The sequence below is a fragment of the Myxine glutinosa genome, chromosome 8 (genome assembly GCF_964187855.1).
Source record: "Myxine glutinosa chromosome 8, kmMyxGlut1.1, whole genome shotgun sequence".
In the NCBI taxonomy this organism is placed as follows: Eukaryota; Metazoa; Chordata; class Myxini; order Myxiniformes; family Myxinidae; genus Myxine; species Myxine glutinosa.
In genome coordinates this window covers 88,966,881-89,038,969 of record NC_136268.1, presented here as the reverse complement: position 1 = coordinate 89,038,969, position 72,089 = coordinate 88,966,881, and the positions used below count along the sequence as shown (strand labels likewise).

Here is a 72,089-nt window from a genome sequence, read left to right as displayed (position 1 = left end):
TGATTTACATGGGATGGCAACTAACTTTGTCCATGTTTTCATGTAATGTTTTCAGGCCAGGGTTCTACTCGATTTCCGTACAGTGAAAGATGTTTCATATGCAATGAGGATATCCATTTTGATGAAAGACATCCTGATAGACAGCAGACCATACATCGAGCATCAACTATGACGCTAAAGAAATCACTTCTGAGAATCGCAAGTGAAAGAAAATATAGTCTTGGAATGGCTGTGAAAGGACGCTTGGAAGGAATGGCAGATCTTGTAGCGGAAGAGGCTGTCTATCATAATAAATGCTACAAGGGGAATCACACAACACGCTACAGCGATGAGCAATTTTCTGGACAATTTTCTGACCAGACACTCGAAGAGACACTCATGCGGAAAGCCAAGTCAAATGGAGGCTTAACAAGAGGAAGAATGCGCAACGAGAGCTCTGTGAAAGTATGGGCTGGTACGTTTTCACATCTCAAGCTTCTGGGGGACCTGATGGAAGAAATGATTGGTGGAAAGCGGAGTAAGAGGACCCACACAGACCTTGGGGCAAAGCGTCTAGAGAAAGACAGCCAGTACGTCAAGTTGATTTCTGCATGGTTTTCAACTCATAACCCCTTCATAGAGGTTAGTATAGATCTGTTTCATTTACTGATAGTAGCACAGAAATCATTCCACATTTCAGTTACTATTTGTGGAACATTTACTTATCATATTAGCTATGTAAAATAATATTTCATTTTTCATTTCAGGTAAAAGACCCCAACACCATTACTTCGCTGTCTAGTGGAGTAATAACTACCGACAAGTCAATTGTCAACTGTGATGATTCAGTGAGGATAGGCCATGAAATGCAAAAGGATCTTGATAATGAGTCACCGGTTAAGAGCATGAAGACAGCAAAGAAATGCAAAAATCTGGCTGAACTTCAGAAGAAAGTAAAGGTAGGCGACAAGAGGATCTACATCGAAAAGACCCTTCTTTTCAATAGACTGATTTTCATGGCAGAGAGAGATGCAGGGATCGAACACATGTTCAAATTTGAGCTGACCCCGGTCCCAACATCTCTCTTCACAATGGATCGCATGATGAGAAAACCCAAAAAGCATGAATTTGGCAAGATGCTCAAGGAAACAGCTACAATACTTGACGTGGACATAAACAGCAAGATGCATGTTGTTGATGGAGGGTGGCTACTTCATCAGGTAAAGTGGTCCAGCGGTGCAACCATCAAGACTATAGTTGATACATATGTCAGATATGTTGACAACAAATTCAAGGATGCTACTGTAGTGTTTGATGGCTACGGGGAGGAATCATCAACGAAAGACCATGAACATATGCGGCGGATGGCTGGGAAGAAGATATGATATTTTGGTGATAAGACGTCTATTTTTGACCTTTGACCTCATTTTCGGAGGTCAGTAATTGGTTCCATGGGTCAGTCATTATTCTATGTCATCTTCTTTCGTAATCCTGTGCATTTTGACACCAAGATCATCTATATACCATATTTTGTTGCTGAAATACAATTTTATATGATTTAGGCAGAGGTCAATGACCTTTGACCTCTAATAAAAAGGTTTCCCCAACCCCTATCCCTCCTTACTTTTTTTTGGTAGTTGTCCATACCGATACCTACCCAAATCAGTTGAAATTAGCTTCTTTTAAATTTTTTCACAGATGAACCTTAAGTTAGGGATACTAAGTTATATGTTACGAAACTGATGGTACCATCATAGGATATATATTGATTTGAAGAGCCGGGCTCTTGCTTGAGACGGACGAAGTGATGGGCAAGACACAAACTCGTCCGAGAAGATGTTTATTGTAAAAACCAACTCGGGAACTCTCCAAAGCCCGTTTATCGGGCTGCATATATACACAAAGAATTAAGTTAAGCACCCCCCCCGTTTTTTTACAACCTCGCACATTACAAGTTTGTTGTCGTCAAAACAGTGTAATATACCCATGATATTGCTATATTTTCTGGAGAAGTGATATTATGGTCACATAAAAACATAACAATCATGCCGTTTTCAATATTTTATTCTGAATAATTTAAGGTGAAATTTTTTGGGAATTTTAGGCATATTTTCACCTCAATTTAAGTATGGAGCTATAGGTCCATCACGGACAGTGTGGATGACGTTTATGTTTTCTAACGTACAGTCATTGTTCTGAGAAGACCTCTAGCGATCTTTGCGTCAATAACGTGTGTAGGACCCACGTGATCGGATGGAGCAAGGTGCTGTGACAACCATCCCCTGGCCTGCGTACAGTCCTGACCTGAACCCCCTCGAGCACGTTTGGGACATGTTGGGACGACAAATTGCGAAGATGGTCCCTCCAATAGCCAATCTGGATGAATTGGAACGTGCATTACATCGGGAATGGAACAACCTGCCACAGCAACGCATACGACGGCTTACAGGGTCTATGAGACGTAGGGTTGAGTCAGTGATCCGATCACGTGGGTCCTACACACGTTATTGACGCAAAGATCGCTAGAGGTCTTCTCAGAACAATGACTGTACGTTAGAAAACATAAACGTCATCCACACTGTCCGTGATGGACCTATAGCTCCATACTTAAATTGAGGCGAAAATATGCCTAAAATTCCCAAAACATTTCACCTTAAATTATTCAGAATAAAATATTGAAAACGGCATGATTGTTATGTTTTTATGTGACCATAATATCACTTCTCCAGAAAATATAGCAATATCATGGGTATATTACACTGTTTTGACGACAACAAACTTGTAATGTGCGAGGTTGTAAAAAAACGGGGGGGTGCTTAACTTAATTCTTTGTGTATATATCCCAACCCGAAATCATAACCGAAACCGAAAACCACGCCTCTCAGGCGAGGCGCGTTTCGGTGCTCACGTGACCGACAGGTGCAAAGGACCATAACCGTATGCGCGGCACGCTTTGGTGGTCACGTGACCAGCCACCCCGGCGCCGAGGTTGTCCGCCGGTGACGTCACCGGCTGGAGCAAGGAGATTCTGCTGCTGGTCTCGTTTGGGGGACCCATGGGTCGCTACAGATTGTACTTTTGATTACTATTATTGTTGTACCGTTATTCTTGTGTGATCTTAATACTGAAGGAGCTGCGCTCCAACGCGAGTCGAAAGAATTGACGCGACCAAAGACGGAATTTGTCCGAGTTGCTTTATTGAAACAAAACAGCTCAGGTATTCTGAAAAGCCCGTTTATCGGGCAGCAATATATATACACATTAATGCCCGGGCGTTTGCCCGGGAAAACCGAGACCGGGCATGCCCGGGTGTCAAGGGCGAGTCCTGGAAAGGCGAGTCTGGACATGTCCGGGCATCCTGGACGCGGCCTGGCAAGTCGAGGCTGGGCATGCCCGGGCGTCCTGGACGCGGCCTGGCAAGTCGAGGCTGGGCGTGCCCGGGCGCTCTGGGCGAGCCCTGGAAAGGCGAGAGCGGGCATGCCCGGGAAAGACGAGACCGGGCGTGCCCGGGAGGTTCGGGCGTGCCCGGGAACAGCGAGTCCGGGCATGCCCAGGAGAGGCGCGTCTGGGCCCGTCCGGACGAGCCTGGCATGGCGATCGCGCCCTGGCCGCGTCCTGGCAGGTGCAAGGCGATTGTGTACATTCAGCGGGGACCGCTACACACGCCCCTCCAGAATCGACCTGCACCGGCAGGGTCAATTTAAGGGGGGTCCGGATGACCTGGCCGAAGCGACCCCTGGAGGGTCGTGGGGGGGGGGGGGGATCCGATCCGGTGGTGGGTGGTCGAGCGGGGGGAACTGTAGACGGGGGGCGGCCTCGCCGCAGAGGAAGGGCCAACCGTGGTGGTCGGTCGACGTCCACGTGTGCCGGTTTGAGGCGGTCCACAGAGATCCGGTCCGAACGGCCGCCGACATCGACGACGAAGGACTTGTCGCCCCGTCGCAGGACCCGGAAGGGCCCGTCGTACGGCAGCCGGAGTGGCCCCCGGTGCGCGTCATGACGCACAAAGACGTACTCCGCTGTGCGAAGCGCCGGGGGGACGTAGGACTGGGGGCCACCGTGGCGGGACGTTGCCACGGGGGCAAATCGGCGGGCGGCCTCCTGGAGGTCCGAGCACTGGTGTGCGGCGGACCAGGGACTGGTAGCGTCGGGCACGAACTCGCCCGGGACGCGGAGCGGCTGTCTGTAGACGAGCTCGGCGGCGGACGCCCGGAGGTCCTCCTTGGGGGCCGTGCGGAGGCCCAAAAGGACCCACGGCAGCCGGTCGGTCCAACCGTCGTCCTGAAGGCCGGCCATGAGTGCGGCCTTCATGGAGCGGTGAAACCGCTCACACAACCCGTTGGCTTGGGGGTGGTAGGCCGTGGTGCGGTGCAGCGTGACCCCCAACGAGCGGTCGACCACGCCCCAAAGTTCGGACGTGAACTGTGGGCCGCGGTCGGACGAGATGTCCGCCGGTGCGCCGAAGCGCGCGACCCAGGTGGCGATGAATGCCTGCGCCACGTCGGCGGTGGTGGTGGAGGTGAGGGGCACGGCCTCCGGCCACCTGGTGGTCCTGTCCACCATGGTGAGCAGGTGGGTGAACCCCCGCGATGGGGGCAGGGGACCCACCAGGTCCACGTGGACGTGGTCGAAACGCCGTGCAGGCACGGTGAAAGGTGCTAGCGGGGCCTGGGTGTGGCGGTGGACCTTGGCCCGCTGGCAGGCCGTGCAGGCGTTGGCCCAGTCGCGGACGTTACGTCGCAGGCCGTGCCAGACGAAACGCGGCGACACCAGCTTCTGAGAAGCTTTCCGGCCCGGGTGAGAAAGGCCGTGGATGGAGGCGAAGATGCGGCGCTGCCAGGAAACGGGCACGATGGGGCGAGGCTGGCCCTGTGAGACGTCGCAGAGCAGGACGGTGCCCGCGAAGGGGATGTCGGCCAGGCGGAGGCCCGTGTCCGCCGCCCGGAGGGCCTGCACCGAGGTGTCGGTGGTCTGGTCGGCAGCCATGAGCGTGAAGTCCACGCCGAGGTGGACCGCGTTCGCGCTGGCCCGAGAAAGACAGTCGGCCATGGCGTTGTCTTTGCCGGCGACGTGCCAGATGTCCGTGGTGAATTCCGACACGGCGGAGAGGTGGCGCTGCTGGTGGGCCGACCACGGCTCCGTGACTTTGGCCATTGTGTAGACCAACGGCTTGTGGTCGACGAAAGCCATGAACGGGCGGCCCTCCAGGAGGTGTCGGAAATGGCGAATGGCCAGGAATAGACCGAGCAGCTCGCGGTCGAACGTGGTGTATTTTAACTCGTTCGGCCAGAGCTGCCGGCTGAAAAAAGCGAGTGGCTGCCAAACCCCGCCCACCCATTGTTCATGGACGGCGCCGACCGCGTAGTTGGAGGCGTCCATAGTGAGGGCGATGGGCGCGTTGAGCACCGGGTGACCCAACAGCGTTGCGTTGGCGAGGGCCCGTTTTGCGCTCGCGAAGGCCGCGTCCATGGCCGCGGACCAAACGATGTCATGCTTGGCCGGCTTGCCCCGGAGGGCCTCGTAAAGGGGCCGCATGAGCTGAGCAGCGCGGGGCACGAATCGGTGATAAAAATTCACCATGCCGAGGAACTCTTGCAGGGCCCTGATGGAACTGGGGACGCGGGAACGTGGTGATGGCCTCGACCTTGGTCGGCAGCGGCACGGCCCCGGTCTTGGTGATGCGGTGGCCCAAAAAGTCAACGGTCGTCGTGCCGAAGTGGCATTTGGCCGGGTTGACAATTAAGCCGTGCTCGCTGAGGTGACCGAACAGTGTTCGGAGGTGGAGGAGGTGCTCGGCGCGGGACTTGCTGGCGACGAGGATGTCGTCCAGATAGACGAAAAGAAATGGCAGGTCGCGCAGCACGCCGTCCATTAAGCGCTGGAATGCCTGGGCCGCGTTCTTGAGGTCAAACGGCATCCTCAAAAATTCAAACAGGCCGAACGGCGTGATGACGGCCGTCTTCGGGACGTCGGCCGCCCGGACAGGTACCTGGTGGTATCCCCGTATCAGGTCAATTTTGGAAAATATGACCCGTCCCGCCAAACGGGCGGAAAAGTCCTGGATGTGCGGGATCGGGTACCTATCGGGGGTGGTAGCGTCGTTGAGGCGGCGGTAGTCGCCACACGGGCGCCATCCGCCCCCCGGCTTTGGCAAGATGTGCAGTGGTGAGGCCCACGTGCTATTGGAGCGCCGCACGATGCCGAGGTGCTCCAACGCGTCGAACTCGGCCTTTGCCACGGCGAGCTTGGCCGGGTCGAGGCGGCGGGCCCTGGCATAGACCGGCGGGCCCGTAGTGGGTATGTGGTGCTCGATCCCATGCCGCACTGCGACGGCCGAAAACGTCGGCCGCGTGAGGGCCGGGAATTCCGCGAGCAGGCGAGCGAACCCGTTCGCCGTCGGGAGGGCGCGCGCCAGTTCGGTCAGCGCGGAGCTGCTCATCGTACACACCAGGGAGCTGAAGGTCTCGGCGTTGACAAGGCGACGACGTTTGACGTCGACCAGCAGCCCGTGCGCGCAGAGGAATTCGGCGCCCAGCAAAGCCATGGGGACGCAGGCGGTCACAAAGGTCCACTGAAAGCGCTGGCTGCCGAAGCAGAGGGTGACGTCGCGCGGGCCGAAAGTGCGTATGGCCGAGCCATTAGCAGCGACCAAAGAGGGGCCGCAAACGGCGTCCCGCCTGTCCTGCTCGGAGGCGGGTATGACGCTCAGTTGGGCGCCGGTGTCACAAAGGAAACGCCGCCCGGACGCTTTGTCCCGAATAAAAAGCAAGTTGCCCGAGTGGCCGGCGCTCATGGCTGGGAATGAACGCCGGCCCGGCCGTTTCCCGACTGGCCGAAAGTGCACGGGGGTCGGCACGTCCGAGCCTTGTGTCCGAACCTGGCGTGGTAATAACACCACGCCTGGTCAGGTGGAGGCCCCGGCCGTTATGTCGGAAGCGGTCGGCGCAGCGTGGCGGCCGCCAGTTGCACCGGCAGTTCGGCCTCCAACCGCGCAGGGCACTCGGGCGTCGTGGGCGTCGCCTCGGACGGCGGCAGGCTCCAGGTAGCCGCGCCGATGTGTTGGCTCGCCGAGGAGATCTTATCGGCTTCCCTGGCGAGGGTGCGGGGATCAGTGATCGACGTGCCAGCCAGGGCGAGGCGTACCGGGTGAGGCAGCTGGCGAAGGAACAGCTCGCGGAACAGAAAATCCGGAGAGTGCTCACCGAGCAACGAGAGCATGTAGTCCATGCACTCGGACGGGCGCGTGTCGCCGAGCTCGGGCAGGTCGAGCAGGCGCCGTGCGCGTATCGCCGGTGAGAGGGCGAAAGCGTCGAGGAGGAGCGTCTTCAGCGCGTCATACTTGTCAGCAGCCGGCGGGTGTTCGAGGAGGCTCAGGGCACGGGCCGTGGTGGCGGAACCGAGCGCTGCCACGACGTGGTGGAAGCGGGTGTCGTCCGCGGTGATGCCTCGCAGGGCGAACTGGGAGTCCGCCTGGGCGAACCAAACAGCCGCGTGAGCCTCCCAGAAGGTATGCAGTTTAAGAGTCACTGCCGTGTCCATGTCGGTAGGTCACCAGTGAAGGAGCTGCGCTCCAACGCGAGTCGAAAGAATTGACGCGACCAAAGACGGAATTCATCCGAGTTGCTTTATTGAAACAAAACAGCTCAGGTATTCTGAAAAGCCCGTTTATCGGGCAGCAATATATATACACATTTATGCCGGGGCATTTGCCCGGGAAAACCGAGACCGGGCATGCCCGGGTGTCAAGGGCGAGTCCTGGAAAGGCGAGTCTGGACATGCCCGGGCGTCCTGGACGCAGCCTGGCAAGTCGAGGCTGGGCGTGCCCGAGCGCTCTGGGCGAGCCCTGGAAAGGCGAGAGCGGGCATGCCCGGGAAAGACGAGACCGGGCGTGCCCGGGAGGTTCGGGCGTGCCCGGGAACAGCGAGTCCGGGCATGCCCAGGAGAGGCGCGTCTGGGCCCGTCCGGACGAGCCCGGCATGGCGATCGCGCCCTGGCCGCGTCCTGTCAGGTGCAAGGCGATTGTGTACATTCAGCGGGGACCGCTACAATACAATATTTGTTTGTTGGTAACAATTGGTGTGGCTTCACCAGTGATCTTCGACATACAGAATAACACATTTTTCTGCCGTGACTCCTCTCGGGGCTCGGAGGTACACCGTGACCAGGGGGTTGGGGAGGAGCACGTGACAATATATTCATTTATTTAAGCGCGGCTGTGATTCAGCTTCTGGGTTAGTTTTTATTCATTTAACTTCACTAATTTTTAACTGAATTCCTACTTCCATGTGATAGGGTGTCACTTCACTGTTCCCGTGATCAGTTTTTAAAATATTTTTTGAATATGATTAACCACCACTTGGTGAACGCTATTCAGGCTTATTTTGCAAGCCATGGCATTACAGTAGACATAGGTCCCTTTTTGTTTTTATTGAGGCTGCTTTTGTGAGCCATGGCGTTACAGTAGACAGAGCCACAGAGCTCACATTTTTGTGCGATATACTTTCATAGCATTAGCATTCATAGCATAGCATCATAGCATTCATAGCATTTCATAGCATAGCCTGTGATTGATGCTGTGAAGAGGAACAGGTTGAGATGGTTTTGTCATGTGTTGAGGAAGGATGAAACTGAAAGTGACTGGTTGAGAAGAGTGATGGAAATGAATGTAGAAGGAAGTAGAGGACGGGGAAGACCGAGAAAGACTTGGCTAAAGATGGTGGAAGAAGAAATGCGGGCAAGGGGGTTAACAAGGAGAGATGCAGAAAATAGGGCAAAATGGAGAAGATTGTCATGGGGACCGTAAGGCTAACCCCCGCTCTAGCAGGGAAAATGGCCTTAAAATGCATGTTGTTGTTGTTGTTGTGTACTTTCATAGCATTAATAGATAGTTATATTGATGTACCTACATAAATATACTTATTAAAAAAACAACAAATTTACGTTGTGTTTGGAACTCATATCAAACGTCCACCATGTCAAACAATTTCATTGCAAATGTAAAGTCGACATTTTGTCTGCTCTCAGTGGTATCCACATTTTGCTGATTTGCTGCTTGATTTTCACATTTATAGAAAACTATTTAAAGATAAATCTTTGTGTTGCCATTTTTGTGTACTCCATCTGTGCTGTCCACAAATTAATTGACCCAATACGCAAATTCCTAAAATTTCAGGTCAATCACATGAAAATTGATGATTTTATGTGATGCTGACCTTTGACCTTTTGACAAAATTTCTTAATTTGCCTTCTCCATATTCTCATTACTAGGGCATTGCCCGTACTATATCTATATCTAAAATTATATCCCCCCCCTCTATTTACATGAAATGGTTTGGTCCAAAGCGAACGGCTTGCGAGTACGGTGACAATCCCCCCCCTCTATTTACATGCAATGGTTTGGTCCAAAGCGAACGGCTTCCGGAGTTTGGTAAAGAAATCGCCATCGCGTGCACAAACGCGCAGGAAAGCGAATGAATCGCAAATTCGGTTTTATTAGTTTTAAAACATAGTTTAACGCCAACATAGTTTGCAAACGTGAAATAAATGAATACGCTCTCAAATGTGCCATCCGAGGCAGAGTGTGTCCTCCACGTTCGGCACACGCGATCGTTCGCTGCTCTCTGATTGGTTGAATCGTTTTTTGGACATAGCTCGGTAAGTAATTGTCCGATTAATATGAAACCTTGAAAAGGCACATCCTCGGGTCCCCAGCAATATACCTGGCAAGTTAAAAGTATATCGGACCCGTGGTTGTCGAGAAACAGCGGTCACAGACAAACAAACGTACAGACGTACAGACGTACAGAGATTACTGGAATTATAGATAGATAAAGCTTTGGTGAAAATTTGATGACAAAACTCAAATGGTAAAAAGGTTACCGCCCTGACATGGACACTGCACACACACACACACGGACACTGCACACACACACACAGACACACACACACACACACACGGACACACACACACAGACACACACACACGGACACACACACACACAAGGACACACACACACACACACACACACACACACTGGGACACACATGGACACGGATACACACACACACACACACACACACACACACACACACACACCATTCAAAGACTTATGGCAAGTTACGAGGGGTGGCGGCAATTTGACATCTCTCTACGAGTGTCATTTCTCCTTTATGCGCCACTGCTCCACTGTAACTAGATCTGTTTATTAAATTCCCTCTAGATGATGGACCCAGATTGCATATATTTTTGAATATGATTAACCACCACTGGGTGAACGCTATTCAGGCTGGTTTTGCAAGCCATGGCGTTACAGTAGACAGAGCTGCTTTTTTGTTTTTACGTACCCATTTCTTTATTGACTAACATTTCTGTGCGATTATACTAACCCTCACCTTCCCTTCCCCACTCCCCTTCCCTCTCTCTCCTCCCCCTCCCCTTCACTTCACTTCCCCTCCCCATTTCCCGTTCCTGTCCCCCCCCCGCCCCCCATTCCCCTTTCCTCACTCCCCATTCCTTCCCCCTCCTCTCCCCCCGACCTCCACTCCTCCTACCCTCTCCATTCCTTCTCTCCTCCCTCCTCATTCATATTCCAGTGAGGAAGCGACTCATTGTTACCCAGCAACACCGGGTACTTTTGCTTGTATTTAACCCTTCGAGTACGGATGACGTCCAGTGCCGCAACCCGCAAAAAAGTTTTGTGTATGGATGACGTTATAACACGTCATCGACTATACCTATAAATAGATGGTCAGTACGTGGTTGCATTCCCGTACCAAAATGCCAAATTGATCCCGTACCGGGGGTATTTTTATCAAAAAAAATCCCGTACTCAAAGGGTTGATAACAAAGAGGAAGAGGACTGTAATCCAAAGCTCGGTATTTAAAAAGATGGCCAATTTGGGTAATTTTACCTTCCTTGCCTTATTATTCATTTATTACCCTCGCCAGAGGAGAGGGTATTGCATTTGAGTCCGTTTGTTTGTTACTTGGCAAAAAAAAAAATCCTTTTTAATTTTTGCAAGTATGTTGATCACTCCGGTTTGTGTGTTTGTTTGTCTGTCCGCTCACTTATACTTGCCTACAGTTCACAATTTTAAACCAATCTTCACGAAACTTCACCAAATGGTAGAGTTTGTGGTCCGACAAAATCTTATATACATTTGGGGTCAAAAGGTCAAAAGGCCAACATAGGCCAAAGGTCAACTCCTTTGTGTAAATTTCTAAAATCCTCAATTTTCATCCGATTACCTTGAAATCTGAAAAGGATTTTCATTTCAGCAAACTGAATTCAACCACGAATTATTTTTGAGGTCAAAAGGATGCTCCACTGAGTGCCATGCTACTTTGTTCCGTTTTGCCAAGTGTCACTATGAGTGATTTTTCATTACTTGCCGGAAAAGATTCCGGCAAGTATGTTGATCGGTTGGTTTGTTACTTGCCGGAAAAATTTCCGGCAAGTATGTTGATCTGTTCGTTTGTTACTTGCCGGAAAAATTTTCCAGCAAGTATGTTGATCTGTTCGTTTGTTTGTCTGTTTGTCTGTTTGTTACTTGCCGGAAAATTTTTTCCGGCAAGTATGTTGATCTGTTCGTTTGTTACTTGCCGGAAAAGATTCCGGCAAGTATGTTGATCTGTTCGTTTGTTTGTCTGTCTGTTTGTCTGTCTGTTTGTCTGTCTGTCTGTCTGTTTGCAGCACTGCATCTACACCGTTGCACGTAGAATCGCCAAGCTTTGCACACATATTCGTCTTGCCCTGGAATAGACTGTGCCCAATTGATGACGTCATCGGTGACGTGGTTCGGCCGCCATCTTGGAAAAACCGAAAAACTTTGCACCTCTATATCTCCAAAAGTACTGAACAGAAAAAATTGAGACATGGCTCATTGTAAAGAACTCTCCATGGGGAATAAAATATGTAAATGATGACGTCATCAGTCACGTGGTTCAGTCGCCATCTTGGAAAAACGGCAAAACGTTGCGCCACTATATCTCCAAAAGTGCTGAACAGAAAGAATTGAGACATGGCTCATTGTCAAGAACTCTCCATGGGGAATAAAATATGTTAATGATGACGTCATCAGTCACGTGGTCGGCCGCCATCTTGGAAAAACCGAAAAACCTAGCACCTCAACATCTCCGAAAGTGCTGAATAGAAAAAATTGAGACATGGCTCATTGTAAAGAACTCTCCATGGGGAATAAAATATGTTAATGATGATGTCATCGGTCACGTGGTTCGGCCGCCATCTTGGAAAAACCGAAAAACTCTGCACCTCCACATCTCCAAAAGTCCTGAATAGAAGAAATTGAGGCATGGCTCATTGTAAAGAACTCTCCATGGGGAATAAAATATGTTAATGATGACGTCATCAGTCACGTGGTTCGGCCGCCATATTTGTCCTAAATGGCCGATAAAAAAGTACATTCCGGCAAGTCCTCGGTCTCTGACCGATTTTTCATCTGTTTGTCTGTTTGTCTGTTTGCAGCACTACGTCTACACCGTTGCACGTAGAATCACCAAACTTTGCACACGTATTTGTCTTGCCCTCGAATATACTGTGCCCAAATGATGACGTCATCGGTCACGTGGTTCGGCCGCCATCTTGGAAAAACCGAAAATTTTTGCACCTCGATATCTCAAAGTGCTGACAGAAAAAATTGAGACATGGCTCATTGTAAAGAACTCTCCATGGGGAATAAAATATGTTAATGATGACGTCATCGGTCACGTGGTTCGGCCGCCATCTTGGAAAAAACGAAAATTTTTGCACCTCCATATCTCCGAAAGTCCTGAACAGAAAAAATTGAGACATGGCTCATTGTAAAGAACTCTCCATGGAGAATAAAATATGTTAATGATGACATCATCAGTCACGTGGTTCGGCCGCCATCTTGGGAAAACCGAAAAACTTTGCACCACTATATCTCCAAAAGTGCTGAACAGAAAAAATGGAGACATGGCTCATTGTGAAGAACTCTCCATGTGGAATAAAATATGTTAATGATGACGTCATCAGTCACGTGGTTCGGCCGCCATCTTGGAAAAACCGAAAAACTTTGCACATCCATATCTCTGAATGTACTGAATAGAAAAAATTGAGACATGGCTCATTGCAAAGAACTCTCCATGGAGAATACAATATGATAATGATGACGTCATCGGTCACGTGATTCGGCCGCCATCTTGGAAAATCCGAAAAACTATGCACCTCCATATCTCCGAAAGTGCTGAATAGAAAAAATTGAGACATGGCTCATTGTAAAGAACTCTCCATGGGGAATAAAATATGTTAATGATGACCTCATCAGTCAGGTGGTTCGGCCGCCATCTTGGAAAAACGGCAAAACTTTGCACCACTATATCTCCAAAAGTGCTGAACAGAAAAAATTGAGACATGGCTCATTGTAAAGAACTCTCCATGGGGAATAAAACATGTTAATGATGATGTCATCGGTCACGTGGTGCGGCCGCCATCTTGGAAAAACGGCAAAACTTTGCACCACGAAATCTCCAAAAGTGCAGAATGGAAAAAATTGAGACATGGCTCATTGTAAAGAACTCTCCATGGGGAATAAAATATGTTAATGATGACGTCATCTATCACGTGGTTCAGCCGCCATATTTGTTCTAAATGGCCGATAAAAAAGTACATTCCGGCAAGTCCTCGGTCTCTGACCGATTTTTCATTTGTTTGTCTGTCTGTTTGTTACTTGCCGGAAAAAATTTTCCGGCAAGTATGTTGATCTGTTCGTTACTTGCCGGAAAATTTTTTCCGGCAAGTATGTTGATCTGTTCGTTTGTCTGTTTGTCTGTCTGTCTGTCTGTCTGTCTGTTTGTCTGTCTGTTTGCAGCACTGCGTCTACACCGTTGCACGTAGAATCGCCAAACTTTGCACACATATTGGTCTTGCCCTGGAATAGACTGTGCCCAATTGATGACGTCATCGGTGACGTGGTTTGGCCGCCATCTTGGAAAAACCGAAAAACTTTGCACTTCTATATCTCCGAAAGTACTGAACAGAAAAAATTGAGACATGGCTCATTGTAAAGAACTCTCCATGGGGAATAAAATATGTTAATGATGACGTCATATGTCACGTGGTTCGGCCGCCATCTTGGAAAAACCGAAAAACTTTGCACCTCTATATCTCCGAAAGTACTGAACAGAAAAAATTGAGACATGGCTCATTGTAAAGAACTCTCCATGGGGAATAAAATATGTAAATGATGACGTCATCGGTGACGTGGTTCGGCCGCCATCTTGGAAAAACCGAAAAACTTTGCACCTCTATATCTCCGAAAGTACTGAACAGAAAAAATTGAGACATGGCTCATTGTAAAGAACTCTCCATGGGGAATAAAATATGTAAATGATGACGTCATCAGTCACGTGGTTCGGTCGCCATCTTGGAAAAACGGCAAAACGTTGCGCCACTATATCTCCAAAAGTGCTGAACAGAAAAAATTGAGACATTGCTCATTGTAAAGAACTCTCCATGGGGAATAAAATATGTAAATGATGACGTCATATGTCACGTGGTCGGCCGCCATCTTGGAAAAACGGCAAAACTTTGCACCATTATATCTCCAAAAGTGCTGAACAGAAAAAATTGAGACATGGCTCATTGTAAAGAACTCTCCATGGGGAATAAAATATGTTAATGATGACGTCATAGGTCACGTGGTTCGGCCGCCATCTTGGAAAAACCGAAAAACGTTGCGCCACTATATCTCCAAAAGTGCTGAACAGAAAAAATTGAGACATGGCTCATTGTAAAGAACTCTCCATGTGGAATAAAATATGTTAATGATGACGTCATAGGCCACGTGGTTCGGCCGCCATCTTGGAAAAACCGAAAAACTTTGCACCTCCATATCTCTGAAAGTGCTGAATAGACAAAATTGAGACATGGCTCATTGTAAAGAACTCTCCATGGGGAATAAATTATGTTAATGATGATGTCATCGGTCACATGGTTCGGCCGCCATATTTGTCCTAAATGGCCGACAAAAAAGTAAATTCCGGCAAGTCCTCGGTCTCTGACCGATTTTTCATCTGTCTGTTTGTCTGTCTGTCTGTCTGTTTGCAGCACTGCGTCTACACCGTTGCACGTAGAATCGCCAAACTTTGCACAAATATTGGTCTTGCCCTGGAATAGACTGTGCCCAATTGATGACGTCATCGGTGACGTGGTTCGGCCGCCATCTTGGAAAAACCGAAAAACTTTGCACCTCTATATCTCCGAAAGTACTGAACAGAAAAAATTGAGACATGGCTCATTGTAAAGAACTCTCCATGGGGAATAAAATATGTTAATGATGATGTCATAGGTTCCTCCATTATGACGTCATAATTCGCCAAGTACAAAACTTCATCCGATCAAGATGAAATTTCTTGAGCATCATCAAGGAATAAATTAGTTTAGAAAACAAGTAATGATGACTTCATCGGTCACGTGGTTTGGCCGCCATATTTGTCCTAAATGGCCGATAAAAAAGTACATTCCGGCAAGTCCTCGGTCTCTGACCGATTTTTCATCTGTCTGTCTGTTTGTCTGTCTGTCTGTCTGTTTGCAGCACTGCGTCTACACCGTTGCACGGAGAATCGCCAAACTTTGCACACATATTCGTCTTGCCCTGGAATAGACTGTGCCCAATTTATGACGTCATCGGTCACGTGTTTCGGCGGCCATCTTGGAAAAACCGAAATAATTTGCACCACCATATCTCCGAAAGTACTGAACAGAAAAAATTGAGACATGGCTCATTGTATAGAACTCTCCATGGGGAATAAAATGTGTTGATGATGATGTCATCGGTGCCTCCATTATAACATCATAATTTGACAAGTACAAAACTTCATCCGATCAAGATGAAATTTCTTGAGCATAAAAAAAAATAAAAAAAATAACCACCTTTAGAGGCCATTTTTCCCCGCAAAGCGGGGGTTGGCCTTTTTCGGGAACCGTGGTTGTTGTTGTTTTTTGGTCCCCTTTTTGAAGCAATGTTTTACGGCCGGATGCCCTTCCTGACGCCAACCCTTTTTGCCGCCTTTAACGACAAACAGGGAATTACCAGTGAACTGGTACTCAATTAGCCGACCTCGGAAGGATGACAGGCTGAGTCAACCCCCCTGGCGTTAATTCAGCGATCGACCGGGATTCGAACCCAGGATCCTTGGTTATCCTAAGCCGGCACCCTAGCCGCTAGCCCAACACCAACAACACGAGCATAATCTCAGAATAAATTAGTTTAGAAAACAAATAATGATGACATCATCGATCTCGTGGTTCGGCCATCATATTTGTCCAAAATGGCCAATAAAAAAAGTATATTCCGGCAAGTCCTCGGTCTCTGACCGATTTTTCATTTGTTTGTCTGTCTGTTTGTTACTTGCCGGAAAAAATTTTCCGGCAAGTATGTTGATCTGTTCGTTACTTGCCGGAAAATTTTTTCCGGCAAGTATGTTGATCTGTTCGTTTGTCTGTTTGTCTGTCTGTCTGTCTGTCTGTCTGTTTGTCTGTCTGTTTGCAGCACTGCGTCTACACCGTTGCACGTAGAATCGCCAAACTTTGCACACATATTGGTCTTGCCCTGGAATAGACTGTGCCCAATTGATGACGTCATCGGTGACGTGGTTTGGCCGCCATCTTGGAAAAACCGAAAAACTTTGCACTTCTATATCTCCGAAAGTACTGAACAGAAAAAATTGAGACATGGCTCATTGTAAAGAACTCTCCATGGGGAATAAAATATGTTAATGATGACGTCATATGTCACGTGGTTCGGCCGCCATCTTGGAAAAACCGAAAAACTTTGCACCTCTATATCTCCGAAAGTACTGAACAGAAAAAATTGAGACATGGCTCATTGTAAAGAACTCTCCATGGGGAATAAAATATGTAAATGATGACGTCATCGGTGACGTGGTTCGGCCGCCATCTTGGAAAAACCGAAAAACTTTGCACCTCTATATCTCCGAAAGTACTGAACAGAAAAAATTGAGACATGGCTCATTGTAAAGAACTCTCCATGGGGAATAAAATATGTAAATGATGACGTCATCAGTCACGTGGTTCGGTCGCCATCTTGGAAAAACGGCAAAACGTTGCGCCACTATATCTCCAAAAGTGCTGAACAGAAAAAATTGAGACATTGCTCATTGTAAAGAACTCTCCATGGGGAATAAAATATGTAAATGATGACGTCATATGTCACGTGGTCGGCCGCCATCTTGGAAAAACGGCAAAACTTTGCACCATTATATCTCCAAAAGTGCTGAACAGAAAAAATTGAGACATGGCTCATTGTAAAGAACTCTCCATGGGGAATAAAATATGTTAATGATGACGTCATAGGTCACGTGGTTCGGCCGCCATCTTGGAAAAACCGAAAAACGTTGCGCCACTATATCTCCAAAAGTGCTGAACAGAAAAAATTGAGACATGGCTCATTGTAAAGAACTCTCCATGTGGAATAAAATATGTTAATGATGACGTCATAGGCCACGTGGTTCGGCCGCCATCTTGGAAAAACCGAAAAACTTTGCACCTCCATATCTCTGAAAGTGCTGAATAGACAAAATTGAGACATGGCTCATTGTAAAGAACTCTCCATGGGGAATAAATTATGTTAATGATGATGTCATCGGTCACATGGTTCGGCCGCCATATTTGTCCTAAATGGCCGACAAAAAAGTAAATTCCGGCAAGTCCTCGGTCTCTGACCGATTTTTCATCTGTCTGTTTGTCTGTCTGTCTGTCTGTTTGCAGCACTGCGTCTACACCGTTGCACGTAGAATCGCCAAACTTTGCACAAATATTGGTCTTGCCCTGGAATAGACTGTGCCCAATTGATGACGTCATCGGTGACGTGGTTCGGCCGCCATCTTGGAAAAACCGAAAAACTTTGCACCTCTATATCTCCGAAAGTACTGAACAGAAAAAATTGAGACATGGCTCATTGTAAAGAACTCTCCATGGGGAATAAAATATGTTAATGATGATGTCATAGGTTCCTCCATTATGACGTCATAATTCGCCAAGTACAAAACTTCATCCGATCAAGATGAAATTTCTTGAGCATCATCAAGGAATAAATTAGTTTAGAAAACAAGTAATGATGACTTCATCGGTCACGTGGTTTGGCCGCCATATTTGTCCTAAATGGCCGATAAAAAAGTACATTCCGGCAAGTCCTCGGTCTCTGACCGATTTTTCATCTGTCTGTCTGTTTGTCTGTCTGTCTGTCTGTTTGCAGCACTGCGTCTACACCGTTGCACGGAGAATCGCCAAACTTTGCACACATATTCGTCTTGCCCTGGAATAGACTGTGCCCAATTTATGACGTCATCGGTCACGTGTTTCGGCGGCCATCTTGGAAAAACCGAAATAATTTGCACCGCCATATCTCCGAAAGTACTGAACAGAAAAAATTGAGACATGGCTCATTGTATAGAACTCTCCATGGGGAATAAAATGTGTTGATGATGATGTCATCGGTGCCTCCATTATAACATCATAATTTGACAAGTACAAAACTTCATCCGATCAAGATGAAATTTCTTGAGCATAAAAAAAAATAAAAAAAATAACCACCTTTAGAGGCCATTTTTCCCCGCAAAGCGGGGGTTGGCCTTTTTCGGGAACCGTGGTTGTTGTTGTTTTTTGCTCCCCTTTTTGAAGCAATGTTTTACGGCCGGATGCCCTTCCTGACGCCAACCCTTTTTGCCGCCTTTAACGACAAACAGGGAATTACCAGTGAACTGGTACTCAATTAGCCGACCTCGGAAGGATGAACAGGCTGAGTCAACCCCCCTGGCGTTAATTCAGCGATCGACCGGGATTCAAACCCAGGATCCTTGGTATCCTAAGCCGGCACCCTAGCCGCTAGCCCAACACCAACAACACGAGCATAATCTCAGAATAAATTAGTTTAGAAAACAAATAATGATGACATCATCGATCTCGTGGTTCGGCCATCATATTTGTCCAAAATGGCCAATAAAAAAAGTATATTCCGGCAAGTCCTCGGTCTCTGACCGATTTTTCATTTGTTTGTCTGTCTGTTTGTTACTTGCCGGAAAAAATTTTCCGGCAAGTATGTTGATCTGTTCGTTACTTGCCGGAAAATTTTTTCCGGCAAGTATGTTGATCTGTTCGTTTGTCTGTTTGTCTGTCTGTCTGTCTGTCTGTCTGTTTGTCTGTCTGTTTGCAGCACTGCGTCTACACCGTTGCACGTAGAATCGCCAAACTTTGCACACATATTGGTCTTGCCCTGGAATAGACTGTGCCCAATTGATGACGTCATCGGTGACGTGGTTTGGCCGCCATCTTGGAAAAACCGAAAAACTTTGCACTTCTATATCTCCGAAAGTACTGAACAGAAAAAATTGAGACATGGCTCATTGTAAAGAACTCTCCATGGGGAATAAAATATGTTAATGATGACGTCATATGTCACGTGGTTCGGCCGCCATCTTGGAAAAACCGAAAAACTTTGCACCTCTATATCTCCGAAAGTACTGAACAGAAAAAATTGAGACATGGCTCATTGTAAAGAACTCTCCATGGGGAATAAAATATGTAAATGATGACGTCATCGGTGACGTGGTTCGGCCGCCATCTTGGAAAAACCGAAAAACTTTGCACCTCTATATCTCCGAAAGTACTGAACAGAAAAAATTGAGACATGGCTCATTGTAAAGAACTCTCCATGGGGAATAAAATATGTAAATGATGACGTCATCAGTCACGTGGTTCGGTCGCCATCTTGGAAAAACGGCAAAACGTTGCGCCACTATATCTCCAAAAGTGCTGAACAGAAAAAATTGAGACATTGCTCATTGTAAAGAACTCTCCATGGGGAATAAAATATGTAAATGATGACGTCATATGTCACGTGGTCGGCCGCCATCTTTGAAAAACGGCAAAACTTTGCACCATTATATCTCCAAAAGTGCTGAACAGAAAAAATTGAGACATGGCTCATTGTAAAGAACTCTCCATGGGGAATAAAATATGTTAATGATGACGTCATAGGTCACGTGGTTCGGCCGCCATCTTGGAAAAACCGAAAAACGTTGCGCCACTATATCTCCAAAAGTGCTGAACAGAAAAAATTGAGACATGGCTCATTGTAAAGAACTCTCCATATGGAATAAAATATGTTAATGATGACGTCATAGGCCACGTGGTTCGGCCGCCATCTTGGAAAAACCGAAAAACTTTGCACCTCCATATCTCTGAAAGTGCTGAATAGACAAAATTGAGACATGGCTCATTGTAAAGAACTCTCCATGGGGAATAAATTATGTTAATGATGATGTCATCGGTCACATGGTTCGGCCGCCATATTTGTCCTAAATGGCCGACAAAAAAGTAAATTCCGGCAAGTCCTCGGTCTCTGACCGATTTTTCATCTGTTTGTCTGTCTGTCTGTCTGTCTGTTTGCAGCACTGCGTCTACACCGTTGCACGTAGAATCGCCAAACTTTGCACACATATTGGTCTTGCCCTGGAATAGACTGTGCCCAATTGATGACGTCATCAGTCACGTGGTTCTGGCGCCATCTTGGAAAAACCGAAAAACGTTGCGCCACTATATCTCCAAAAGTGCTGAACAGAAAAAATTGAGACTTGGCTCATTGTAAAGAACTCTCCATGGGGAATAAAATATGTTAATGATGACGTCATATGTCACGTGGTCGGCCGCCATCTTGGAAAAACGGCAAACATTTTCACCACTATAACTCCAAAAGTGCTGAACAGAAAAAATTGAGACATGGCTCATTGTAAAGAACTCTCCATGGGGAATAAAATATGTTAATGATGACGTCATCAGTCACGTGGTCGGCCGCCATCTTGGAAAAACCGAAAAACTCTGCACCTCCACATCTCCAAAAGTCCTGAACAGAAAAAATTGAGGTATGGCTCATTGTAAAGAACTCTCCATGGGGAATAAAATATGTTAATGATGACGTCATCGGTCACATGGTTCGGCCGCCATATTTGTCCTAAATGGCCGATAAAAAAGTACATTCCGGCAAGTCCTCGGTCTCTGACCGATTTTTCATCTGTCTGTCTGTTTGTCTGTCGGTCTGTCTGTCTGTGCGCAGCACTACGTCTACACCGTTGCATGTAGAATCGCCAAACTGTACACACATATTTGTCTTGCCCTGGAATAGACTGTGTTCAATTGATGACGTCATCGGTCACGTGGTTCGGCCGCCATCTTCGAAAAACCGAAAAATTTTGCACCTCTATATCTCCGAAAGTGCTGAATAGAAAAAATTGAGACATGGCTCATTGTAAAGAACTCTTCATGGGGAATAAAATGTGTTAATGATGATGTCATAGGTGCCTCCATTATGACGTCATAATTCGACAAGTACAAAACTTCATCCGATCAAGATGAAATTTCTTGAGCATCATCAAGGAATAAATTAGTTTAGAAAACAAATAATGATGACGTCATCGGTCACGTGGTTCGGGCCGCCATATTTGTCCAAAATGGCCGATAAAAAAGTACATTCCAGTAAGTCCTCAGTCCCTGACCGATTTTTCATTTATCTGTTTGTCTGTCTGTCTGTCTGTTTGTTTGTCCGCACAGAATAAATATGATTTTCTCTGCAACCGTTGGTCCGATTGACAGGAAATTTTCACCCGAGGTGCAACTCCACCTGTATAATTTTTTTATGATAATTATGACGTCATAGGTCACGTGGTTTGGCCGCTATCTTGGAAAAACCAAAAACGTTGCACCTCTATATCTCTAAAAGCACTGACTAGAAAAAATTGAGACGTGGCTCATTGTAAAGAACTCTCCATGGGGAGTAAAATATGTTAATGATGTCATAGGTGCCTCCATTATGACGTCATAATTCGACAAGTACGAAGCTTCATCCATTTGAGATGAAATTTCTTGAGCACCATGTCGGCATTAACTGGTGGAGAAAAAAAAAATGATGATGTCATGGGTCACGTGGTTCGGCCGCCATCTTGGGAAAACCGAAAAAATTTGCACCACTATATCTCTGAAAGTGCTGAACAGACAAAATTGAGACGTGGCTCATTGTAAAGAACTCTCCATGGGGAATAAAATATGTTAATGATGATGTCATAGGTGCCTCCATTATGACGTCATAATTCGACAAGTACAAAACTTCATCCGATCAAGATGAAATTTCTTGAGCATCATCAAGGAATAAATTAGTTTAGAAAACAAATAATGATGATGTCATCGGTCACGTGGTTCGGCCGCCATATTTGTCCAAAATGGCCGATAAAAAAGTACATTCCAGTAAGTCCTCAGTCTCTGACCGATTTTTCATTTATCTGTTTGTCTGTCTGTCTGTCTGTTTGTTTGTTCCGCACAGAATAAATATGATTTTCTCTGCAACCGTTGGTCCGATTGACAGGAAATTTTCACCCTAGGTGCAACTCCACCTGTATAATTTTTTTATGATAATTATGACGTCATAGGTCACGTGGTTCGGCCGCCATATTTGATTTAATACAAAAGCCTTAAAAAAACCACTGAAAATACATCCTGGCAAGGGTTTGCAATCTCTGATTGCTCTTTTTCTTGTTTCATATGCAACGTCGATGCTCATGGAGGAGGTAGAAAATATAACTGATCAGGACATAACAGAACAAAAGGAACAGGATAAAGAGAGTGGGGAAACACACCAACAGCAAAGAAGAGGGACAAAATAGAGGGGGACTTGGACAAATAATAAGGGATGTAGGGAACAACGAGAGCTATGGGAGGACATTGGGTGGACAAGATAGATAGAAACACTCAAGAAGAAAAAACTGGGAACTTGGAAAGAGCACATTGGAAGGGGCCTACTCTCACATATACTAAGACATAACTATACTACAAATGAGGCTACGTGTTGCTCGTATGACTATCTATGGGGGGCAAACCTTTAACCTTTATTAACCTTTACTGTACCAATCTCAAAACCGCAGCAATATTATATCAACAAGATATTAGATCTTCCATTGCCTCTGTTATTTCAACCACTCTAAAATCCACTGTGAATGTTAACATACATATTACATTGCAGTATTGGTTGGATAATTGAGGGGTCTCGATATCCAACCGTAAATTGCAAATGTCCAAAAAGCAAAGAGTGGGAAAATGGGATGAGGATACAATCTATCACCAGTCTATCACAAGATAATGGCCTTGAATGGGGCGCTGGGAAGGCTAACGTTTAAAAGCAAGAATGAGATTGGAGAGAACGTGAAGGTGGTTCCACAGTTGAGGAAAAAAGAGGAACGAATGACTGGAGGAAAGCCATGATTCTGGATTTTGGGAGCTTCACCAGAAAGGGGTTGATGGTGGACGATGTGTGCCCTGCAGAAACCTGGGGAGACAAAGCACAGAAAGAGCAGAGGGTGCAAGACCCGAAAATAGGACAGAAAGACCACCGAGTTGTCTACAATATGAAAGTGATAAGCCCATAGACTGAACTTCCTTGGGGGAGATTCCAATGATCTTGAAGGCTTTGGTTTCTATGGCGTCAAGCTGAGCAAGGTGTGAGGCAGGGGCACCAGCCCAGAGGGGAGAGCAGTACTCGATCAAGCTGTGGATGAAAGCATTGTAGACAGTGAGTGAATGATTTTCCAAAAATACTTGTATCGGCGGAGAATGCCCAGTCAGTGACTGGCTTCGGAGAGCAACATTAAAATGAGGTTTGCCCAAGAAAGATCATGGCTGATAGTGAGACCCAGGAGATTGAGAGTGAGAGTGTGAGATTTTTCTGGATTTAAAGTCACATTCCAAGTGTTTGACCAGCTTGTGATTATATCAAAGTCTGCAGAGAGGGAAGAGGCTGCTGCCTGCCTGTTCGAAGGATGAGGGATTTTATTTCAGAGGGTGGATTCATCAATAAATAGATTAAGATGATTTTCCACAGTTAGAAAAATCGTTGAAAAAATTAGGAATATAACTGGGCCCAGAACACTGCATTGGGGCACTCCAGCCTTGACAGGAGAGAGGATTAAATGACCTCATTGAGAGACACGCATTGGCTCAAGGAGTAGAGGAAGTCAGTAATTCATGCGTGGAGTTGGCCTTGAATGCCATTGGCAGAGAGTGTGGAGAGCAAGGTGGGGTGCTAGACGGTATTGAATGCTCGAGATGTGTCTAGAGAGACGACCCTAATCTCATGACTGACATTGAGGGTGCATCCATTGTTGGGAGAGTAGAAGCAGCATGTCCAAGGTAGAGTGACCTAGTCTGAATCTGAATTGATGATCTGAGATGAGGCTGTTTGAGAAAAGGAAGGATTTTATGTCTATTGTGGCGATGGATTCCATGACCTTGCTGATGATTGGAAGTAAGCTGATAGGTCTGTAGTTAAGGGGATCGGTTTTTGCACCTTTCGTGACTGGCATGGCCCTCCTGTATAAACCTTAACACTGCGCAGAGTATCATGTTCTATGAACTCTCTAGTTTATGTAATGCATTGATGTTGACTGACTTTGAAGCAGATGAAAGATGACTGAGGTGAAATGATGGAGTGAACAGAACTGAACTAGGAAGTACAAGAGCAGCAGAGCAGGTTTTTACAACACGTGAGCTGATGCCATCCAGTCCAGTTGCATCATTAGAGTCGAGGGTTGCAAGAAACTTCTCCACCTTCACCAGTGAAAAAGACACATGGTCCAGGAGCAGTTGGGTATGACTGGGTATGGTGAGTACAGAAAGTGAGACATTAGGAACACAAAATTTGGAAGCAAACACAGAATTGAGGCATTCGGCCTTCTCATGAGTGGAGTCGGCTGGAGTAACATTTTCAGTGAGGAAAGGGATGGAAGGGGAGACAGACTTAATAAGGTGTCACCAGGTTTTAGTAAAGTTTGAAATTTAAATGTTGAGGCTGGACAGATGATCTTTTCTGTCACTCCTGAGAGTGGACACTAACTTGTGAGCTTTATGGAATGATCTAAAAATTGATCTGAGATTCAACATGTGGTCTCAATGTTTTGAGTGTCAACCCTTCATCTGGAGAAAAAGAGAAATTAAGAAAGTGCTTTTACGTCCGTTTCTCCCAGAAGAGCTAGGACACTGAACAGATCAAGAAGCGATAGGACAAAAGGAACAGTAGAGAATGAGAGAGCGTGGGGGGAAACACGAACAGCAGAGTTGAAGGACAAAATAGAGGGAAACTTGGACAAACAATGGGTGTAGGAGGAATGAGGGGCAGGAAAGGAAGCATGGAATTGGCAGGATGGATACAAGAGGAAGCTCTCAGGAAAAACTGGAAATTTGGAAGGAGGGGGGATTGGGGCTAGGGAAGGGAAGGGGTGATTAACAACGGTAGATAAGATCATGGTTTTGGATTGGGGATGACCAGAGATAGTGGTGAACAGCTGTCTTGAAGACCTGGAGAGAAAAGGTCGATTGAAGAGAATGTGGAAGTTGGTTCCACAGGCAGGAAAAAGAGGAACGAATGAGTGGAGATGAGCAGTGATCCTGGATTTAGGTAGTTTTACCAGAAAGGGATGAATGGTGGACCACATGCAATATGCAGGAATCTTAAAAGTGTTGTTAATAAGATATTGCTTCATATTGTCGTGTGGACGAATCTATTAAGACAGAGTGTCCCCGGATGGAATCGAGCTTACTTTGAAGCGTTTCCAATTAAATGGCAGATCGATACATGAGCCGGGGGATTGGGGGAGGATGCCGCTGCTTACCTGTTTGTCCGACGATGTCTTCTCCCTGTGGAAATGAACTCAACCCGAGACTGAGGTAAAATGTACAAGAAATAAATATTTATTACGGAACCCGAGAACAATGAGACGCAACGATAAAACCTAAACCCCTCTAATGGAGCACTTCCACACTTCACTTCAAATACACAACACTGGAAGAATGAATCAAATAAAACGTTGTTTGTGGATGCATCTTATCTGTCTGGATGTGTGATGTCGGTCAGGCTCCGTTCGGCTCCGATGTTGGCGTGAAGCAGGCCTCGGTGCGCCCTTGTCCACTAGGCCTCGATAAGACCCACTTCGCACACTGCTAGGCCACTGAGCCACTCGCTCGCCCCGGTCGAGCCCGCTCCAGCGGCAAGCCTCGCTTGCACATTTTTTTGTATACAAGATCGAGGCTCGTGAAAGAGCGAACATTAATCACACAGAAAGACAAACAGACACATAAAACAAATAACATCGGGAGCGGTAGACAAGATGGGGAGAGAGGGGGAAGGACACAAACACAACATTTGAGAGCAGGGACCGAGAGACATGGAGACATCGAGAGATCTGTGGGAGGGAGAGGGCTTTGGGGGGGAGGCATGTGAAGGGGGGGAGGCATGTGAAGGGGGGGAGGCATGTGAAGGGGGGGGGGGGTGGGAGAGGTATAAACATATGGACACTGCCAGGATTTCCAGGAAATAAGTTGGAATTTCAAACAAGGTGGATCTGGGGTGAATTAGTGGGGGTAGAAAAGATCAAGGTTATGGATGGGGGAAGATAAGAGATGGTGGTGAACAGCTGTTTTAAAGACCTGGAGGGAGGAGAGGGATTGAAGGGAGTGTGGGAGTTTGTTCCACAGGCGGGAGAAAAGAGGAATGAAAGAGTGAAGGTGAGCAGAGAGCCGAGATTTCGGCAGTTTAACCATCAGAGGGTTGCTGGCAGATCTTGTGCGACCTGTAGGAATATTTGGGGGACAGAGCACAGAGAGAGCTGGGGGAGCAAGGCCGGAGAGGAGTCGGTAGAAGACAGAAAGACCACCTACCTGCCTGCGGTGAGTGAGTGAAAGGCCCTCAGAGATAGCTTCATCGCGGGAGATTCCAATGATTTTGAAAGCTTTGGATTCAACAGCGTGAAGCCGAGCCAGGTGTGAGGCAGGAGCACCAGCCCATAGGGGAGAACAGTATTCCATTGAGCTGCGGATGAAAGCCTTGTAAGTGGTGAGGAGCTCAGGTGTGCCGAGGAAGGACTTCGCACGACGGAGGATGCCCAGTCGGCGACTGGCTTTGGAGGCCAGCTTGGAAATGTGGTTTTCCCAAGAAAGATCATGGCAGATAGTGAGACCCAAAAGCTTGAGTGACAGAACTTCTTGGAGAGGATTGTTGAGAAAGTAGATGGGAGGGTTGTCCAGTCGATCTTTTCGGAGAGACATAGTAAGAGAGTGAGATTTGGCAGGATTGAAAGACATGTTCCACTTGTTTGACCAGTCTGTGATTTTGTCCAGGTCTTCAGAGAGTGAGGAGGCTGCAGACTGCCGATCTGAGGGAAGAGGAATGGAGCGGCAGAGAGTGGAGTCATCAGCAAAGAGATAGAGAGGATTTTCCAGAGAGTCAGAGAGATCATTGATAAAGACCAGAAAAAGCACAGAGCCCAGCACACTTCCTTGGGGAACTCCAGCCTGAACAGGAAGGGGAGATGAGAGAAATCCATTCAGGGCCACACGTTGACTACGACCAGAGAGGAAGTCCGCAAGCCATGCATGGAGATTTCCATGGATACCATAGGAGGAGAGTTTGGTGAGCAGAGCTGGGTGCCAGACCGTATCAAAGGCCCTTGATATGTCAAGGGAGACAGCTCTGATTTCCTGTTTGGCATTGAGGACCTCCATCCATTGTTGAGACAGCAGAAGCAGCATGTCCAGAGTAGAGTGACCTGGTCTGAAACCAAATTGATGATCAGAGATCAAGCCATTGGAGAAGAGGAAAGATTTCATATCCGAAGCAATGATGGATTCCATGACTTTGCTGATAATTGGGAGCAGGCTGATTGGTCTGTAGTTGCAAGGATCTGTTTTTGCACCTTTTTTGTGTAAAGCGGTAATGTTAGCTGATTTCCAGGATGCTGGCAGATGACCTTGAGCAAAAGATAGGGTGAAAAGAACAGAGAGAGGGTGAGATAGAGCGGCAGAGCAGGATTTTAAGACCCGTGGGCTGATGCCGTCTGGTCCAGTTGCAGAATCAGAGTCGAGGTTTGACAAAAACTCCTCCACCTTGTCAGGAGAGAAGGACACAGAGTCCAGGAGCAGTTGGGTTCGACTGGGAAAGGTGGGAACAGAGAGAGATGGGTTTGGGACTCAGGATTTCGAGGCGAACACAGAGTTGAGGCATTCGGCTTTGTCACGTGCGATGTCAACTGTGTGGCCATTTGAGGTAAGGGAGGGGATGGAGGGGGAACAAACACCAGAAACGGATTTGACCAGACGCCACCAGGATTTGGAGGAAGGAGACAGGTTTGAGAGTTCATTCTTGAGTGAGGAGAGATAGTGCTTCCTGGCACTCCTGAGGGTAGACACACACTTGTTCCGAGCTTGGTGGAAGGAACTGAGATTTCCTTCAGTTGGATTAGCCTTCCAAGAGGCAAAGGCAAGTTGTTTCAGGGCAACTGCCTCACCACAAGATTCAGTGTACCATGGACGGGAGGAAGGGTAAGACAATTGAAGGCGAGATGGGATAAATCTGTGCATGAGAGAGATCAGTTTGCTTTGGAAGAATTCCCAGGAAGAATTGATGTCAGAGGCAGTGGAGATGGGAGACCAATCCAGACGATTGATGGCTGCTTGAAGACCGTCCCAGTCGGCCTGAGTGAAATGCCAGACTCGTCGACGCTGAGGAGGCTCTCTGAGAATGGCCAGAGAGATGTCCACTTTGACAAGCACATGATCAGAAGAACCGATTGGAGCAGAAGAAGAGCAGCAGACATTAGCAGGGAAGTTTGTCATAACCAAGTCTAGAAGAGAAGATACTCCATTGGCTGAGATCCGGGTCGGGAAATTGACAGATTGTGTCAATCCCAGTGAGTCACAGAAGTCCTTTGCTGAGGTGCCATGACTAGTGAGAGAGGAACCCACACCCAACCAGGTGGCATGATGACAGTTGAAGTCACCACATATGAGGAAGAGCGAGTTGGGATGAGTGGATAGAAGTTGGTCCATGTTGTCAGACATTGAAATGTAGATGGAGTCATCACTGTTTGGGGGACAGTACAGAACACATATGAACAAAAGGTGGGAGCGGAGAGGAAGCCGTAACCAGAGGTACTCCTGCGGGTGAGGAGGAACCATTCAGGACCATGAATTCAGAGAGGAGAATCGATGGCCCTCGAACGTTACTCCAACGTCCGTTGTTGAGCAGGCAAATTCGTGGGTGGCAAAGGAAAAAGGTCCAAACGTAGCGAAAGACAAGGGCAGAAGGGAGGTCCAGAAAGGAGAAAAGCCAAAGCGAGAAGGACCAAGGGAAGAGCTCAAAATGTCGATCTCCGACCACTTGCTTTCACATCCCGAACAAGAGAGAGAAAATGTCGGCTTCTCTCCACTTTTATCAAAACCCTTCGGCCAATCAGCTCGCTCCTTATTATCTCTGGGCTTCAGCTGCATGCCGATTGGCCCTCCCTTCCAGTCGTGTCATCTGCCCATCAAAAACCCTGGTGTCAATCCATCGCGCAGTGAGCGTGGCCTCAGCCAGCCTTGCACGATGTCTGCCTGCCATGGCACTGTGGCATGCAGCCGCTTCCTGTTGGTCTTTTCGGTCAGTCATTGTGGCGGCGGGAGATTAATTAATGTGTTGTGCTAATGGGGCTAACTAATGTATGTGATGTGTTGCCATAAGGGACACCGGGATGTTCACAGAGGGAACGACACACAATGGAATTAGCATAATCCCTATGCTAGTTAACAAGCCCCGCCCCCTCGTCGCGGAGACACATACCCAACTTATTCGACATCTGGTCTAGACAGGTCCTCTACTTATTTTCATCGAGATGGTTCTACCTACCCACGACAACCGGAGCATGATACCAATACAGATCTACCTAAATCTATCTATATATATGCCCTACCCACCGACATAACGCTATCAACATGGATATTAGACATTATATTGTTGCGGATCTGCCGCCGGCCTTCTCCCCTTATCAAGGGGGGATTAATCCCCTTGTCTTTACTAGCCTGGCGCGACCCGAGACCTATTACGTCCCTTCCGGACAGCGCCAAATAGGGTTTAGGGACCAAATTCGCTCGTACCTAAGTACTAGCACTGCCCTGGAAGCGAGGAAATAAGCCTCGCATGAACCACGTGTGATGGTGATACACCGAGCGGTTTGCGTACACGTGATCCGTGCCGTTATAATTAATGGAACCCGATTCAAGCGGTTTTACCCGTGCCACGCTTAGTCAATGGAGAAATCACGGGAACGATCGAATACAGAAGAAAAGGAAGAACAAATAGGTTTAATTATTATTGCACGTATTTACAGCTCAGGACGAAGAGACACAGGGCAACTTAGACAGTCTTATGCTTAATACCCCAGGACAAACAGGCCCGTCTCACTCACACTCACACGGGGATTGCAGATGGGCAGGATGATGTTCACCAGCGCCGCAGTGGTCGTCCAGGATCGGCTCCGTCTCACTCTCCATGGTCCCCGGCACGTCCCGCGAAGATGAAGGTAGGCAAAAGCAGGAACTCGTATCGTGCCGCTCGAACAACGGGTAATAATCTCGGGGCAAATGGTAGAGAGCAGACTTTGCGTGGCTGGCGGTTATTCAGCCACGTTCACTCGCTTTCGCTGAACCGCGCAAGTTATACCCGCCCTGGCTGCGCCCACGTATTTCTCGTCACCAGGTTCATACAGCACGAATGATTCTCGTCAAGCGCGTCTCCCTTCTCATAACTCAGAAGTCACTCCAGCGCACCTCTCCCATAACTCTGGGGGCTCCCGACCGAACTCATGCGCAACTCAACTGAGTACTGACGAGCGCCTCTCCCATAACTGGACTTGACGAGTGCCTCTCCCTTCTCATAACTGGACTTACGAACTCAACGAGTGCCTCTCCCTCCTCATAACTGGACTCACAAACTCAACGAGCGCCTCTCCCTCCTAATAACTGAGGTGGGGGCTTTGCGCGATCGGTTTTATTGCCACGCCCTTAGCCCGATCAAATGTCCCAACCACGCCCTGTGACGCTGTGCTGCAGCCACACTCTGTGAGCCCTGTTTGGTGGCTCATTCTTACCGTCCCCACTGCTGCCGCGCCAATCTCAACCCTCCTCAACCTGCCGAGGCCCACCTCGTGTTAACTCGACTCGTGAGCAACCGATGCTTAACAAACTGGATCGAGCCTGTAGAGGTGGAATGGTTTGTAGAAGTAGGGCCTATCCTCCTGTCTTTACAACAACGCAGGATTAACATTGGAAGGGACCTACTCTCACATATACTAAGACATAACTATACTACAAATGAGGCTACGTGTTGCTCGTATGACTATCTATGGGGGGCAAACATTTAACCTTTATTAACCTTTACTGTACCAATCGCAAAACCGCAGCAATATTATATCAACAAGATATTAGATCTTCCATTGCCTCTGTTATTTCAACCACTCTAAAATCCACTGTGAATGTTAACATTCATATTACATTGCAGTATTGGTTGGATAATTGAGGGGTCTCGAATCCAACCGTAAATTGCAAATGTCCAAAAAGCAAAGAGTGGGAAAATGGGATGAGGATACAGTCTATCACCAGGGATCAGTTTTATTAACAGCAATTCCAGTATGAAACAAATCATCCGGCAAGGAATATTTCCACATGCATGCAAAACCTAGTGATCGTCACAGTGCTGCCTCTGTGACGTTGCTCGGGCACACCTTGAGCCTATGCTCGGGCAGATTGCTAATTTCTGCACAGTAATCTCGCGCAACTCCATCATTAAGATGTCGGCATCAGTAATAGACATTTCGCAGAAGAAAAGACATTTTGTATTTCAGTCAACAGGAACTCATTTTGTGGACTTGGCAAATATGAGGCTTGAGCCAGATGAACGCCCGGAAGACCAGTTTATGCATTTGCATGATTATGGCCTACAATATCAGGCTTGAGGCAGATGAATGCCCAGAAGACCAGTTTATGGACGAGTATGCTAATGGCCTCCAATATCAGGCCTGAGGCCGATGAAAGCCCAGAAGACCAGTTTATGGACGAGTATGCTAATGGCCTCCAATATCAGGCCTGAGGCAGATGAACGCCCAGAAGACCAGTTTATGGACGAGTATGCCAATTGCCTACAATATCAGGCTTGAGGCAGATGAAAGCCCGGAAGACCAGTTCCAGCGGCTGACTGGCTTCTTTGAAGATAATCTCCTGATGGGTGGTTGGGGCGTCACCCACCACAAGGAGGCCATCACTATACAGACCAGGATATGACCCCATCCATTGAGAACACTGTTGTATACTTGTGGCTGTCACTCATAAATTTTTCTCTTCTCCAGATCGTTAAGCAGAAATATGGTGGCAAACTTCACAACCGCTAACTGGCCTCACTCAAGCACGAAATCCTGCAGGCTCTGTCATTCCTCCAAGGATATACGCACAATGGAGGACACTAGAGCAATGCGTCTCACCGGCGGCTTCAACTTCAGGAGCAGTACACCTCGTCGTAATATGCAAAGGAAAGTATTTGTTACAAAGTCCTGTGTTCTACTACGCAAATCAGTCAGGAGATTCTACAACATGGCTGAGTGCCATTTCTTACCAGACAATGACAACAAATGATCCACTGGTGGCTCCAGACTAGTTGCTGGTGATGACCATAGCTGTAATGCGGATGGGGCTTTCATTCCAGATAAGTGCAATGCCCCTGAGCGAGCGTCTGATGATGGTACCTAATCCTTCAGTCAGCCGTGTTGAGTGCCCTCTGTCCATCCGAAAAGAGAATGTCATCCAATTTCTGATTATGAACACGTTCTACCAGCACCATCCTGTCACTATTTCGGTTTCTATTTCAGACGAATAACTTTATTTTCCCAAATTGTTTTCTTCCGGCGGCATCGTCGGGGAATCTATACATTTTGAAACCCTTCTCTGATCGATTGGTGCATTTAATGGCGGAGCATCCTGTCATTTAAAAAAGAATAATGATAATGAAAAAAGAAAAAAAAAGAAAAAGAATGAGCGAACCAATGCTCATTCAATGAACTCGCGATGGAAACAAAATGGCGCCCATGACCCACGTGACCAGAATTTTTTGGGACGCAACATGGCGCTACGCCTAGTATATAGGGTCTCGAAAACTCCCTTAACTCCTAACTCTCTAAAACTTATAGATTTAAAACTCCCCCCTGCATGCTAATAAAGAGATTTCCCCTAATATTCTATTCAACTTGTGCACTTGTGGTAACTTTGACAAGTTATTTTACCTCCTAAATAAATGGAAGATTTCTCTTGTTTAAAAGAAATTGTGAGTGAACGTTACATACTTATCTGGAGAGCACCTTTATTGTATAATATGTTGCGGCGTAGACGGTGGTTGTTATTATTTTGCGTCACGTCCTTAACGTCACGCGTCGTGGCACGTCACGGACGTAAACATAAAACTTGCTATTTCCTCATTTATGACACTGATCTGCAGTGCTATTTCTTTGATGTATCATGTTATTGATAGATGAACACATTCTGAAAAGAGTTTCGAACTTATTCAAGGGACGAAAATATTGAATGGATAACGACACTTCCGGCTCCAGCTTTTTATTCTTATTATTCCCTTTTTTCTATCTATAACGTTTTTAAAAAGTTTATCTCGATTAAAATATTACTTCATTGTCATTACTAATGCTAAAGGGCAAATAAGTTATTTTTAAAGTGGAGTTATGTATCTATATATACTGTACATACAGTATGTGTTGTTGTTGTTGTTGTTGTTTATTTTTCGGCTTCGTTTAAATTGCTTTTTCGATTTACCAAGCAGAATTAAAATACAATATGTGATCTGTGTTGCGAGTGTGAGAAAATGTAATAAAAACGTACACAACAATAAAATGTTTCCATCTCCCCTTGTTTAGACGTCATCGGAGTTGAGTTGAGTCTCGTGGGGAAGCCGTGCCGGTTATCCGGTCTCTTGATGGATAACTCAAAAAACCGCGGATTTAACATCCTTGGTGGTTCCATGCAACCACCACCGACTGACTATTTGGGGCCTACAACATCTATGAATGCCCCTCGTGAGTTCGTGTTTTTGTGATTGTCATTTGGCATGTCCAAGGCCGATTTAACCTTGATTTTCCGCCTGACGTGCTTGCTGTACTTGATAACCATTAAGTTAACGATATCATTTTTTTTAAACCTTAATTTCTATATTCGTTGTATAAATGAACCGTTTTCAGCTCGGTGGTTTCTCTTGAGAATCGTGTTTTTTTAAATGGATATATGCGGTGTTCTTGTGCCCGTTTATCTTCGCAGTGCCAGGGATGAGCCAGCTATCACCATACCTGAGTATCGACCCACGATATCTTACTCAAGTGAGTCTGTGCTGATTTATCACTAAACGGACAATATTCACATTTCATGGATTCTGGTTCGACCTTAGGCGTGGGTTGTACAGTTGTGATGGTGTTGGAATAATTGAGTGTCGTGGATCCTACTTTGTGACGTCGGTCAGCGGATATTGGATAGACTTTCCAGGAGTTATCAAGTTACTGCTTTTCCTCTCGCACGTGTTGAAACTGGTGGTCGTGCTCGATTCTCTTCCTGGTCATGCTGGCGTAGCATGGCTTCTTGTAGTAATTGCTTAAACAAGATGCTTCATCATAAAGGGAACGTTTATTTTGGGCAACTCGACATGCCGATTGGCAGACAACCGGAACCCGTTCCGCAGAATCCAAGGAGGTCCCGGGGCTCCGCCGAAGGGTTACGGGGTTCCGCCGAAGGGTTACGGGGTTCCGCCGAAGGGTTACGGGGTTCCGCCGAAGGGTTACGGGGTTCCGCCTAGGGGTCCCGGGGTTCCGCCTAGGGGTCCCGGTGTTCCGCCTAGGGGTCCCGGGGTTCCGCCTAGGGGTCCCGGGGTTCCACCTAGGGGTCCCGGGGGTGCGCCAAGGGGTCGTGGGGTTCCCCCAATGGGTCGTGGGGTTCCCCCAAGGGGTCGTGGGGTGCCCCCAAGGGGTCGTGGGGTGCCCCCAAGGGGTCGCGGGGTGCCCCCAAGGGGTCGCGGGGTTCCGCCAAGGGGTTCGCGGGGTTCCGCCAAGGGGTTCGCGGGGTTCCGCCAAGGGGTTCGCGGGGTTCCGCCCAGGGGTCGCGGGGTTCCGCCCAGGGGTCGTGGGGTTCCGCCCAGGGGTCGCGGCGTTCCGCCTAGGGGTCGAGGGGGGCGCGTGGCGCCGCCGAGGGGCCACGGGGTTCCGCCGAGGGGCCGCGGGGTTCCGCCAAGGGCTTGCGGGGTTCCGCCAAGGGGCTCGCGGGGTTCCGCCAAGGGGCTCGCGGGGTTCCGCCTAGGGGTCGCGGGGTTCCGCCTAGGGGTCGCGGGGTTCCGCCGAGGGGTCGCGGGGTTCCGCCGAGGGGGCGCGGGGTTCCGCCAAGGGGCTCGTGGGGTTCCGCCAAGGGGCTCGTGGGGTTCCGCCTAGGCGTCGCGGGGTCCGCCTAGGGGTCGCGGGGTTCCGCCGAGGGGGGCGCGGGGCGTCGCCGCGGGGTTTCGCCTAGGGGTCGCGGGGTTCCGCCTAGGGGTTCGCGGGGTTCCGCCGAGGGGGGCGCGGGGCGTCGCCGAGGGGCCGCGGGGTTCCGCCGAGGGGTCGCGGGGTTCCGCCGAGGGGTCGCGGGGTTCCGCAAAGGGGTCGCGGGGTTCCGCCAAGGGGCTCGCGGGGTTCCGCCTAGGCGTCGCGGGGTTCCGCCTAGGCATCGCGGGGTCCGCCTAGGGGTCGTGGGGTTCTGCGAAGGGGTCCCGTGGTACCGCCAAGGGGTCCCGGGGTACCGCAAAGAGTCACAGAGTACTGCAAAGAAATCCCTTATTGGTGAAATAAACTTGTGCCTGTTGGGGTACATTTCAAAACTCCAACCACAACTTAGAACGCTTGTATTTTACACAACAACAACAACAACAACATGCATTTTAAAGGCCATTTTCCCGACAAGAGCGGGGGTTAGCCTTGCGGTCCACATGACAATCTTCTCCATTTTGCCCTATTTTCTGCATCTCTCCTTGTTAACCCCCTTGCCCGCATTTCTTCTTCCACCATCTTTAGCCAAGTCTTTCTTGGTCTTCCCCGTCTTCTACTTCCTTCGACATTCATTTCCATCACTCTTCTCAACCAGTCACTTTCATCCTTCCTCAACACATGACCAAACCATCTCAACCTGTTCCTCTTCACAGCATCAATCACAGGCTCTATTCCCATCATCTTTCGCAATTCATCATTTGTCTTCCTCTCTCTCAACGATACTCCGCACATCCGTCGAACCATTCGTATTTCCACCCTTTCCAACCTTCGTTGCTGCTCTACGTTCATTACCCATGTCTCGCTCCCATAAATCATAACACTTCTCACACATGCAGCATACACCTTTCCCTTCAGCTTCAACGACACTCCCCTCATCATCAGCACGCCACTCAGTTCCCGAAACTTCTTCCATGCACATCTCACTCTAGCAACCGTTGCCGTGTCTGATCCACCTTCTCCATTCAGCATGTCTCCGAGGTAGCAAAATGTTTTCACACCTTCCAGCTTCACGCCGTCTCCAAGATCCAACTCAACATTTCCTCCATCTGCAGCTCCCTCTGTGCACACCTTACATTTGAATGTAGCTGCCACACTGGTAAATTACCCTCTCAGACCACTACATTTTTATGAACCCACTCAGCGCACATTGTACATTGAATGGAGTTCACTCCGACACCCTTCCTACACACAGCACAGGGCCACTTCCCAATTCTTTCCACCTCACCACATGCTTTACCACTTGCCATCACCTTCATCTTTCCGATATTCACCTTCAGACCTTTTGTCTCCATACATTCCTTCCACTTGTTCATCTTTTCCTTCAGTCCATCCATACTTTCCGCAATCAACACCAGATCATCTGCATACAACAACTCCCACGGTAAACCCTCCTTTACGGTCTGAGCCAGCACCTCCATCACAGCTATAAATAGTAGTGGACTTAGTACCGACCCCTGATGAACTCCCACCTTCACCTCAAACTCACCACTGTTCCCGTCCTTCGTCCTTACAGCTGTGCGCCCTCTTTTGTACATTGCCATCACTACTCTGATCAACCATTCCTCCACTCCTAACTTCCTCAATGCCCATGTCACTACTTCGCGTGGAACCCGATCGAATGCTTTCTCCAGATCAACAAACACAAGAAACAACTTCTTCCTCTTCTCCATGTACCTCTCCTGCAACTGCCTCACAATGAAAAGCACGTCTGTCGTTCCTCTTCCTGGCATAAATCCAAACTGCATTTTGTCGATCTTCACTTTCTTCCTTATCCTCCTCTCCAACACCCTTTCCAATACCTTCATTCCATGCTCCAATAACTTTATCACTCTATATGAGCCACAGTCCAGAGGGTCATCTTTCCCCTTGTATAGAGGGACGAGGGTACTCAGTTCCCAAGCCACTGGAATGTGGCCGTCTTTCACCACCAGATTAAAGATCTCTGCCATTCTCTTCACACCCCCAACGTCCTGCTGCCTTTAACATATCTCCCACAACTCCCGTCCACCCTCCCGCTTTTCTACCCTTCATTGCTTTTATCGCTTCCTCAACTTCCTTCTCAGTTATCTTCTCAGTGTATTTTACACAGTGAACGTAATTGTGCTGCATCTTGAAAGTGTGAGCAGCACTCCATCAAATACAGGCAATGCCATCTCATTTCTGCAGGCAACCATGCTGCAAGGTTCACAGTTCCTGTGGTCTCTAACCAAAGGAACGCATGATCACTTGAACAAAATACTTAATTGGCACGTTTATCGGCCATTTTTTTTTGTATACAACATCGAGGCTCATTTAAGAGCTCGCATAACAAACACATATTAGCACATAAAAAACTTTAACGGACACATAAAACAATAAATGGAGGGGAAGACAAGATTGGGAGAGAGAGGGAAGCACACAAGCACAACAGTAGAGAACAGGGACATCGGGAGATCTGTTCAAAGGGAGAGGGTTGGGGGAGCGAGAGGGGGTGGGGGGAGGGAAGGATACAAAACCAATTGACACAACAAGGAATTTCAGGAATGAAGTCGGAGATTGAAAGATGTGGATTTGGGGTGTATTAACGGTAATTAAGGTGGTCATTGTTGTATTTATGGTCAGGTTGCAAAACTGCCCTATAGCAAGGTACCAGAATGCTGGTTAAAGCATTATGGTTTAAACCAAGATTGCTTTTTCAGCTCATTGGTTCCTTGGTATCTCCGATATCAGTGGTTCCTCGATTATCTAATTAATGTTTGCTTTTGAACAGAGGTGCATTAACTTCCTTTTGAAGAATCCTATCGGTGCAGCTGAAATTCACATGTCTGTCGACTGTGTGTGCACGCCGTTGGTTATGTGTGTTTTATGGTGCAAGGATTGCAAAAATGGCTATTAATCTGCTCAGCAGCAGGGGACCTGATGTTGTAAACAACTGCTGTCAATTAAGAAATCGATAAACGTATTGGATTGCTATTTCTGGAGAGGTGCTGCATTGCTATAATTTAAAATTGCAGAAGAAATTTGTGGCTGTTTGGAAGTATGGAAACACTCATTCGTTTTCACGTTTATTTGGGTTCCCGGACCGAGTCATGAATTTATTGTTCAGTCGTGGTGTCCTGATTTTTTGAAAAAGAAAAAGTTCTTCCTTATGAGGCAGAATTTCAAGTGCTACCAATTGGCTAATATTACGGGTTCACTATACCGGGAACCATCAGTGATCTGCGATTGCAACCTTCCAGATTTTTATTTTTGGTATACATAATGGATTGGCAAAGCGGTTACGGTGGCAAAGGTGTTGCCTGGTGTTGGCAAAGCGGTGAGGGGGCCGGCTTGGGATCCGAGGATCCTGGGTTCGAATCCCGATCGATCGCTGAATTGACGCCAGGGGGGTTGACTCAGCCTGTCATCCTTCCGAGGTCGGCAAATTTGAGTACCAGCTTGCTGGGATGAATGATCACGGTGTGTACCGCGATTTAGAATAGGTACACTGTATCCCTGCGCATCGTAAGAGCATGACCAAGGGTTGGCGTCAGGAAGGGCATCCGGCCATAAAAACATTGCCTCAAACAGGGAACCATGATTGTCATGGGGCCCGCAAGGCTAACCCCCGCTCTAGCGGGGAAAATGGCCTTAAAACGATCATTCATTCATTCATTCATTCATAATGGAGGCTCATATGAAAGAGCTAAAGCAGAAGGGAAGGGAACAAAATGGAAAGAGGGAAACATAAACAACATAGTAAAAGTAATAGTGACATCAAGGAGAAGGGGAGAAGGACACATTGGGTGAAAAAGCTGTACACAAGCTGAACTAGAACGGCACTCGGTAGAGAGCGTACCTCCATCAGGCTGAACAGTTTACGTTTTCTATCCACTGATAGGCCGGATCTGGATTCGGACTTGAACCAAAATCGAATTGGCTTGTTCTTGTCACGAAACCAACTCATCCACCAAGTTTTGTCATAATTCGTCCACAACTTTTTGAAATATTGTGCTATATATCGTTTTTGGTCCGATCACTCAATGGTGAAGAATCACTTAAGAATTAAAAAATAATTGTCCACTAGTCCCGATACCATACTGGTTGGGGTCTCTGAACCGGCCGAGAGCTACGCTAATTAGCACCACACGTCTCGTCTTAATTAGGCCGAGCAGCCGGAGATGTGTGACACGGTCTGGGTATGTGGTGATTAATATCCGCAGCCAATCAACCCTCATCAGGCTTTCCCTATCACCATATGACAGACCAGGATGACCCAAATTTACCCCGGGACCATATTAAAAAAAAAAAAAAAAAAAAAAAAAAAAAAAAACCTTTAGAGGCCATTTTTCCCCGCAAGCGGGGGTTGGCCTTTTTCGGGAACCGTGGTAGTTGTTGTTTTTCGGTCCCCTTTTTGAAGCAATGTTTTACGGCCGGATGCCCTTCCTGACGCCAACCCTTTTTGCCGCCTTTAACGACAAGCAGGGAATTACCAGTGAACTGGTACTCAATTAGCTGACCTCAGAAGGATGACAGGCTGAGTCAACCCCCCTGGCGTTAATTCAGCGATCGACCGGGTTTCGAACCCAGGATCCTAGGATCCTAAGCTGACACCCTAGCCGCTAGCCCAACACCAGGGTTGGGACCATATATGTCTTTGTCTCCGGGACCCGGGACCATATATATTTGATTGTAATAATAGGGTGGGAAACGCAAGAAGCAATCGACAAATGATGAAGAAACTCTTTAACCCAAACTACTGAAGATGCGCCAATGACGAAACGGTGATCCTTAAACAAACAATGCCTTACGGCCCGACAGGCACACCATCAGAGATTGACAATAGGGAATTCAGAAGACAGAAGAGATGGTTGAGACAAATCCGGGAGAGTTTGGCAAGATAATTGCAGTGGTGGTTACTCCGGCAGGGAACTGCATCATTTGTGCCGGCGCTGGGTTCTGTGCTCGGCTGGATGAGATGCAAGGATGTGGCTCTGGAACCTGCGGAGCATCGCTTTACCCATGAATGGAGCAGCACAGGAGCGTGGTTTCTCCCTTGCCGATTCAGTGTCTTTTCTGCTTTCGTTCTCGCTCCACCCTCTTATCCCATTGGGATAATGCAACATTGATGTGACTCTGTGACCCTCCACTCAGTCGGTACCGATGGCTCGGTCTGCTTTTGAAGTTGTCTATATACCTGTCCTTTATTCCCCCACCAACATAGCACCTCAAGGTCTAGCAAAACTTCAAAAAGGACATAAAGACAAATTTACAGAGGCAAGGATATTATAAATGGGGTCAAAAGGTTCAGGATTTTTAGACATAGTCATTAGGAGGAGGAGCCTATGTCTATCTATTGCATAAGCAATGCATTTTTATTATCACAATTGATGAAGTCACACTTATGCTGAGACGCACTAAATATATAACTTGATATACAAAGCAGTGTTAACCCCAACGAACCATTTCTACAACAATTTATAGGCCAGAGATTCTCAACCTAGTAGTCCCCGGAGATCATACCAAACTGAGAAAGCAGGTTATTTGTTTACCTCACGAGTGTTCGTAAAATGTACCTCATGAAAAAAAGTGATATTAATGCTATAGTATTAATTATCTCCGCCACCGAAGGCGGATGGAGGTTATGTTTTCACCGTTCTGTTTGTCTGTTTGTATATTTGTCTGTTTGTCTGAACAAGATTTCTCAAAAAGTTGTGGATGGATTCAAACGAAATTTGGCAGAGAGGTAGTGTATGTGACAAGGATGAAATGATTAGAGTTTGGTGAAGATCCGGATTCGGATCCGGATCTGGATCTGGCTAGTAGAATTTTTAAAGTCATTCTTCACCATTAGGAGATAGGGCCAAAACCTGCATAGAGCAGGATATCTCAAAAGGTTATGGATGGATTTGAACGAAACTTGGTGGACAGGTTGTGTGTGTGTGACAAGGATTAATCGATTTGATTTTGGTGAAGATCTGAATATGGATTCGGATACGAGAATTATTTATTTTTTAAATGATTCTTCACCATTGAGAGATTGGGCGAAAAGCGATATTATATAACATGACATTTAAACAAGTACAGACAGGTACATTCAAAGTGCAACACCCCATGCCAAATAAATACATATCCTCCAGCGCGGCATTGCCGGGGTGCCTTCGGCGCCCGGCGATACCGCCATGCAGCTCATTGAAAGCTCATAGAAAAATTAAATAATTAATTGACAAATCAATAAATAATTGATCGATTAATTGATAATCAATAAATCCAAAATATCCTTTATAGCCACATCACTTGGTCACTGTCATGTCCGAATATCAGCTTCCTAGCTCAAAAGGTGCCTGAGATATTGCCCAGATGAGAAAGAAAACAAATAAATGATTAATAATGAAAATAAAGAAATAATAATCATAAAATAATTAAATGATTAATCAATTGGCTAATATAATGCTTAAACCACCACCGTTTCATCTGAATCTGTAACTTTAAAAAAAGAATTAAATAAGTCATTAATCGAATAATAAAATAATAAAATTGATTAATCAGTAAATCAAAAATAGCCTTTACAGCTAAATCACTTGGTCATTGTCTTGTCCAAATATCAGCTTCCTACCTCAAAATGCCCAGATGAGAAAGGAAACGGATAAGTCCTTAATTAATCGATAATAATTAAACAACTAATCAATGAATTGATTAATCAAAAAACAAAAAATACTTCTTTTGCCAAAGTACTTGCTCACTATTGTGCCGAAATTTCAGCTTCCTAGCTCAAAGGATGGCTGAGATATCGCCCGGACAAACAAACAAACATGCAAACAAATAAGAAAGACATCGGAGTCAAAACTGAGCACTCCTTTTCAACGCGTGTCATTGCCGGGCCCCCTTCGGTGCCCGGCAATGACGGCATGCAGCGCCTGGAGATGGCATAGGAAAGGAGTGGTGGACAACAAGAAAGAAACCAGAGTGAAAACTGAGTGCTCCCTTCCAGCGTGCGTCATTGTTCCCTTCATCAGGGAACAATGTGATGTGCATTGTCAATGTGATGCCACGTTGAGTTCCAGTGGCAATTGGTGCGTGCAAGTGGCAAGTGCGTCTTGGATTGGTCCAAATGTTCGCCAGTCACTGTGCTTCTTGTGTTAAAATTCTCCTTGTGTGTTGGCTCTGTGTTGTGAACATTCTCTTGCAGTGGCACATTGTTGGTGCCTGCAGTGTCTGTCTGTTTTGGCTTTTGTCGTCGTAGTCGGCATGGTATGTATTACTTAAGTCGACATGCTGATTTATTGACTTCTCACTTGGCCACCTGGCATTGATTATTTCACGACTCACCCTTGTTGACCCTGTGCCTAGGACGGATGTCTGAATCCCTGTGAAGTTGTGTTTGTTGGTACGTGTATGCATAGCCACTAAGGACAGCATGTCTTGCCGCCTCAGTACAACTCTGGTGTTCGCTTAGCTATGTGGACAGTCATTTAGATAAGCACAATCCTTGCATAGTATGCTTTTGACCACGTTCTTTCTGTCAAATTTGCTCCCACAGTTCTTTTCGTCCCATTCTCACGGGTGGCAAAACCTCCGTGGAAGACTAATTATATACTTTTCTATATATATGCAAATTGCCTGATTGGGGTAAACGTCGTAACCACAGCACGTACAATGTGAATGATGCCTTTTGGGTCCAGACAAAGACCCCGACGATTCTAAAGATGCAAAATACCCCGAAGACCCAAAATAAGCCGAAGATCCCTAAATACCCAAAAGATGCCAAAGATCCTTAAATACCCAAAAGACTGAAGACCCTTCAAGACCCGAACACCAAAAATACCCCAAAGACATAAAATACTCCAAATACTCCAAAGACCCAGAGGATCCAAAAACCCCCAAAGATCCAAAGGACCCGAAAGACCGTAAAAGACCATTTAGACCACAAAGATCTTTCAGATCCAAAAGACCCTGTCATTATGCTGTCAAAGGACATTCCTGTCAAACTCACGAAATATTCCCCACTCATTGCAAACTAGTTTGGTGCCTTCCAGGTGTCGTAGAAAGCTGAAATTTCATGTGGTGATGGACATTGAAACCAAAACACCGGGGGAAATCACAGAAGGATTGGAAAGCATCCATAAATGAAAAATTACGTTAAAAAAACAAACGCATTCTTTAAAAATTAAAAACCTCAATCAATATCTGGAATTTGAAAATTCTAATTTGTATAACTATAAACTGTGAAATAAAAACCTCAATTTATATCTTGCAGGAGGTCGGTGGTGATTGCCTATAATCATAAAGCTTCTATTTATTATTGACCTACATACGAAGCATGGTTCGTTACTGCTTATAATGCGTAAGCATACCCCACTTGTGTGTGTATATATATGCATATATATATATATATATATATGCATATATATATATATATACATATATATATTGTTGCGGATATGAGATTGGCATCCATCCATATCCGCTTGTAAATATTCCCCTATTTCCCCAATACTTCCCAACTATCCCCAATCCCCCATTCCCTAGTCCCATTTCCTGTAAACAACACTCTGTAGACCCGACCTCCCCCTATTTCCCCCATTAAATGTCGCATCCAGGTCCACCGCATCTCACGTAGACAACTATAGGACATCTTGCTAGTTATTCTTAGTCTATGTCAGTTAAGGACTCGTTTCCATTAATTCTGACTCTTCGTTGCACCAGAATGTGATTGTATGGCACCGTTAGGAAGTTTAGGACCTCCCAATACCTCCCCGCAGCTCTTCCTCATGGTACAACAACAACAACAACAACAACAGCGGCGGCGGCACGGGGAGTGTGCGTCCTCACTCCGGCTTGGTTGGTAGGGGGTGTTGAAAGGGCACCAAGCCTTTCCAACGAGCCGCCATCGCACATGTGCTCGACGGGGTTACCAAGTAGGGGCTCGCTGTCAGCTCCTCGTCAAGGGCGGAGCCCGGTAACCCCCCGCACCCAATAGAAGTGGCGGACCGATCCCATCTGGGGCGGAGCCAACGAGCCGAGGGCGTGTCACTCCCCGCTGAGCATGCGCAGGAAGAGGGAGGTGACGTCAGATGCGCCCTCAGCTTGGAGAGAGAAGGACGCCACCTCCGAGCGCTGTGACACCGCCCCGCATCTCTGGACTGGACTGGACTGAGCTGTATCCTGTCGCTGAGCCAAGGTGCACCTTGCGCTATCGACTGCCTGTCCTTCCCTGCCATCAATCCCTGTGTAAGTCAGTCTTGTTCCGTTTGTCTGTGGTCTGTCAGGGATAGATAAGATTGTGTCTAAGTGCCTATCTCTTCTGTGTCTGACCTCATTGCCTTGTAATCTACCCCTTTTCTCCCCCACCAATTATATCCTCCTCCGGAGGTCTTGAGAACTGTACCCCTTGCGTCGTTTCATTTATCCCAGTCGTTGTGTCCTTTCCATCATTGATTTAGCGTAGCGCGATTTGGCCAACGTTCGAGTGGAATCGGGTGAGTTGGGGGTAATCGGGTAAACTGTGCGAACACGGCGGCCATTCCGCTCGGCCCATCATAACATCTAAGCCGTGTCCGTAACAATATATATATATATATATATATATACATATATATATATATATACATACATACATATATATATATATATATATATATATATATATATATATACAGTGGAACCTTGACTTACGAGTTTAATTCGTTCCGTGACCGAGCTCGTAACTCAAATTGCTCGTATCTCAAATCAAATTTCCCCATTGAAATGCATTGAAATGCTATTAATCCGTTCCAGCCCGCCAAAAACCACACCAATTTTTTTTTAAATATACAGTATATATAAAAATATCTCGCGCTTTATATTTCACCTGTATGCAGCATACAAGTTGGCAGGATGGCCTGGACTGGAGGTACGCACACTTGACTCTAAAGTCTAAACTGTCCAGCCTGGGTTTGAATCCCGACCCAGCTATAACCTGTCATGGGGTCATTCCATGTCAAATCATCAAAGAATCTGCCGTCATCTCTCAGATTTTTGTAAAACTTTGGGAACCAATTGGGACCCATGAAAAACAGCTAGAACTCAAATATTTTTGCTAACAGCCTCTTAATTAGTGAGATACAGGTTAACGAACTTTGGACTAATTAGCGCGATGTCGCGAATTCAAATGGCCATATCTCTAAAAGTATAACACCTAGAGAGCTGGTTTTGGTGTCATTTTAAAGGTATTTTCATGCCCTATAAATTTGTCTGGGCAACATTTTCCTACCTCCAATCACAAAAAAGTTATCACAAAATATAAACTTCAATCGTGAATCCAAAAACAATGTATCCTTCAAATTTCCTCAAATTCATCCCAGAGGTACCTTGTGATGTCAAGAAGCTTCCACATAAATTTTGTGATGGGCACTCCAATAGTTTCTGAGATATGAGCAATAATGTACATGTACGTATGGCATATAGGTTCGAAAATCAGCATTTGTAATGTATTATACAATCATTCTAACCTAGCCATGACAGGGAACACAGGGAACAACCATCAATTGCTTTGAAGTATCATATACTTTCATTTTCAACTGGGCCTGAGGGGAATTCTCATCTGGGGAATTCCAACTGGGATTTCCCATGTGGGTAAGTCGAGGTGATGCAACTTTCACAGTCTAAGATCCCCAGGGAAAGTCCAAGTTGGCTTAGTGTAATGCTTAGGCCTGCCACCAACAGAAATTGGCAGTTCACTTCTGAAGGAGCTGCAGAAAAATGACGACTGCCAAGGAAAAGTTCATCTTGAAGCAGAAATCCTGCTGCAATCCCTTTGGAGCTCATGAAAAACCAAAGTCGTCTGGCTTGAGAGCTGTTAGCCAAAAAGCCATAGCCGCTCATCCAAGCCTCAAACTGCAAAGTGCACAGAAAATCTGTACCCAGTGTCGTAAGAAACTGGCAAAAAGACAACCAGGTGTGGTAGAGACTCAGAGTGAAATACCATTACCAGTGACCAGCAGCGCTATTAGCAGTAGTGAGGACAATGATGGTGGAGGTGAATCACCAATACCAGGCAGTTCAGGGGAGTTTGAATTTCATTCTCCTGAAATGGAACTGAATACACTGAATGAGTCTTTGGGATTGATTGGAGAATCACCTATTCCAAAAAAAGAGACTTGCTGCAGATAAATATGTGAAATCCAAAACCAAGAAAATCGGTGACACTGGTTAGTGAACCTAAGTCAGGTTAGTGAACACTGTGTACTTGAACTCACTTATTGATTGTATAATACATTACAAATGCTGATTTTCGAACCTATATGCCATACGTACATGTACATTATTGCTCATATCTCAGAAACTATTGGAGTGCCCATCACAAAATTTATGTGGAAGCTTCTTGACATCATAAGGTACCTCTGGGATGAATTTGAGGAAATTTGAAGGATACATTTTTTGGGGATTCACAATTGAAGTTTATATTTTGTGATAACTTTTTTTGTGGTTGGAGGTAGGAAAATGTTGCCCAGACAAATTCATAGGGCATGAAAATACCTTTAAAATGACACCAAAACCAGCTCTCTAGGTGTTATACTTTTAGAGATATGACCATTTGAATTCGCGACGTCGCGCTAATTAGTCCAAAGTTCGTTAGTCTGTATCTCACTAATTAAGAGGCTGTTAGCAAAAATATTTGAGTTCTTGCCGTTTTTCATGGGTCCCAATTGGTTCCCAAAGTTTTACAAAAATCTGAGAGATGACGGCAGATTCTTTGATGATTTGACATGGAATGGCTGCATGGGTGAATCACAGGCAGGGTGATTCATCAATGTGTGTACCGCTAAACTGGGCGCCCCGTTTGCGTCCCATTAGTTGTTGGATGTTAAGGATCTCACCGTGTTTTCCACAAAGAGAAGGCGAGCTATCGCCGGCATTCTGAACAAGTTGTGGCCTGGCATGCTCTTCTCCTCTGCCGTTATATACGTCCTCCTCGACACCTCGCTCATGTTTTTCGACGATTGCGTGTTTTATATCCAAGCACATCATCCTCTTCTTCTTCTCAGCACTGCACTTGCCACTCACTTTCTTAGGCCCCATGGTTAAAACTAAGAAATTTTCCGAAATAACCAAAATGCGAAAAAAAAAATGCAGTGCTGTATGACAGAGATACGTACTGTACGTGCACGGCAAGATAACCACGTGACCAGAACCCACCTGGCGGCGTGAACTCGAAATAACCAAAATGCGAAAAAAAAAATGCAGCGCTATACGACAGAGATACGTACTGTACGTGCACGGCAAGATAACCACGTGACCAGAACCCACCTGGCGGCGTGAACTCGAAATAACCAAAATGCGAAAAAAAAAATGCAGCGCTATACGACAGAGATACGTACTGTACGTACTGTACGTGCACGGCAAGATAACCACGTGACCGGAACCCACCTGGCGGCGTAAACTCAAAATAACCGAAATGCGAAAACTAAAATGCAGCGCTATACGACAGAGATACTGTACTTGAACGGCAAGATAACCACGTGACCGGGTGGCGAAAGCTCGTAACTCGGATCTCGGCTCGCATCTCAAAGCAATAAACCGCCGGAGCGACGGCTCGTATCTCGAAAAACTCGTAAGTTGGGGCACTCGTAAGTCAAGGTTCCACTGTATATGTATATATATATATATATATATATATATATATATATATATATATATATATATATATATATATACATAGTTACAGACGCGGTTAAAGATGTTATTTTGACCGAGCGGTGGTGTAACCGCGGCCGAACAGTTATTCCCCGACTAATACCCGATTTGCCCCAAACTTTGGCCGGATCGCGCCACCGCTATTCAATCGGGAAAACTCTAAAGCGACCGAATACAAAGAGGAAGAAGACGTACAGAAGAGGAATTGGATTTATTATTTACACATATAAGTAGGAAGAAAGCAGTCACGTTTATTTACAGACGAGATTAGATACACAGTGCAACGCTAGCTTACCTACAGTCTTAATTAACCCAGGGACAGAACAAACAAGGACAGACTCACACGGGGAATGATGATAGGACTGGCGGGAGATAGATGGCTGGCGGGATAGGGAGGTCCAACTCGTCCTGCAGCCGATCGACTCGTGGGCAGCCGCCGCTCCTTCGCGGCCCTGCTCCAAACTGCCGTCCAGGCCTCACGCTGCTGTGGCTGCAATTTCGGTGGCTCCAGCTGCAGCAAATGCAGTTGCGGTGGCTCGGGCTGCAGTTCAACTCTGGACTTCTTGGTTGGACTCAACTCCTTGGACTCCCTCTCGTCTCTCGGTAAAGGCTCATCTCTCTTCTGGACCTCCTCTCGTGTCTCTGTCAAAGCTCATCTCTTTGGACCTCCTCTCGTCTCCCTGTAATGGTTCATCTCTCTTTGGAAACGCCCTGCCTGCGGGTTATATAGGCCCCACCCCTCAACCTTCGCGAACCTCCTCGATGTTTCTCTCCACACCCTCTCAAAGTCCAACCCCTTGTTCGTGGTTGGTTGAGTGGGGCTGACTCACTCCTCCCCTCTATGACGAGGTGGGGACCCGCCTTTCTTCCCCAACCCTGCCTCGTGGTCAATGGCGGATGAAGAGAAAACCGCCCAAAATGCAGTTGGCAATGCGAATGGCAATTGACGAAAAGGGGGGATGGAGGTTTTTGGGAATGGGAATGAAGGGAATCTATCTCTTTCACTGGTGCAATGGAGTATTTCAATTAATGGGAGACACAGCCTTACCCTAAAACACATAATAAGATATAACTATTGAACAGGGGTATTCTATGATTGGCTGTAGTGTGGATGCTTTATGGACTAATTATGGGACGCCCTTTGACCTTTACACAGCTCCGGAGGCAGGAGGCGCAGAATAATAATAACAATAATAATAATACACACAATCAAAAAAAATACAGTCCTCATATCTGCAACTATATATATATATATATATATATATACACACTATGCAATATTGAGTCTTGTGCAAGGGCTAGATCACAGAACACAATCGCTAGAACACATTGGAAAATGGGGAAATGCATCAACAGCAGGGCAAAAAGGGACATTTGGAAGAAGAATGGGCGAGGGGAAGATCGAGATAAAAGGGAGGGTGGGGGAGGACCCATGGCGTGAGTGAACAAGTTCGGTACAAGCTCAATCACAGCAAGAGGAGGAATGGAGAAACTGGGGATGAAACAGAAATGGGCCAAAAAAGAAAAGGTGGCAGAGGGAAATGGGAGAAAACACACCCTGGAAAGGAAGAGTTTGGGGCTTGTGGATGGTTAATGATGGAATTAAAATGAGGAGAATAAATGGAGGGTGGCCTGAGGAGGTGAACAGCTATTGTGAAGCTCTGGAGGGAAGAATGACATTGAAGAGACTTAGAAAGTTGGTTCCACAGGTGAGAGAAAAGTGAAGCGAATGAGTAGAGGTGAGCAGTGAGTCTGGATTTTTGGAGTTTAGCCAGAAGTGGGTTCCTGGCAGTACACGTGCCCCCTGCAGAAATATTCGGTACTAAAAAATATATATATATGATATGGGTTTTGAATGTGTTTTGGTTTTTCAATTTTGGTTGCACTTTGCTTTGAGACTGGTTTGTGGGACTGGGAAATAAATGGTAGGATTCTGCCAAAGTGCACCATGTGACCAGTGGATGGCGCATGTTTCTTGACTATCTGCTGAATTAAGGATCTTCCTTTAGCAATTAATGTTAGGCTACTCAAAACCTCATTGATGATTTATTTTTCTTTAATTGCAGCTAAAAACACAAGGTAATCGACTATGCATTTTGAAATGTATTTAAATGTATTGATAAAAATAAATGGCTGTTAAAGGAGTATGCTTCATGCAGAAATTGAGTGTAACAGGAATGGTTGGAAGGCTGATGGGTTCAGAGTGGGTTGGAAAGAGACAGGTGGACATGGGATACAGACATAAGGTGTATTTCCATTAATGCAATTAACAGTCACATACACTCAGTGTACAAAACATGAAACAGAAATGTCTCATATATTGATTATATGAGACACCTGCTCTTTCCATGAAATAGACTGAATTAGGTTAATCCAGGTGAAAGCTATGATCACTTATTGATTGCACCTGTTGAATTCATTTCAATTGATGTAGATGAAGCAGAGGATACAGGTTAAATAAGGATTTTTAAGCCTCGAGACGATTGAGACATGGATTACACAATCATTACACAATGTGTGCCATTCAGAGGGTGAATACAACAACAACAACAACGACAACAACAACAGGCATTTTAAGGCCATTTTCCCTGCTAGAGCAGGGGTTAGCCATTCAGAGGGTGAATGGGCAAGACAAAATATTTAAGTGCCTTTGAACAGGGTATGGTAGTAGGTGCCAGGCGCACAGGTTTGAGTGTGTCAACATCTAACGCTGCTGGGTTTTTTTCATGCTCAACAGTTTCCCGTGTGTATCAACAATGGTGCACCACCCAAAGGACAACCAGCCAACGGCAGGCCAGTGGTCGTAAACGGCTCATTGATGAAAGAGGCCAAAGGAGGCCTACACAAATTGTGCAGAGCAACAGATGAGCTGCACTTGGTCAACTGACAGTCCAGTACAACATTGGTGTTGACCCATAAAATAATGCACAACTCATCGTACCTTGACACAAATGGCGTATGGCAGCCGACGACCGTGCAGAGTTCCACTTCTTTCAGAAAAAAAAAAAAAAAAATCTGCAGTTGCAGTGGGCTAAGGGACGATAACACTGGACACTGGAGGATTGGATAAACATTGCCTGGTCCAATTAATCCCAGTTCCTGCTATTTCACTCTGATGGGAGGACGAGGGTATGGAGAAAACCACATGAGTACATGCATTTGGTATGGGGTGTGTTTTCATGGCACACATTGGACCCCTTGATAGAAGTGGAGCAACGTTTGAATGCCACAGGATATCTGAACATCATTGCCAATCAGGTGCATCCCTTCATGGGAGCAGTGTATTGTCCAGGAATGGTTCCACGAGCATGACAGTGAATTCATCTTACTGCAGTGGCCTGCACAGTCACCAGATGTCAATCCAATTGAGCATCTGTGGGATGAGATGGACCGAGCTATTCGGAGTAGAGATCTACTACCAGCCAACTTGACACAACTGTGGGAAGCATTGGAGTCAACATGGGCCAACTTCCCTTTGGAATGCTTTAGACACCTTGTAGAGTCCATGCCCTGATGAATTGAGGCTGTTCTGAGGGCAAAAGGGGGTGCAACTCAATATTATTAGTAAGGCGTTTGAATGTTTTGTACACTGAGTGTATATGTAATTAGAGCAGATTGGTGGGTGCAGCCTGGGTTTGAATCTCGACCCAGCTATAAACTGTCATCTTGCAGGTGCTTCGCATATGGGGTGAGGAATCGCCGTATGTACCGTCCCTAGGATGGATGTTAAACTGGGTGTCCCGTCTGGCATTAGTTGGTGGCCGTTAAAGATCTCATGGTGTCCATTTTGAGGAGTAGGCGAGTTATCAACGAACAGTCCTCCCTGCTCTGATTGAGAAGGCAATGGTAAACCACCCAGTGTAACTCGTGACAATAAACCGCTTCGGCAGCACCGACAGTATGTAAAGAATATGGTACATCCTCCTGTCATCATTTAAAAACAAGAACGACCGCACTGTGGTCACACACCCTGTCAGAAAATCCGGTAACAGGTCGAATTGGAAACGTGTATTTAAAGCACTCTAAAAAGATGAATAGCTGGATTGGGAAACTCACATTTAATTTGCTATTAAAAGATTAACTCGACACCTTTTATCAATGTCATCCACCGCCACGGTTATATGAGAACGAGCAGATTCATTACACAGTCACGGATTGTTTAACCCACATATGGGGCTGTTCAAAAATTACGTAACCCTATTTTTTTTTTTAGGGTGGCAGGGTGTGTGCTGATGGGTTTGATTAAAACTTATTGATAAATTTTTTTCGACATTGATTAGACTTTTCAGGGTCCTTCATTGTGAATAAAACTCGATCCAAACGAAGCCAATGGAAATATGATGCAACAAGCTCTGGCAGTGTATAATCAGCAGAGGCCTACAGGACTGATGTCTTAGGCCCCCCCAGAAAACCAAGATGGCAGCCATGTTAATTTGACTATGTGCCATGGTGGGTGGAGTCAAGATACACATGTGGGTGGGATCCGGCAGCTGGTCAACCAATGGGTGCACATTTCAATAATCGATCCTCAACAAGAACCACAGCACCAACAACCATGCGGAGCTCTTGCAGAACTATGATACGTCGCAGGTAAAAATCTATTGCTGCATATTATTAGGCCCTGAAACATTGGTTTTCTATTCCCCAGCCTGCTCTAATATTTATTTTTGTACGACTCTCTTGCAGCAACTTTCTTGAAGTCCTGCTTGTTAGACTAACTTCTTCTTCCCCAACGTTGGCATTAAAGGGCAATTTTGACTGCAAAGGCAGCTGGGCTCTTGCAGTAGCCAGTATATCGCAATGGATGTGAAACTGACTTTTTTCATTGTATGCTGGAATAACACAGAGTAATCTTTCCTTTATGTTGGACAGGATGTTGAGGAGTTCATCCTACCCACAGGAGCAAATAAACAGCGAGGACGTTTTGAGCTGGCTTTCTTCACTATTGGCAGCTCCTGCCTTACTGGTATAACATCCATTGCCTCCCACACAGTTACGCATGCACACGTGTCATTTATATTGCTGCTCGCTATTTTCAAGTGTTTATGGTAAAGAATAGACGAGCACAATGAAGGCACTTTGTAATCTTCATCAAAAGCAAGTTTGTTTCATTGAAGTTCGATTCAGCACTGAGGCAACACTTTTCAAATGGGATTTTGCAGCTTGTGTGTGTTGGGATGCATTCGAAAATGCTATAATCGGATCTGATCGGCCCCTTTTGCCTACACCGTTGGCGTGGTTGTGTTATTTGTACTAGTAATTATTGCAGTTCCAGATTTGTCACTTCTGCGAATAACTAGTCTGAGACAGGCCAAAGGCTGGTCCTCAGAATTTGGGCAGGGAGAGGGCTTAATGTCACAACAAAGGAGCATTTCCATTTTAAGAAGGAATTATTTGATCCATTAGGCCCCAAAACTAACAATCTAACTCGGTGGTGTAATGGTTGGCGCTTCCACTCCGAGTCTGGAAGATTCAAACTCCAGCCGAGCCATACCAATAACTTCAAAATGGTACGTACTGCTTTCTTGCTTGATGCACAGCATCTAAAAGGTTAAGAGCACAGAAAATTCCCTTGGGGAGGAGGAAATGCCTCGCTGAGTGCGGCAGGAAAAGCAGTGCCATTTTTGTTCCAAGCTCAGTGGCTGTGGTTGACTCGTTAATATGTCCACGTGTGTGAGCGACAACTCCAATATGAGCCTTGGAGCTTATACGCTATTAAAAATATATATATATATATAATTGTATACATTTATACTGTACATATAACCTATGATCAGCAATACGTATTGAAAATGAGGGGGGAATATTTGTGATAATTTTCAATGATGATATAGCATTCAAAATGTATTTTGTTTATTTGAAGATTATGTGGAGTGAATTGGTAGGATTTAATGGTCAGTTCTTTAGCAATTGAAGAGTATCCTGAGATGTGACCAGCACATTGTTCGCTCATCTCGCAGTGTCTGTAGGTAAGTCGGTGAGTGAGTCTGAAAACACTTCAGTCATTATCGCTTGAACCAAACACGATTTTGATGAAACTTGTCCACAAGCATCATATTTGATGCCTGACGAAGGTGTATCGACCACGTCAAAATCTGCACTCATTAATGGGTTGAAATCGGGCCTAAAACGATTTTAAAAAATTGCTAAAAACGACCTGTCAACATTTATCACTGTATTCAGCATTGAGAAGGCTTCCATTCAAACAATCACGTGACCAGATTATACACATTAACAAAATTTCGATATTTTGTCACATCATTGACTGGTGCGACAAAATTTCGATATTTTGTCACATCATTGACTGGTGCTCGTGATCCAGGTGAGCTTCAAGACCCACGGTTCTATTTTTATCTCACTTGGAACGAAGTTCAGGGGAGCTCATGCGATGGCGCGTCATCAGTCCATCAGTCCGTCTGTCAGTCCGTAAACACTTGAAACTTCTTTTCCGAAACCGCTGATGATTGCGACCAAATTTGGCACAAATTATATTTGTTGTGTTGTGACTAAAATTTGTTCACGGCATTAAAAAAATAATCGGGGTTTAAGGGGACTACCGGGGTCAAAGTGGATCCAGGTTTGACCCCCCAAAATAAGAATTTTCTTTTTCCTCTGAAACTACATACGCAATTCTGATGAAACTTCACCACAATTTTCATCACCCGTGGTGTACCAACCTTTGTTCACGACATTTAAAAAATTGGGGTCTAAGATGGTCTATGGGGGAGGGCTTGCCCCCCAAAATAGGTATTTGCTTTTTAATGAAACTTCACCACAACCTTCATCATTCGTGATGTACCAATGTTTGTTCAAGGCATCGAAACATTGCGGTCTCAGGAGGTACTCAGGTCTCCTCTCAGGAGGTGGGAGGGAGGGGTGGGGATTGCCCCCCAAAATAGGTATTTTTTGTTTGTTTGCATATTTGTTTGAAGTCTTGTGATTACGTTAGCATGATTCTACATGATGCCCTGTCTTCTAGCAAGCATTGAAATTGGTTTAAAATACCTTTAGTCAGTGCATTATACTGTTTATTCTACCAGGTGAGCGCCAGGGGTATTTGCCCCTATGTTTATAGTAGAGGGGCATTAAATGATTCCCCTTGTAACTTTGCATCTGGAAGATTAAACAATTTTAATATCCAAGAATTCCAGCACCTTGCCAGTCATATGTCTGCTGTCCCCTTTGCGTGGCATAAAGCCAAATTTAACATTCGTCGATTGGTTGTTTGTTGTCTTGTTTTGCTCAACAATCTTTTCAAACTCCTTCAACATGTCTGCTTTGACTTTATCCCTCGAAAAATTCTACAATCGAATGATCCTCTTTCTTTCCTTGTATATCGAGACTATTGTGCTCCGCTTTCAATCTACGAGTGTTCCACCTGCTGCACCTTCGTCATTAAACTAAACTAGAGTATAAACCCCAACACAATTCTTTTGCATACTCAGTCCAGGTTATTATCCTCTTTGTATTGCTCTTTAGTGGATATTGTAGCATTCGCCAAACTTCGTTGTAATGGATGCTTTTCTACAGTACATCGGCAATTTCTTCTTTTTTTCTAGTCAAACCTCCCATGTTCCTACTCTCAAGCTTGTTTCTAATATCTTCTTTAGTCGTAGCCATGGATGTCTCAATACCCTTCGTCCACCTCTCAGTGCAACTTGTGGATGCTGTTGCTCGTTCTATCTGGAAAATGGCCTAACGTTGTCCTTTGAAGTCACCAATCCAAGATTCACATTTTCTGGAATCAGACGTTTTATGGCCGGATAGCCTTCCTGATACCAACCACAGTCACAAGTTTTGTACCTAGGAGGGTCTTTAGCCGAGGCTACTGCTTGGGTTTTGAACCATTTCAGTGTGTGCTGTAAACTTGATGCCACGCAGATGTTCCATGAGTAGTCCAAAGAGATGGCTTATGGATTGTATATGGAATGGATTATAATTTCTCAATCTAATCTTATACTGTATCTGATAGAATCGAGATGGTCCCATTCGCTGTGTGAGGGCAAGCAATAATGGTTGCTTCACAAGTCTGTAGTACCATTTCCGGTTTTGCCCCATTCAAGAATTCCTCCACATATTAAACTGTTTAAGGCCACAAACACGAATCGAGCCAATAGCTGGATCTTGAAAAACGATTTTTGTGGTGGGGCCCTAGAATTTCCATTCTATTTGGTCTTTTGACATTGTCTGGCACTGATCGACCCAGGTCTCTTCACATGACAGTTTTCTTCAATAAATAATCTCCTCCTCTCTGGTAGCATTCCAGATATTCTGTTGCAATGGTCACACGAGTTCCCTTTTGATCATACATGAGGTCCGTCCATACCCACCTTGCACTGACATTTAATTCAAAGTGAGAATGCTTGCGTGTTTCAACACTTCCAACACATATCCGTTTCGTCTGCAATTCCATGTGTAGTAATCCTGAAATTCTCTAAAGTTAACTGTTCGTCACTATTATTTGGTTACTGGTGAGAATGCTCTAGATCAGCAATTCGTGGCCATTTTTGAAATCGCTGCAACAATGTTTAAAACACGAACATCACCAAATGTCACAAAACCCAAGGTCTTTTGATCGATTGATGTCCAACCAGCATTTTTTTTGGATACAAAGTTGAGGCTCATGGAAGAGTTGCAACACAGAATGGGTCAGGACACAACATAAGAGAAGGGGGAATGCCAACAGCAGGGCCGAGGGAAAAAAATTAATGGATATTGACAACAAGGGATGAGTGGGTATAGTTGAGGGGTAGGAATGGATGCAGGGTGTGGATAAGATGGATACAGAAACAGAATTTGGTGGTGGGCCGGCAGTTTAGAAAAGATCATGGCTTTGGATGGCGGGTGATCTAAAATAGTGGTGAACAGTTGTCTTGAAGACCTGGAGTGAAGAATGAGATTTAAGAGAATGTGGAAGTTGGTTCCACATGTGGGGGTTGGAGGGGGGGGGGGGGGGGTTGGGAGGGGGTAAGGAACAAATGAGTGGAGGTGAGCAGTGATTCGGGATTTTGGGAATTTCACCAGAAGGGGTTTTCCGGTGGACCTTGTGCACCCTGCATATACCTGGGAGGGACAAAGCACGGATAGTGCATAGGATGCAAGACCAGAAATCAGGCAGTGGAAGACAAGGAGACCACCGACCTGTAGGCGATGGTAAAGTGATAGGCCCATAGAGCCAGCTTCATCGTGAGAGATTCCAATAATCTTGAAGGCCTTGGTTTCCATGACGTTAAGCCGAGCAAGGTGTGAGGCAGGGGTGCCAGTCCAGAGGAATGAATGAATGATCGTTTTAAGGCCATTTTCCCCGCTAGAGCGGGGGTTAGCCTTGCGGGCCCCATGACAATCATGGTTCCCTGTTTGAGGCAATGTTTTTATGGCCGGATGCCCTTCCTGACGCCAACCCTTGGTCATGCCAGTCCAGAGGGGAGAGCAGTATTCCATCAAGCTGCAGATGAAGGCGTTGTAGGTGGATAATTCAGGTGTGCCAAGGAAGGACTTTACACAATGAAGGATGCCCAGTCGGTGCCTGCCTTTGGCGTTTTCCAAGCTTCCAGACATTGTCCAAGCTTCCGCATATCCAAGCATATTGAAATATCCAAGATTTTGCATTCAGGCATTCAGCTTGTGCATATTTTAAATATTTAACTCAAGTGATATGCAACAAATGGGAATGGAACTGAACACAGCAAAGTAAATGGTGACTGGCTCTTCTGTCCCCTCTTCCCTCTCACTGTGCATTACCATTTTAAAACAGTAAACCATTAAATATGGTGGTTTTGATCAATTGTGGACAGCCTCTTTGTGTACCAGTTTGGTTCTTGCGAGCCTTAATTTGAGAACCAATCGCAGTTTTTGCCTGTTGTGAATTGTCGTTTGCGTCCACATGGACGGTTATCCCACACCAGAAGCCTTTTGTTGTTTCTGGCGCACCGCAAATAATGGCGCCAAAGCGTAGAATTATGGGCAAAAGTGATTGTTGTGATGCCAAAAGGCAGAGAAATGTGATGATGTGCAAAAAACAAATCGAGTTGTTGGATAGGTTGGCTGGAGGTGAAAGTGTGGCATCTGCGGGATGGCTTTATGGGATGAACAAATCTACTGTGCTTTATATCTGTAAAAGTGAGGCAAATACCCGTGCAAGTGGTTTTCACTGTTGCGGTTTTGAATATTGCGGCACCTTTCAAGAACGCAAGCCCCGCAACATTTAAGGTTTTACTGTACTCGGTTTCAGAACATTTAAATACGCAAATTCACGACAGCCCTTCCCACAAGAAACTATTTTTCAATTACCAGATAGTTTTATTTTCAGATGCTGTCAGGAAGTACTAATTAACACAACATGGTTATCCATGTGGAAGTACCCAGAAACTTCTGGCTACTTCCAGAAACCAGAAACCCCCCCTCGTCTATACTACACACTTACCTGCGTGTACCAGCCCCATAGAAAGGCAATGCCATCATTGCCCGAGGAGACTCGACATCATCAACTACAATATTTATACTCTCCCCTGTTATAATCTACTCAACTTTTACAATTAATTTCTTCCCTTGACAAACATTACTGAGTCATATGTAATAAACAATTTATTTTATATCACATAAACATACAAGCGCTTAACATCGCACTGAACACAATACACCACCTAAGTCACTCGTAAAGGAAAATATGAAGCCCCGTCTGTTATCAATATCATAGATTGCTCGTTGATACCAAATTTCCATGTGTGTTGTTGGACAAGCAGTAGGTGAGCTGTTGTAACACCATGGGTAAACTCGTAACACCATGGTAAAAGTTGTCGCCCAAAGCGGATCCACTTGAATGCCTTACCTGGCCAAGCGTTTACCGAAAGATTTTGGCCAATTAAACGTGCTTTGTCGGCAGCCCGCTCCAAACGAATGAGATGTTGCTTTCGATGTGCTGATGATTATATTTGAATCTGAATCCCTGGTTGCAAGACAAATTTGACTTTTAACTCTCAAGTGGGTTAATGTTATCATTGCAGCCAAAAAGGTAAAGGCAACGTATCGTGCGAGGTTGCCCCAGCTGCTCTACAACACATCGGTGTTAATATTTCACAATATCTGCTCTATATGCAAGACCGAAGCGAAAGATCTCGGCTCACATCTCTGCTTCCAGCATTGATCTGCAAGCAGCGTGGACTTTTATTGAAACAAAAACGTTCCACCATGCCCAAATCTGGTCTGAGCTATTTGAGGCTTGAGCCCGTCAAGGAAAATGCTTCCAACCTCAAGGAAAATGCTCCTTGAGTATCTGGATTGAATAGGCAAGCTGCCCTTTCAATCTTTAGTGTTAAAACCCAAGTGAGAAATCCTTATGCGTGTCGGCAGATATTTTAACTCCAACCATTCCAACGTAATTCTATCAATTTGTCAAAGTTTTGTGAAATGCACTATTTCAGCATTTACTGTCTGTGTGCGTGTGCGCGCAGCTTGTAGGATTTCATGCCATAAATAGAGCTTGCTTTCTCAGAATGTCCTCCCCATTTTACTCCTACGGATAAGTTTGTTTAACCTTTCAGTTGACTTCCTTCCGTCTGTCCACCTCTTTTTCAGGTGCCGGTTTCGGAGCCCTTAATGGCCTTCGTCTGGGGCTACGGGAGACACAAGACATGCAGTGGGCCAAACCACGCAACGTCCAGTAAGGCTCTCATGTGGATTTCAGACTGGGTGGGGCTAAAAACTAACCTCTGCGAATGAGATGGTAACAATCCAGTGTTCTGGCCTGCTTTTAAAGGAAGAAGGTTATTGCTCCTCAGTCTCATTTGTTGTTGAAGTATACAAAATGATTACCTTTGAGGGCCCACATACACATCACGTATGCAAAAACGATGCTGGAAGATAATAGTGTCCTCCATTCACTCCCATCCTCTTAACTTTGCTCTCCTCTCACATCTCCCTTTCCTGTTCTCGACTTAACTCTCAAACCTTCCTACTTCTGCGTGCATCATAGCTCGAAGTCCCTTGATGCAGGATGGAAGGGTATGTGCATTTATAGATGACGATAACAAGGGATAAGGAATGGGATAACAGGGATTGCACTACTTCACAATAACCTTCCACCGCTCTCCCACATGAGCAAAATGTTACTGGGTGAAGGATTGTGAGTTGGCAGTATATTTTTATTCGGTTGCAAAGTTCGTAGCAGATTGAGATCCGATTACCTTTATTGTTTGGAGGTTGGCAAAAACTGAAGGGTCAAAGATGTCACCACACCAGAGAATCTTAAGGGACTGTATACATATTACAGATGCAAAAGCTATTTGACAGTTTCGCTCTACCCCGGACCCCTCGATTACCTTTATTTTCTCACTTCTCTCCCTTGTTTGCACTATTGTCACTTATTATTCAATGAGGTTGGGTGGGGGATGAGGGAGGGGGTAGAAATGTAGTCCAGACAATGCTGACCTTTTTTTCAGGCCATGAAGGCGACTTGCTTACTTCTTTCTCTTACAGAATCCTCAACATGGTCACAAGACAAGGAGCTGCTTGGGCGAATACACTTGGATCTTTGGGTAAGCTTTGTGGGCACCGAACTGTTATCCCAGAGGTGGTGGGTTCTAATGCAACTTGTCAGCAATTTAAAAAACCGAAGTTTCAGGAAATCGACCTCCTCTCTGTGAGGGAATAAACAAATGTCTTCAATGGATTGTTGATTTAAAACCTAGCTGGCTCACTAATCACCTCCAGGAATGGGGTAATTTGCTTTCCCAGCTTATTTTTGGCTGCTTGCGATGAGTATGCTTTCTGCTGAGATTTTTTATTTCCTTTGCCCAAAGTCAGCAGCTTTGATTTAATAACACTTCTTTGTCACGCATCTGGTTGTTGGCGGCAGGGTGGATGAGAACATGATACAGCCAACTTGTTTACACCGTTTTGTGTTACAATTCAGCAAGTTCACATCATCTTCTGGTGAAAATCCAAAAATGCAGAGTCACTGCTCACATGCACTCATCCGTTCCTCTTTTTCTCCGCCTGTGGAACCAACTTCCTCTCTTCATTCTCGTTCTTCCTTCCATATCTGCAAGACAGCTGTTCAACACCATCTCAGATCAGCCCCCCTACCCCCCCCCACCCCCCATACAAAACCATAGTCTTCCAGACCTCCATTAATGCCCACCCTTTCCAAATTTCCATTTTCCCCTTTTTCCATCTTGTCCACCCTACCCCTCATTCTTTCCCACATCCCTTGTTTGTCCATGTCCGTCTGTTATCCTTCGACCCCCCCCCCCCCCCCCTGTTGGTGCCCTCGACCTTCCGTATATTGGTCCTTTTGCTCTGTTGCGTCCTGATCCGTTCTAAGTCTTCCACGAGCCTTGACTCTATACTAAGCAAAGAAACATGCAAGGGGTATTTGATTTTCAGGATGTTCTCAAATGGATATTTGGAACTTTGCCGCTCACAAGCTTTTATACATCATTGTAATTTCAAGGATAACCAAGAAGTGTTTAGTTTTCAGAATGTGAGGTTATAAAGCAATCCAAGTTAATATTAACACCACATTGTAGGACAAACATCTATTTGACAGCACAATTCAGGATAGGAGGCCCTATAAAAAAATGAGCTCTTCAAACGTACGTGCACGTCCGTCCCTGTGTGTCTTCAACCTGTCGTTGCTTTTATGACGAGGTTGTTCCCACCTGTGCGGTTTCCAACATGATGCAAGCAATTGCGCATTTGAATGCACGTTTAATATTAGCCATTTAAATGTTGTTTTAATAATTTTAATCTTTTTCCTCTCTCCTTCAAGAAGGGTTGACGTTTGGAATGTCACTTCACCTTTTCCACGGCGGTTAGCAAACCGCTTAACATTTGGTCAACAAAATTCATTGCAGAGTGTGCATTTAAATGTTGGTGATTATGGAGGCAAAGGGCCTGATAGTCGAGAGGAGTTTTAAGGCCATGAAGGCAATTCATCAAAGTCGTTTTTATGGGAGCCGATTGTGACACAGCCAATGGACCTTTGATTCCGATTCATGTCAAGTATGGATAATTCGTACAACTCGACAATTCTTGGGAACAATTAAGACGCCTGGATTGGTTTTAAGATACGAATAGCATACATACATACATTCTGAAGCATATGCATACATGCGTATGTAGAAGTCCATATGTAGAATAGCTGTCTGTGTGGTGTGTGTGCATGCTGCCGTGCGTGCGTGTGTCGTTATCTCCATTTGCGGGTTTCAGGAGGTGGAACGGAGTCCTCCCAGGACCCAAAGTATCCACCTCCACAGTTCATGGACCAAGCTGTTCAACTTTTTCAGAGTTTTGTTCCTCGGGCTCTTTTCAGGATCGTCACTGAACCCCGGATTGCCTCCAGTTGTGGTTCATTTGTGGTAATATTCCCGGGGGATGGTTTTTAAAATCTCAGTGAGGTTCTTCTTCTATCATTCATTTTGCTCCAATTATCACTGGTGCAATTTTGATGCTCTTCGTGCGTCTGCGCGTTAATATCAAAATTGTCTTGCATCGGTTTCCTCACTCTCCCTATACACTCGTTCATCGAAAATAAAATTACTGATATTATTTCTACAAACAAATAGCAAAGCAGAGGAACAACAAATTAATAAATCATCCTTATTGCTTCGCTGATGGATTTAATCAAAAGGCAGAATGTTGTACTTCACAAACATTCTGCTCTATTCACTCAGTAATTTGCCCGATATCATCTTCCATCTGCTTGGAAGTCGGCTGACGTCACCTTCGTCGACCAACTCCTTCTTTAACGGCCACAATTATTCGCACGTTCTTGCGGGGTCGGCCAAGGGAAGCTTGGCTCAAGTCTTTCATGAACCGGCTGCCCAAGCTGGACGTTCAACTACGGTTAGGGCAGGAATTTATAATTTGTTCAGGGTGCTGGTGATAGCTTGCCTGCTCTTCACGAAGGATGTGAATTATTAACGTCCACCAGCGAGGCATGCCCGTTCAATGATTATGCACTGGAATGTGTGACCAACTGATTACGCACTGCCCTGTGAAAGCCTGGGATGACAGTTTATAGCTGAGCAGAGATTTGAACCCAGGCTGGACAGCTTGAGAAGTGTGCGTCCCTCCAGGCCATCCTTCTAGCCCTCTTTACCATCCTTGCTGCTTCTATATGGTGCTTGACAAAAAAAAAAATCACTTCTGTGTCGCTACGAAGCTCCGTGTTGGATTATTTGGTTTGAACCTCCACTTAAAAATGAGTGAAATTAAACGTTTTTTAAATTTCGAATTATTCCTCACTCAGATTTCGACAGTAATGTTGGTTAAATTTTCTTTATACAAAATGATTTGTAATACCAGATTAGGTGGGGTGGTGCTATACAATACACATTCACATCGAAAGAATTGGGGTCTTCCCCCCATCTTGAACCTCCTCCCCAACAGAAATCATACTTGAGGTACTCTTAGGCAACTTGCATAATTTGGTTTGATTTGGTTGAGTACGGTAGTTAAGTTTTGGAAGCATATATAAATAAATAAACAAATATATATGCAAGTTCACTTTTATGGTTTAGATTTACAAAGATTTAAAAGCTTTCACTGAAATAGTGGTTAGACTATTTGTTTGTGGGTTGGTAAATTCATTCATCAGCTTTTTACAATCTACTAGACTCACTTCAGACCACTGTTTGATTGACCCGGATTACAGGAACTCTTTGGACCAAGTGGTAAGTAACACATATGATCTCTGTCGGTTTTGCAAAGCCATCCGGTAATTGAGAATCATCCATGTTCCATCTTTGGGATGTGGTCTCACTGAACTGTAAAGTAGATTCTTTGATCTTTTTGCCATCAACACAGCAGCTTTGCCGATACATAGTGCTATCAATGGCCAGCTTGCTGCTCTGGTCGAGATCCTTGGGAGTTGACGTTTAATGCAATACTTGATGTATATATTAAATTTACCTGTGTCAATTAGTAACTTTTTCCCTGGTGGATCAAATGCATCTTGTTGAAAAATTATCCTTTTGCTTCAGACCTATTTTGTGTGTAAATGAAAATCACTGCTCAGAAAGTTGGCAGTGGGTAAGAAAGGCAACATACTGATGGTGGTACCAGTACAAGAGATGGACAAAAAATACATTAGTGGAATGGACAAACGAACAAAGGAAACGAAGACATGCAATTAAAGGGATGCGTTGGCAGTGAGCGGTAGAAAAGTTCATAGGCAGAGATGGAAGATGACCTGGGGTCATGGTGTACCATGACAAGTTGAAGCTCTGGAGGGAAGTGGTGGGATTGAACCAACTCTGGAAGGAAGCTCAAGTGGGACAAATCGTACTAAAATACATAATTTGGGGTCTGTCTGTGATTATTTTTTTGACCGCACTACATTCCGTCATTACTTTTCCAATCTCAACCAAATTTAACAGGATGATTAAGGGTTACACAATGAAGGTTGTAGCACATTCATTTGCTCCCCATCCCCAAGTGGGTTTTCCCCACCATTGCCGTCAATGGGGTTGCGTGTTGAGGTGTATGTCTATGTTAAATTAGCTTTATCATGGTGTCTTTCCAAGGCCGCTTCTAATAACAAGACTAACGATAATAGCATAATATTAATGTTATTACAAAACAATATTATTACCATTAATATCCCACCTCCCCCAGTGGGTTTTCCTCCTTGAACAAACGTCGAGTCAACGTTTATAAATAGCTTATGGCGTTTTTGTGGGAGCAACAGCTCAACGACCATTACCAGAAGTAAAAATATAATAAATCACAAACACACATGATTAGCTTTTTTAAGTCGCTAATGCTGTTTAACACGAAATAAATAAATTTGGAGGAATCCCGACATCCGTGAGGTGAGTTTTACTTGCAGAACTGAGCGAAGATCTACTTCTATACACCCAGCAATGGTTGTATACACCCAGCAATACACCCATCAACATCTCTATACACCCAGCAATGGTTGGGTTAATAACATGAGCCTTCTCCCCGCTAACTTGGCGTTTTTTGTAGCAAACTTTTGAAACTTGCTCCTGCTGTTTAATATGGAACTGAAAGGGAGGAAGCCTGGGATGGGGGGGGGGGGGGGGGTGCAGGGGAGCAATGCCCCCACCTTAATTTTTTCAGTAGTTTACGATTAAGATAAAAACATCTTGTATTTAAACGTAACAATAATGAAAGTAAGCTGTATTTGTGATTTCATGCACACTGTAACTACACTAACTAACTACACTACGACACTCTCAGTTTTTGTTAATTTTTCAATTATTTAGTTTTCCATTTTAAAAAGCTTGTTTTTCATTGAAGCAAAATTTCAAGCAAGTGCTACCAAATGGTTAATATTCCGAGTTGGCAATACCAGGAGCCACCAGTGATCTGTGATCACAGCCCTCGAGTTGGAAGAGTGTGCATTTGCCTGGGATTGACTGGGGAGGATTGGAAGGGATGAACGGACAGGGGGAGCAAGACCAGGACATAATAAAAATTGAAAGAGGTCCCTAAAGCTCTCTATAAATGCAATGTTTTATATATATATATATATATAAATTAATGGGTCGTTAAAATATAGCACCAGATTGAACTGAATGTATTATTGCCTCCCCTAGCTTTAATGTACAGTGTGTTTGGAGTTGGATTGGAGTACGTGCGTGGAGCTGAGGATGAGCTCAACACACTTGCAGGCGGGACATGCACAGGAATGTTGTACAAATCCACAGGTACAAAGCCATGCTATTCGAGCGGTTCTTACCCCAAAAATGTCTGTGGTTTCTTTATTGTGAAAACTCGCGTGATCGTTACTCTGTCGAATGTGCTTGCAATGCACAATTATGCAGTCTGTCTTTACACATCTTACTCTGGCGCAACAGCCTCGCATGCTTCCCCTTCCCTCATCCGTCGAGACATTTATTCCCAACAGGAATGTGTCCAATTCTGCTTTTGCACTCCGTTTTCCAGGTGGACTAAGAGGCTTGGCCCGTGGAGGATTAGCTGGCTTGACGCTTTCCAGCCTTTACGCCGTTTATAACGGCTGGGATCGAATAAAAGTCCACCTGCAGAGGCAAAGAGTCTGACCGAGTTTGTACAGCAACATGCGCCAGCCGGTGCAACAGCCACAACACGAGATATTGATATTGTCATTAGTCTCAACAGATAACTCGAGATGAAATCTGCTTTTGCCGTTTTATTTTATTTTCCAAACCTTGTCACAATTTGACTTAAGATGTCAAAGCTAGGGGAGGGGGGGGGGGGGTTTCCTGCCTTTGTTGTTTAATTTCTCCCCCCCCCCCCCCCTCCCCTCCACTTTTTGTTTAAATTAAAATTTCTACGTAGAGTTTTTGTCGTGACTTTTCTGCCTATGTTCATGAAGTTGAATGATCGTGCAAGCAAAACTTTTTGAACAATTTAACGTGGACATGCAGGACATGAATTTAAAGTACATTACTCAAACTGGGTAAACATTACTCAAAACATTACATTACATTACTCAAACAACTTGATTCAAATTACTCAACTCAAAATTACTCAAACAGTAAAACTGGGTAATGAACGTAGAGCAGCAACGAAGGCTAGAAAGGGTGGAAATGTGAATGGTTCGGTGGATGTGCAGAGTATCGTTGAGAGAGAGGAAGACATGATGAATTGCGAAAGATGATGGGAATAGAGCCTGTGATGGATGCTGTGAAGAGAAACAGGTTGAGATGGTTTGGTCATGTGTTGAGGGAGGATGAAAGTGACTGGTTGAGAAGAGTGATGGAAATGAATGTAGAAGGAAGTAGAGGATGGGGAAGACCGAGAAAGACTTGGCTAAAGATGGTGGAAGAAGAAATGCGGGCAAGGGGGTTAACAAGGAGAGATGCAGAAAATAGGGCAAAATGGAGAACATTGTCATGGGGCCCGCAAGGCTAACCCCCGCTCTAGCAGGGAAAATGGCCTTAAAATGCATGTTGTTGTTGCTGTTGTACTCAAACCAGCAAGGCTGAGGTTGAATCTTCCTCTTCAAAATCGTTTCCTTCCTTTGAGGTTATAATAAATGCCTGTCTGATAAAATGCAACATTCAGACATGTACTTATTAGTCCCCTACCGGTGTACACCGGAGGGGACTATAGGTTTGCACGCCGTCCCTCCGTCCGTCAGTCCGTCACGCAAAGAACAGTTTTCCGGACTTTTTTTCTAAACGCTTATTTCAATCTTGGCACATGGTTTCCTCATGATAAGTTACAGATCAAGTTCGAACTTCACGACGTTTCGATCATTTTTTACAGTTATGGCACTTTGAACTTTGGGAATTCTGATTATTCTGATGATCCTTAACTCAGTGCCATTTTAAGTTTTAATTTCCTTTAAAAACCAATTTTTCTGCAATAATTGGACCGATTGAGATCAAATTTTCACCGTAGGAGGGACTCGGTCTGTAGAATATTTTAATGGTAATTATGACGTCACGTGGTTCGGCCGCCATATTGTTTTTCATGAAAACACGAAAACCCCCTTTTCTCTAACGGCTGAACAGATCGAGGCCAAACTTTGCAGGCAGAATCGCATACCCATAACGAACAAAAAAGTCAGCGAGCATGACGTCATGCGTCACATGGTTTCAGAGTTATGACGTTTTTAAGCATGAACCTTTAAAACCGAGCTCCTCCCTCATTTTTGATCCAATCGAGGGGAAACTTCACAAATCTGTTCATGTCAGTCTACTAAAATGTCATTTTGGAATTTGCGATAGGGCACGTGGTTTGGCAGATTTTTCAAGCAGATTCAATCTGCAGATTTGGCAGATTTTGGCAGATATCGTTAATTAAACGAAAAAAAAAAAATTTTTTAAATGGATATCTTGAATCACCAGTACCTCAGACCGCGACTTGGTAATAATTTATATAATTCACACAGTGCAATACGGGCAGACCGCTGCACGGAGCGACCTTGCGGGCTTATCAACGAGGCGAGGCGTGACATGTGTTACATATTTATGTGAATGTATGTGAATTACTATTCAGGGCTTTGCTTATCAATGTGTAGTCGATTAAAGGTTGTTGTGATTAAAGGGTCAGGAGCCCTTCTGAGAAAAAGGAGACCGGAAACGGAAGAAGAAAAGACACGAGGTCCGGGAGACGCGACGATTCTTCTTCTTCCTCGCCAAGCTCGGACGCGAGCGGTATCGATTGAGCAACGTAAGAGAATCGGCGTTTAAAAGCCCGTCTGGCGAGAGGAGTTACCGGGACGTGTAACTACCCTTTGACACGTCATGTCACTGTGGGTTCGTGCACGGAACCAAGCAGCTGGCACAGTTCGCCTCACCGTCTACAAGGCCGCTTACGGGTCGCACCTTGGGCCGCGCGCGCTGCGCAAGCCGCGTGTTGCTTTGCCTGCTTTGCTGTACCCGCTTTGCTTGGCCAGGAGGTGTGCGCTGCAGCCGTTGTTCCTGGTACGGGACGTGCCCGGGGAAAGCACGTCAGGAAGGGTCCGTTCAACCGCCCACGTGCGGAGATCGAACTACAGGAGTACGGAGACATTGAGAGAGACATTGACCATGGAGGGAGTCGGGAGTGGGGCTCACGTGAGGATTGTATAAGATGGCCATCTTAGAGTTAATGTAGATGAGTTTACATCTTTGAACTATTGATTGCCGATTGTTGATGGTTGATTGCTCGGGGAATATATCATTGATTATTCCGGATCCTTGGTGTGGGGTTTTTTCTTGGTTGGAATTAATATTGATTGCGTTACGAAAGCGCAGAAATAATAGATCTTTCTGGCGGAGTTCCTCTCACGGTCCGGGGGTCACCGAGACCAGGTAGTCACCGGGAGGACCACGTAACACATGTCTCAGCATACCTCAGATCAAGTTTGAAAACCAGCATCAGCCGTACATAAATTTGCATATTCGATCATTTTTGACAAAGTTATGGCACTTTGTTTATTCTAGAGTTCTCCTCAAGCCGCAACGCGAGCCCTCATCTCTCGCGACTGTCAAAAGCACGACACAGCGTGCTCTTTCAGGAGGGGCGGAGCCAAGCCTCGCAGCATATATTGTCGCGATCCCGGCTGTGAAATGGTTCCCAGCACGGAATACGGACGTTAATGTCCGGGCTTCAAGTAGTCCACGGAGTGGACAGAGAGAACTCAATAAACACAATTGTGTTTTAATCGGCCTTCTAGGGGTAAGGCACGATGCTTTATTGGCTCGATCACAAAAACCATAAATGGTAACAGAATGGAATAAACTGCACAAAGCCTGCAGGAACTGTCGGCAACAGACGCTCCAAACAGGACGCAGGTAAGATCACTCGCGGCTCCAATCGACGATCTCCGGGACTCGGAGGGTAACAGGATGGAATTCACCGCACAAGGCCGGCAGGAACGGTCGGCCAGCAGCTCCAACACGAAGCAGGCAATCACTCGCGGTTCCAATCTACGAGATCCGGGAATCACTCGTTCTCTTCCGGAGTTACTCACTCGTAAAATACCGAACTGTAATCGACCAGCCCAACTCGGCTGTCGTGAGGATTCAAGGAAAGCCCTTTTGAGATTTCCCACTCGGAGCCTTCGAGCCGCGTCCGTTGCATAAGATGGCGACCGCGCTCTCTGACCCTCCACCAATCACGTGCCGAAACGCCTCCCGATCGCGTGAGGCTCCAAGGAGGCCACGTCACGCGGTGGGCGGGGCACCAAATCTGGGTGAGAACAGGTGGTTTCACCGGTGGTTTCTCACAGTCCTCCCCCCCTAAGTAAAAACCCCGTCGAATAGACGGCGTTTTTAAAACCAGTATTTGTAGTAGGTGCAAATCACATGGCAAGATGATGGCGGTAATCGCTAACAGGCAATTAACGCAATTAACAATTATTAACACTTATTAACAACAATAACGCAACAACGCAACAATACAACGCAACGCAATAGCGCAACAATAACGCAATTATTAACGCACAGGCAATTAACAGGCATTAACAGGTTAACAATGAACCAGTTTGGGTTTTTTTTTTTTTCACACACAAATTTTAACACCATACACCACATTAATATCTACCCTACAAGAGTTACACTTCACACAAAGCACAATAGAGAGGCAAGGGGGCCAAACTCAAGTTGGGGGAAGCGTTGACAGGAAGGAAACGGGCCGAGACCTAGAGCGGCGGGTACTCCTCCGGTGTCGAGAACAACAGTCATATGCGTAATGACCCCTTTCACCGCACTGGTAACATCGATCGTTCGGGTCGAAAGGCCTGCGGACCAAAGGGCGTCTGAAACGAGGCCGCCGCGACATGCCATTCGACATCTCGACGCACCCACGCGATCCGCAAATTAACCTTCCATCAAGGGCTCTGACCGAATCTTCAGCATCTCGTGGCTCTTCAAACTCAACAACTGCAAATCCAGGTGGGTTTCGAGCAACCCATACGTTGCGGAGTGGTCCGTAATGTTCGAAGACCCTCCCTAGCTCGGCTTTCGCTGCTCCATTGCCCAGGTTTCCCACATATACCTTAGCATTAGCGTTCCTGCTGAATCGCGACATGGCGGGAGCGGTCCCTGAGGAGCACGGCACCTGAGGGTGGCTTGACGGGAGGCTCGGGTGGACTTCAGCTGACGCAACGTCACCGTCGGGAACTGGAGTCGAGGCGCTAGGCTCCTCGGGCCAGAGTGAAGATATGTCTGACTCCGCCACTCTCTCCGCCTGTTTACTCTGGGATCTAGTGACCCCCCCACAGGTCAGAGTCAATGACTCCTCCCTGGCCATGGCATCATTGCCAATCAGCAAGGAGACCCCGGGTATCGGGTAGTAGGGTACCACCACACAGGTCACTGGACCCTTAAAAATGTCACTCCGGACCTCGAGGAGGGCAAGGGGATACCGGCCAAGAACCCGGTCAATGCCCCGAAGGAGGGTATACTCGCCGGTATAACGCATCTGAGAGGCCGGAACTACCCCCGCCCGGAGAACACACCGTGTCGCCCCAGTATCCCGAAGGTATTGGGCCTCAAACTTCAGCATCGAATCAGGGCCACCCACTAAGGCTGTCCCTGAATAATCCTGGTACAGTGGATGAATGGAATTGGCCTCGGTGGCAGTGACCTCGGTCACCGATGCCACCGTCGTGTGCGAGGGCCCGGCGGATGAGCTCCACTGATCTCCCTCCGACTTAACAGTTGGGTTGCCTCGGTAGGCCGGACTAGCGGGATTAGAGAAGCAGCGGTTTTCACCGTGCCCCACGCGTTTGCAGAAATCGCACCAGGGCCCTGCCCTGGTCTGCGGCTCGCGACCGCCACCAGTGGAGGGCATCGGAGAACCCCTCCCCTCGATCCAGCCGCCGGGCAGACGGGGGGCGGTCTTGATCGCAGACTCCTCCGTCTTACGACGCGACTGCGTGACTTGCAGCATTTTGCACGCCAAAACATGTTTATCAATAAGGTTGACGCAGTCTGCCAAGGAAACAGTGTCTTTGTCGACAAGAAACAATGCTAAGTCAGGCGGAAGCTGTTGATCGATACGGTAACGCACCAGGAGTTCCGCAACCGCTTGAGGTAACTCCACCTTGCTCCCCTTGAACCATCTCTGCAGCTGTTCCAACAAGGCCCGCGAATGTTCCTCATAGGTTTGACTGGACTGACGAGTCCAGCTGAAAAAATTTCTCCTATAAATACACGCGGACACCGCATAGGCGTTCAAAATCTCGGCCTTCAATGCCCTGTATTTGTTTGCGTCCTCGGTTGCCATCCTCGCATATACCTCCCTCGCCTTCTCAGATAGATGGCTCACAAGATGGCCGACCCACAAGCTCTCATCAATGCCACCGGCAGCCAACAACTTCTCCGCCATCTCCAGATACGCTTCTGGCTTCGTGTCTCCCGTCCAGTCCGGCAAACGAACATGAACAGTTTCCGGGACTCTTGCAGCAGACCCCTCTGCCCGCGGTCGTTCAGTCAACATTCGCAACTCATGCTCTCTGACGTGTTCAGCTTCTGCTGCTGCCTCTGCTGCTGCCGCACGCTCTCTCTCTCTCTCACGCTCTCTCTCTGCTGTCGCATGCTCTCTCTCTGCTGCCGCAGCACGCTCT

At 46.0% G+C, this 72,089-nt stretch overlaps 1 protein-coding gene across 1 annotated transcript; it reads left to right on the top strand.

Moving 5' to 3' along the window:
• Positions 1–33,765: 33,765 nt before the first annotated feature.
• TIMM23 (translocase of inner mitochondrial membrane 23) lies at positions 33,766–68,712 on the top strand. The gene is made up of 7 exons (XM_068103714.2): positions 33,766–33,961; positions 34,200–34,258; positions 52,949–53,042; positions 59,651–59,735; positions 60,551–60,609; positions 65,641–65,751; positions 65,990–68,712. Exons 1-7 carry the CDS (start codon positions 33,862–33,864, stop codon positions 66,103–66,105), a joined length of 624 nt encoding a protein of 207 aa, XP_067959815.1. The 5' UTR covers positions 33,766–33,861; the 3' UTR covers positions 66,106–68,712.
• The last annotated feature ends 3,377 nt before the right edge of the window (positions 68,713–72,089 follow it).

Coding starts and splice junctions, on each gene's coding strand:
- TIMM23 (XM_068103714.2), top strand. CDS start 33,862: ATGGATAACTCAAAAAACCGCGGATTTAACATCCTTGGTGGTTCCATG. Junction 53,043..59,650: donor TGGCAGCTCCTGCCTTACTG/GTATAACATCCA, acceptor CCTCTTTTTCAG/GTGCCGGTTTCGGAGCCCTT. Junction 60,610..65,640: donor GAATACACTTGGATCTTTGG/GTAAGCTTTGTG, acceptor TGCCTCCCCTAG/CTTTAATGTACAGTGTGTTT.